We start from the raw sequence: 72089 nt of genomic DNA, 5'->3' as shown, positions 1-72089 counted from the left end.
CCACAGGGAAAGCTTTGCCAGGTGCTTAGGAATAAGGAGGAGTCACAGGGCTGTGGGCAGAAGGGCTGAGCTCCTCCACTGCTGCAACTGGGTTGACTTCTTGAGATGCTCCAATGCTGGCAACGCCATCCCGTGGTGTCCCTGCAAGACGAGATCAACACGCTGGATTTCCGATTGATTTCTTGCTGTGGGTTGAGGTGGCAGCAGAGCAGGTCCTGCTGGGTTACCGGAACAATCCCGTGATGTCACCTTTTCAGAATGCGTCGGATCTACAGATCATCATGCCATCAGAGGAAGGCATTAAATGAACTAGTAGTGTTTCACTTGAGAGCAGCAGCAGTGTCACTGTTAAAATGGTACAGGGGCACTTGACCAACTGTGTGGAATAGCAGAGAAACACCAGCTTACCAGGATGTACGTTTAGCTGCAGGCTTTTCTTTTTAATATCACTGATGTCGCATACAAGAAACGAGGTTCGTGAGAAGCGTGGTTAATAAATCTGATACAAAACCACCAGGAGTCTTTGGAACACTTCTTTTGCATGATCATAACTTCCAGCAGGAATCTGACATGGCCCAACAGTGCCTTTTCCAGTTCTTTAATATGTAGTCTGTCTGTTAGGCTAGCATTGAAAACACACTCTCGTTGTAGCATTTAGTTTTACTCACAACAAAATAATGCAAATTCAGCTCAAACCTTATTTTCTAAGGTAGTATATATTGACACTAGAACAAGATGCCTCTGAGTAAAATCCTCAGCAGTAATAAAAGGCCTACCAAGGCTGGTCCTGGGGCAACTCATGTGAACCTCTATTACAACCTCAGGATCTTCATCATCATTTTCATCCTTATTTCAAAAGTAGATTGCAATGCTGAGAGACTAAGCAAAAATAGGTGATTGGATAGAGGTAGCCTTTGCAAGTCTAAGTCGCGTGGACTGTGTGGCTATATTCATAAAACTGATGGATTATATTCATATATATATAAAATAAGAACTTCTCTAAGAATTTTTTCTAGCTCTTATTTGAAAGCATCTAAGCATTTTTTGTGCTTTTCTATGTATATTGAATGTGTGTGAGTCAGTGTGTTGGTTTTGCAGTCACTCAAGCACACAGCAGCCTTCATTCATTGACTTCTGGTAAGGTTCACAATACCTCTGTATATAGCACATACATATAAAGTATGTATAACAGTGTATGTTCATTGTAATCCCGCAAGTGAAGAAACATAGCTAAAGACTGGGTTTATTAACCAAGGGTAGCCTAACTTCTTTTTTTTTAATAACACCAGTTTGGTACAGGTTCCTGAGCAGAACAGTTCCAGTAATTCCTCTTTAAAATATTTTTTCTTCCTGAAATAGCAGAAAAAATAAGAAGTACTCTGTGAAGCCAAATGTCAGCTTTAAATGATAAGACTTCTTTAATCCGCCTAAAGAAAGATGAAATTATCGAAAAATGGTTTCACAGTTTTCACCTTTTCAATGATTTTTGCTAATCTGCTGAAGCTAAAAATTACTGTGGGAAGTCAGTTTTAAGGGGGTTGGGGGAGGAGAGGTAGCGGTTTGTGGCTTCCAGTAGATGTATTAATTAGAATTCAAAATGCAAGGCAGCCAGACTTCAAAATGAAAAGATCATAAACTGCAGATTATTCTGTTTAGAGCTGTGCATTGAAATAAACAATAAGGGACTTCTTTCCCAAGATGGTTTTAAAAAGTGATCCTGCGTAGATGTTTATGTAGGCTGCACTTTTGAAAAACAGTTGTGCTCCTGTCTAACTGGAGGTTTGTTTGAAGTGCTATCGCTTTAAGTTCTTTGTGTGGTTAACCTTGAACGAGGCTTTTGTACAGGTGACTTCATTTACGGATAGATGGTCTTTCTATGTGAAGATAGGTGAAGGAATAATGCAGTGTGAATTTGCAATTAGCTTTGGAACACGCAATATTTCTCCTCTCTCAGCACGCTATAGGCTTCAAAGAGCAACAGCGTCCTCCGTAACGCTGATGCAGCTGCCATTCAGAACAAGCTGGACCGTATTCTTTGTCCAAAAGCTCCGTCACCCAAACAGTATGATAATTTGTAACAATCTTGATAATTAACTGCAGCCAGCAACGTGCGGCAAAAGGCAGCGTGCAGGGCTGGGCCCGCTGGCTCCTGTTAGTACTGCAGCTGCGGATGCTGGGTTAGTGGCGGGGAGCAGATGACTGTGGGAAGCCAGGCTCCTGTCAACAGCATCTCCTCTTGCTGCTGCTGGAGTCACACTACTGGCCTAAATGGGCTGTTGTTCCGAGACGGCAGGGCATTTCTTACGTACTTCTCTTTCCAGGCAGATTAGTTGGAGCACACCAACAGCCGAGTAATAGCCCTCTTTGCTGTGGCTCCTGCTATTTCTCTTCCTTCTCTCCCCCCCACCCAAAAAAAGAAATTGTAGAAATTCCTTCTCTCTTCAAAAACAAGCTTTAAAAAAATCATCCCTTTGTAGAATCATAGCTATTGGGGGGGGGGGGGGGGGGAGGAAAAAAAAAGAAAAGCTTTACAAAATGCTGAATCAAGCCATGGGAAAGATGCACTCACCTACACCACTAACCAGCAGGCAGGTCAAACTGGTCTCCATCTGCCTGAAATCATCCCATACGTTTTTTCCCAGCAGCAAATGAGCACTTACTTTTATTACTGTATGGACTTACAAAGCATTTCCTTACAAGAGTTCCATCCAAACTGCTCGTTTCTCAAAAATTGGATTTTCTCTGCATAATCAACTCTTGAGAAGGAAAGGAGTTTCATTTTTGAAGGCACTGTGGTGCTATATATTGACAGGCAAAGGAGAGGGAGGGAAAAGGAAAGGCTTTTTTTCTTTTGCTTAACTTTTTTAAAAAATATGTTAATAAGATTTCTCACTACAGGTGATCATAACCTTAGAGGAGGCAGTCAGCATACATCCCCAAGAGGCATAGGCTGGCCTTCAGTGAGACCCTGTCAGCATCAGCTACCTTTGTACTTGGCTCCACTAACACTTGACCCTGAGATAAGTGAGATGAGGAGGAGTGAGAGGAAATCCAGCCTTTCCCAAATTAAGCTGTAACTCTGCCTCGCTTGAGATAGCTCCACCTGGACCCCAGGAGCCGGGTTTGGGAGCAGCAGGCACAGGACTGGCTCCCTTCAGCCTCTCCGCCCAGCAGAGAGAGGCGGATGGTGGCATTGCCGTTGTGCTGTCTCGGTGCCTGCCGCCTGTCCTTGGGCCTGCCAGGGAGAGGGGTGGGGGCAAAGAAGAACAGCCCGAACTGAGGGCACGTTTTTCTGCTGGGTGAGAGTGACCCAACAACGCTCAGAGCCCAGGCGCTGTGACGCACTATGGCAGGGCTGGCTGAAATGCTTCGTCTCAGCCACAGAGACACTACACAAACCTGCCCTGTTGTTTGCGAACAATTGCACTTGTTTTCTTTCAGTGTGACAAATGGCCAAGGTTGTTGGCATCCACTTATTTTTGTACTTGTTAAAACAACGCAGCACTTCTTAGAGAAGGATTTGAGTTTTGGCATATGAGTCAAAGACATTGATCCAATGGGAAAAGCTGACCTGCTATTGCTGCCAGTAATGCAATGGTATCCTTCAGTGCCAGAAAAATAAAACCAGTACCCAGATGCTTTCATCCATTTCCTTATTTCTGCTCTGTCCTATTCAATCACAACAAATCTGTTAATTAACTGCATTGGTCAAAATTAAGTGCCTAATGTTTAGGTTCAACACTTTAGTATTCAGTGCTGCATCGTGGTTAATGTAAATGTCTTTGCTAGCTCTAGTTTTGTACTCATTTTCTTACACGGCACATCCTTTAGCAGACGAGGATGTCCACACAGGAAAAATCAAGTGACAAAAATATTCTTATAAAAGAAGATAATTTATACTCAGTAACAGTTAGCCCTTATGTGTAAATAAAACACCTATATGCCTGTGAATCTCAGTCTCAAGTATATTTGTTGTTTTATCTGGCCAAGGTGCTTTAAAACAGTTCCAGTAGTGACAGCGGGGTGACTGGTTCAGCGTTGTCTTCCACAAGACATGAGCAGGCACTGCTAAGGAAGTCACCGTGGAGATGTGTTACTTCACGTTGAAGGTCAGCTCAAGGCTTTGCCAATTTAGCTTTGATATTCTTCATGTTGTTATCGGAGAGGCAGATCCTAGACACTGCATAGCTAAATGGGAAATGCAGATTTTCACCCTGCTAAAAGCACACAGCTTAATAATAATTTATATCATTTATGTTAACCTTCGACTGCAGTGCATCAATTCTTCAGCACACAGTGCCGTTTTCTATAGGGCTTCGTGAACATTTCAGTTTCTTTTGCTGATCACAAACCTTTTTTAAGGTGTGACAGGGGCAAGACTAATCTTTTTTAAAAACTTGTTTGTAGCTCCATATTATCTCTTGACAAATAAATGTACATTTTACGTAGCTGATATAAGCAGGGAAAGTAGCGTTTCCTCGCATTTCAGTTTTCAGACTCACCTGATCATAGCATGCTACCTCAGTTGCTAGTTTGGCTGCTGAGCACCACCCTGTTGGTGTACAATCCTCAACATGAGGTGTCTGCTTCAGAGGCTGTCCTCTCTTACCACCAAATGCTGGTAGCTTTAGCTCTGATGAGCTCCTGTGCATTTGTGCATTGGCATGAGGGCACAGAACAATCCCTGGCGCCAAGCCTTTGCTGGAAGGACACCTTCTCCTGCCCCCGCGAGTGTGCGCCCAGAGCTGACCACCCTACCACCTCTGAGAAACCCCTTGCGCTGCGACCACTGCCGTGAGGTTACGGCTCTGAGCGTGGCAGGCAGGGCTGTCCGTGCCAGGCTGAGTCCCGCCTCAACTCAAGCAAGGTGTGATTTGGGGTTTAAGTGGCTGTGTAGGTCAGCTCCACGTCCTGCCAGCTCAGCACTGGGTCTGGTGAGGCAAAGGGACCTTCTGCCCATGCAAGCCTTTGGCCACTAATGGGGTGGGTGAGGGACGTCTGTTCCCAGCCCATGCATAGCCATCCCGCAACAGAAGGAACAATGACCATAATTCATGGTGTTAAATAAAGTCAAAATTAACCTGGCTGATGTTGAAAGAAAGTGAGTCAGAGACCAGCTGAGGTAAGCAGTTGCCCTGCAAAGCTGAGGCTGCTGCAAGGACCTGATGGTGCTGCAGGTGGGCTGGGACCAACAGCTGCTCCTTGCCACGCTGGTAAAGCCCCCCAAAACTGTCGTCGGTTCAATGTACTTCCACCCCGAAGCACTTGCAGACCACCACCCACCAGTATGAGTGGGAGCCCTTGGCACCAGCTCTCCTGAGGACCCAGCAGATAGGTCCAGCTTCACCAGGCCGCAGCCCAGTGCCGCGGGGGCACTGAGCGCTGAGGCACATGCTGGCAAAACCCTTCCCCTGAGCAGCCGAGCATGGTGGGCATTGGACTCGGGCCTGGAGGGACCGCAGATGGGAACTACCCCAAAAAGGGGTTGGAAGCTTGTCAGGGTGAACAGAGCCTGCTGGCACACTCCAGGCCCCAAAGTAGTCCACATTGTCTCTCAGTACATGAGCACATAGACCAGTCAAAGGCTGAGTAAGGTTAAAAGACAGCATCTCTGGTTGCTTGTTCAGTGGGTCGCATCTATCGTGGGAATGAGGGGGGGGAGGAGGAAAGCATGGAAGAAACTCACATGTGATGTTCTGAGCAGACTGTCTCATCATGACTAACCACAAAGGGACGAACTACACTGTGCTGCTAACTTTAACTCTGGCATGGCAAACCAGAACACTTCATTTTGCAAACTTAGCTGCATGTGCTGTGTTTTCTACAGTGCCTTATTGCTGGTTTTAAGACGCTTTTCAAAATTTTGAACTAAACCAGGAAAAAACCAAACATATTCCCTTCCTGCATCATATTCAGATGCAAGATCAGATCTATCCAGAAACACTTATCATGCTAATATCTTTGTTTACGCTCATAGGAAAGGCAAATTCATGGTGCTTTGACAGAGCCCTCATTCCCAAACCAGGCTTAATTGGGATGCGGAGAAACAGCCACCAGAGAGAGGAGTTGAGAACATGTAAGAGAAACAAGCCTGCGGACACCAAGGTCAGTGCAGAAGGAGGGGGAGCAGATGCTCCAGGCGCCGGAGCGAAGATTCCCCTGCAGACCATGGGGAAGACCCTGGTGAGGCAGGCTGTCCCCCTGCAGTCCAGGGAGGTCCACACTGGAGCAGATCTCCACCTGCAGCCTGTGGAGGACCCCACACCGGAGAAGGTGGGTGCCCAAAGGAGGCTGTGACCCCATGGGAAGCCCGCGCTGGAGCAGGATCCTGGCAGGACCTGTGGCCCTGTGGAGAGAGGAGCCCATGGAGCAGGTTTTCTGGCAGGACTTGTGACCCCGTGGGGGACCTGCACTGGAGCAGTGTGCTCCTGAAGGACTGCACACCGTGGAGAGGACCCATGCTGGAGCAGTTCGTGAAGGACTGCACACCATTGGAGAGGACCCATGCTGGAGCAGTTCGTGAAGAACTGCAGCCCATGGGAATGGCCCACGTTGGAGAAGTTCGTGGAGGACTGTCTCCCGTGGGAGGGACCCCACACTGGAGCAGGGGAAGAGTGTGATGAGCCCTTCCCCTGAGGAGGATTAGCGGCAGAACATAACGTGTGATGACCGTAAACCCCATCCCCATCCCCCTTGTGCCACTGGGGGGGGGCTTGGTGAAGAAATCCGGGAGTGAAGTTGTGCCCGGGAAGAAGGGAGGGGTGGAGGGAAGGTGTTCTGAGATTTGGTTTTATTTCTCATTGCCTTACTCTGGCTGATTTGTAATAAATTGAGCTAATTTTCCCCAGCTGAGTCTGTTTTGCCTGTGATGGTAATTAGTGAATGATCTCTCCTGTCCTTATCTTGACCTGCAAGCTTTTTGTTATATTTTTCTCCCCCCTGTCCAGCTGAAGATGGGGGAGTGATAGAACAGCTTTGGTGGGCACCTGGTGTCCAGCCAGGGTCAACCCATCACAGGCTTACTCCCCAAACAGGAACTAAATTATAACCTGGAAATGAGAAGCATGGACTAACTGTAGGCCACTGAGCAGCCCTCACACTCGTTGTCACACTCATGTGTGCACACCCCCACACACCCCCCCCCCCCCATCACAGACCAGCTGAGGCAGGAAGGCACCTCAGGAGATCACCTGGTCAGCCAGAGCAGATTGCTCACCACCATGTCCACCTGGGTTTTTAATATCTCCAGGGATGGAGACTCCACAGCCTCTCTGGGCATCCTCTTCCAGAAGTCAAACACCATTACAGAAGAAAAGTGTTTTCTTACATTAAATGAAATTTCCTGTATTTCAGTTTGTGCTCATCACCTCCCATAGTCTGGTCACTGGGCACCACTGACAAGAGCCTGGCTCCCTCTTCTTTACTCCCCCATCAGGTATTGTGGTGGATATGGCAGTGTTAGCTTAACGGTTAGACTCTATGATCTTTTCCAACTTAATGGTCTTTTCCAACATACACCTGGATCAGATCCTATTGAGCCTTTACTGCTCCAGGCTGGACAGTCCCAACTCCCTCAGCCTCCCTTCGTAGGACAGCAGCTCCGGTCCCTTAATCACCTTAGTGGCACTTCACTTGCCTCTCTCCGGTTCATCTCTTGTACCAGGGAGGCCAGCACTGGACTCTCAGGCTAAAGCTCCTTCAAAGTAATAAACCCACTCACTTCGTGACTACTGACCTTTGTCATTCTACCAGGAGGCTGAGGACACACTCAGGGTTTTCACTGTCACCTCCTGTCATGGTTGCACTACCTTTCATCGTCCTTTGGCTCATTGGAGCAAGGTCAGAGCAAGGCTGCGAAACTGTCTTCAACTATGGACTCTCTTTCTAGCTGTGTTACTGGATTTTTTGGGATGACCATGCAAATCCATTACCAGTAACCTATCTGTGCTTGTTTCTTCAACTACAAAACGTGGCAATACTGAATTCAACTGCAAAGCTTAATCTGTTTATGTCTGAGAGCATGTACAGCTGTGTGCTATGTACTAGTGCCACTATTCACTACTTCTCAGCCTTTTGGGAGGATTAATCCTTCCAAAAGCCTCTGAAATGGACTGCAGGATTCTTCAGGTTTTTCTAGAAAATGTAGAGCCCAAAAAACAAACAGGAGATGTTTTGTGCAGTACAGTACTTGCTCTGGTAAATTCAAAATTGCCTGAGACCCAGTGGCAGCTACTTTTCATTGTCCACAGTTTAAGGCAGTCTTGCTGGACAAGTTATCAGTAAGCAAGCATGGTGCCTGGTTGCCCATAAAAGGAGGGCGTTTTCGTTACCTTAGAGAGGTAAAGCTGCTTGTGTTGCTCTGTAGTTTGAATGTGATGATAACCTTCTCCTCCTTCCACCACAACTGCTGCATGAAATTAGCTGTAAATATTCCTATTATTTTCCCTCTGATATGAGTCAGCCATTTTATATCACAAGACCGTATGCCACTTCCATTCTGAACAGCTGCTCTTTGGAGCCAGTTTTTACCTCGTGTTACGTCTTGAGCTAAGAAACACGCTGAAATTGGAAGCCCTGGGCTAAAACACTGATAGAAGAGGAAGAAAAGTAATTCTTCAGTCCCGTGCTTCAAAAATCCAGTGCAAACTCTCAGCCTGGCACTGGCATTATGAAAGCAGTGCAGAGCAGCTCATCTGCTGTGTCACTTTCCCTTTTTAAACTCTGCAAAGGTACAGTTGGAAGGTACAGAGGAGTAATTTGCAGGGAAAGGATGGTTGAAATCTATCAAGACAGATCTAGCACACTGAGGGATGACAGCGTAATGGAAAAGATGTCCTGAGCACTGGAGTCCCTGTTGTTTTCAGGGCTTTTGTTCCCCACTGTCAAACGGAGGATGCTTTCTCACCCAGGTCCAGAAGCCCTCAGCCAGCAAGGATGCAACTCCACTGATACCCCGCTCTCTTGGCAAACCAAGAGCCTCCAGGTGGAGCAGCTTTTGAAGTGGGCTACCTTGTGCTGGCACGGTGCTTTCCTGGCCAGCTGAGCCAAGCGAAGGCATCCCTGCTGCCCCATCTCCCCTCCTTCAGCACCAGAGCGCCCCATCTCCCTCCTGCTGCCACTGAGCCAGCCCTGGCCTTTGACAGCCCCTTCCGTGAGCCGCTCATTAAAGAGGCAGAAAACCAGCTGCAGCCTTTGCTGCGGTCCTGCTGGCTCACAGAGGAGCACCCAAGCCCTGGCAGGGTGAAGGAAGCTTGGGCAGGTGACAGGAGTGCGTGGGCATGTTGGTGCAGCTGGTCAGCCTGGGGCACGAGGCAGGCTGAGGAGGTGTGTGCTGCCAGCCCACACCCTGCATGAAGGAAGACAGAGAGGTATAACGCTGTTCCCACCGAGGCATGTTTTAACCAGCAGGTCTGCGTGCATTCACTGGCTTTGTGCCTTCCCAGGTTTCTCCACAGCTCCTTCCTCATGCAGCCTCCTCTGCTTTTGCAGGCGGGCAGGCACAGCTCCCTGTGGCACTGTGTTTTGCTGGCTTATTTTTCACACAAATCAGTTCCCTGAGCTGATTCACAGTACAGTCTGTCAAATGGTTGAGTCAACGCTGCTTCAAAGGGCAGCATCGCACGGCTGGCCCAGGGAGCAGGCACTGCTGGGCAGAGGGAAGGTCTATGCCCTGGGCAATACCTCACTCTGGTATCACACCTTACCCTTCGTGTACAGGAATAGGTTGTAGAGCAATTGCGAAAGTGCTGAACTGCATCCACAGCCATAGCTAGACAGTCTGTCTGCTGAAGTTTTGAAATCATAGAATCATTCAGGTTGGAAAAGACCTCTAAGATCATCAAGTCCAACCGTAAACCTAACGCTGCCAAGTCCACCACTAAACCATGTCCCTGAGCACCACATCTATATGAATATGAACTTCTTCAACGTACAATGAACTTCAGCAGACCCAGTCTCTCACCTTTTACGTGAAAGACTGGAGAGACAACAGCTAGAGAGGGAGGTCTATACACCACATCTACATGTCTTTTAAATACCTCCAGGGATGGTGACTCAACCACTTCCTTGGGCAGCCTGCTCCAATGCTTGATAGCCCTTTCAGTGAATAAATTTTTCCTAATATCCCACCTAAACCTCCCCTGGTGCAACCTGAGTTCACATGAATAAAGAGCTCACTCTGGGGAGAAAATTAGAGTGGAATAAATTTAGGAGGCTCATTTCTGTTAAAACAAATTTTTGAAAACTACATTGGAATGCATCTACTGTCACAATGTTTTTTTCAATTAAGCAAAACAAATTAGTTTCTGCTTCTGTTGCAGAATACTTGAGCACAGTCACCCATTCCTAGGAGGAACCACTGAAGTTTGAAGCTTTGTTTATATGAATCCCAAGCCAAAATTAATAGCTTAGGTTTTTTAGGACTTCACAGAATTTGTTGGCTGTCAGTGTTATTTATTTAGTCACACACACACACAAAATAAAAACCCAGAACACAGCATTAAAGACAACTGATAATTAAGTTGGCTTGATGCAACCTGCCAGAATAATCCACGTGACCTGTAGCATGGTCTTTTTTCTTCAGGGCTTCTTGGATGTCCATATGCACATACAATTAGATTGTGTGGACTTTTGTCATGTGTTTGGCTCACTTAAAGGGTATATGTTGCTTTGGTGGCTACTTAATACACTGTTTGATCTGTTTCTACCAAAAAAAAAAAAAAAAAGAAAAAAAAAAAGTTGACTACACTGGCACATTGCAATGAGGAGTATTTAAAAGACACTAAGAAATTTCTAGGACCAGGCAGTTTCTGGAACAGTACAGAGGCAGTTGCAGTTGTTGTACCTGCAGTGAGAAGTGTTTCTTTACAGGCCTGAAAATGCCTCTTCCCCATACGTCCCTGAAGTTTTAATGTGAGAAGGACTGGTGAGGGCCAGTTAAGTGAAAGAACTGACCTACAACAATCGTCTTCCTATGAAAACGAAGGACATCATTGCTTCAATGGTTTCCACCCATTTCCACATATATCTCAGGAGGCTCACAAGAAGATGGTATCCTTCACCTTCAAAACTGCAAATACACTCTTGCAATAAAAGTAGAGAAGAGATATTGGAGGTGGGGAGGGCAGAGAGAAGGATGCTTCATCTGTAACTATGAGGTCAGTGGAGAGACTGGGCCACAGCTACAGTCTGTTTTGCCCTGTATCCGCTTTGCAACACCAAACACCCAGGAAAGAAGCTGGGAAGCCTGCAACCACGTCGTGACACTTCCCAGAGCTTTGCCCCACCTGCTGTTCTTCCTGAGCCAACGCTGGTGTCTTTGCCACAAAGAATATAAGACATCAGGCAAAATATATTCCAAGCTCTACAAGCAGATGATAAATGAAAAGTGGAACAAAAACTTCCGTAAAGTTGTGTCCATTTCATGGAAGCTGCCTCTCTACTTAAGAATTCCAGAGTGACCAAAAAGAGTATTTCAAATCTGAAGGAAAATGCGATCACATACATTTAAGAAATATTTTGCTACTGTGTCACATGTCAGTGGTGGAAACCAAAAGCTATATTCCCAGAGCAAGACTATATCTGAGATTTCATGGCACACATTTCATGTGAGGCGTATGTCCCCACTCAGGCAGTTCAACTCCGAGTGCAGTTCCACCCTTCACAAAATGCTCCTTGCTTTCTTGACTATACTGGGAGATCAAACTAAAATCAAAGGAATTGGTATCAGATCAGGACCTTGTAGATATGATTCATTCAGTTTATACCAGTTTTGCCCCAGCTGACATCAGTTTTACCATTTTCTAAGCTGTACTGATAGTGGTCACAGGACCAAGTGTGCAATTAAAAAGACTTGTATTCATGTGTACACACACACACACACACACACAGAGAGAGAATTTATGTTTCCTATCGGTACTGTGAATTTCGATTCTTTACTCTCCTGATACCTAAAGAGGAATCATTTAATGCTTATAAAAACTTCCATTACGAGACGAGAGATCAAGTACCGCTTTGTGCAGCAAGACAAACGTTAACGTTAGCAAGACAAAAGCTCTCTCTGGTGGTAGATTTCAGTAACTGCAGTTTTCTTTTCCTCCCCTTTCAAGCACATTGGACAGCCAAGTGCTGTCACTTCGTTACCTAGCTAACCCCAAGGTGTACTAGTGACAGCACTGCAGGAAACAAAACGTAGGGCATTGTCCTGTTTGAACAGAGCACCATATCCTTGGGATATGACAGCATATAGATGGTGAACTGGAAACTAGATGTAAAGCTGCGAGGTCAGAAAATTCTCACGTATGACTGCTTCATACATATCATTAAGGCCAAAGACATCCAGGAGCTCAGGAAACAGAAACTACCCTGGGTTTTAATGATTTACTTATTCTTCCAGGTATGATTTCTTACCACATTAACATATGTATTTTCAGCCACAAAAGAAGCTTGGAGCAGAAAACATGCTTACATTCAAACCCAATTTTTACACATATCACTGACTGCTGAGTCACTATCACTCTTAATTCATTTGCCACTTCCAATGTGGAAACATAACTACAGGTAAGTTAACACCTTAGGAAAGAAGAGGGACAGAGATAGGCATAGTCTATAATTTGCTGTGATTCCTCTGAGTTCAGCTGACATCAGCAGAAGACTTATGTTTAAGAAGGATAGTATTGGTGAAGTTAGCAATAAAGTGTAAGACAGTATGTCTTCCTATCCTTTCATATAATATCATTATGCATCTTCCTTTTGGCAATATGTTCTGCAAAAAAACGCAAACACCAAAAACGTAGTCTACAAGATCAAAAATACATGATACCAAGGGATGTTTTTGTCTCCAAGTCAAACGCTAAGCCACAGACTGGGTTGTTCCTTTGCATGCATATACTGTTCACTTGTCTGTCAACTACAGGCCAGTTATGTTTGAACACTGAAAAAAATCAGATGCCACACAAATAGGCATTATGGCTGTCTCCTTAGTAGGTATTTACCTGTATTCACTACACGTTTGTCATTCATCATATTGTGTGAACAGTGGATTTCACAGAATTGCCTTCTCACTTCACTGACCTATTTGTACCTTTTGATGCACACCTCTAAGGAAGCTAGGAGAGGCTGGAGTCAGATACAACAGGGTAACGCTCAAAAGTTTACCTAATTGCTTGTAGGTTGTTATATACATCAGTATCTTTTGTACAGATATATATGTATGTTTATATATGTACATATACATATGTATACATAGATTTGATTTTTGCTTTCTGTATAATGAACTAACACATTTGGGAAAATCACACGGAGAGCTTCAGACGTGACTTCAGTAAAACTGTTCATATGTGCAAATGAAATATTTGCTTAGGTACTTGGTTATACTGGTACTCAGGCATCTTGGAATGATTTGCAGGGACAGGAAGATTTTACAAGCAAATTTATTTACTTTTATTATTATAACAAATGATTGCACATGCCAAGATTCAGGTGCCTTTAGCACTTTGTCATGTCTTGGAGGAATTTTAAAACAAGCAAATATATTTTATAAGAATCTGCTGCCATCTCTTTCTCTGTCAGGTACACATTTACAGGTTGCCAATCTGTCACAAGAGGGAAACTCATTAGGTCTTTTCTGTTATTCTTCTAAAGTTGGTCATTAATGTTTAGTAACAATGTATTCTAAATACAGCTGGGTTTATAACACTCCTAAAGCAACCAAGGATCTTGGATCCTGTATCACAGTCCTTCTATCAATTCTTGCAAGCCTGCATTTCCATGTCTTTGAAGAAGCAGTTCTTGTATTAAAAAGATAGAATCTGATGTTTGCTTTAAGGCAGAAGATCACTGGTATGTTCCAGTAGCAGCACGCTGCAGATGAATGAGAACATACAGAGCTGTATTACAAATAAACATAAAAGACAATATGTATTTATACTGCTTATTGCAGAAACATACCTGAACATCTTTGTCACAGCCCTAGTGGATAAAGAGGCCTTTGGTGGAGGTTTTGAACAGGCAGCATAGAATAAATATACGGCATGGTCAGCAAGAGTCTTATTTGAAAGGAAGATTTCTCCAGCTGATGTCATGCATTTTGCCAAACTTGACCTCATTCCATCCCAGCAGTCTAGAGGTGTAAGTCTCCCTGTCGCTTTTCATATTACTTTGTTCATTGCTGAAACTGGTGTCTCACCTAGGACAGTAGGCACCAGGGAAACAACCCCTTCGCCCATTTAAAAAGAAGCTTCAAGAGCGATTGCGATCTTCTCCTCGCTTACTTCTAGCCTGCTGCAGATTCCAAAGGAGAGATCAAGCTGATGATATGGGGCAGGAAGCCTCCTCCAGAATGACGAGTTTGGGAATGAATCAGAAGCAACTGGCTGACCTTTACCTGGAGCAGGGAGCAAGCTTCCCAGCACTTGTTCAAGCCTGCTCTGAACACAGAAACAATGGTGCAAATTCACTCTTCATTGCTGAATCCTGAAGTTTTAGCTCACTCACACCTTTTCTCAGTGTGTCGGGGGGTGGGGGTACAGCCAGGACTATGGTCTGGAGCTGTAACTGTCTAAACAGAGGAGATGATAGTGCTGCTGGATCTGGACTTGCCTTAATGTAAAGCCGCCTGGATCTAGAGCTTCAGCATGTGTTCGTTTCCATCGTCGCAATAACAGCTGACTACTTCTGCTCTTCTTTCCCAGGGTTTTTATACTGCCCAGAAAATTTGAACTTTCCTTTAAAGACTGCCTTCCTTGCATACGGAAACAGATACTACTTCATACACAGAATATGCACGCTTTCCCTCCATTCAGTGCATGACGTCCATTTGAGTTCTTGTCCTTCACTTCTCTTCCCATCCCTTTACAGCCCCCCCAGAGACTGGTTCTGGTTAGATGGTGCTTCTTAAGCCAGCAATCCAAATTTGTGAGGTGGAAATACAACCAGTAATGGTTTTATCTCTATTAATAAATGGCCAGAACCTAGATCAACAGGGAGGTGGCACACCGATTTATTTTGTAAAATAATGACCTCACAGCTACAGGCATGATGGAGTAAAACAGTAAACTATAGAAACAGGACAATCGCTGTTTATATATGGATAGATGGTGTTTCTAATCACCTTGTTACTTATATCATGACAATCCTACTAAACTGAAAGGCAGATTAGTTTAGCAACATACACTATCAGTAAAATGGTAATAAAGCTCTTCTTCAAGCATCACTAAAATATGAAAGACTTAAACTAGAGAACCAGTAGGACCGAACCCTGGCCAGATAGTGTCGTCTTCTCCCTGTCTCACAAATCAGGCTGTGAGCTGCAATGGACAATCAAGACAGAACCTACATTTAAACCTACACGCAACTGCTGTCAACCAAAACACAGCTTAGGCTGCTTCCTACCACGCCTCCTCCCTTTCCTGAAAGTCTGGCCATTAATTTCCAGTTGCTTAGTAGTGTGTCACATAATCTGTCTTCTGGACACAAACACTGCCAAATTACTGTTAATTAGTGTATGAAAATCCATTTGATAAAATAATGTTCCTTAAAAAAAAAAAACCAAACCACAAAACAAGCAATGAATTGGCTCACATCGGAGCTGTCTGCTGCATTATACAAAGTGCCTGCTTCACTGGACAACTAATCCAAACTAATCCTCTTCTGCGATCACCAATTCACCATCTGATTTGCACTCTGATTTGCACTGGAAATGCCTGCTGCTGCAAATTATTCCAAAGTGGCAGATTATTTTTCAGTGCCTGCAGTTTGATCTCCAGAAACCGAGACACAGCCCAATCTTTCCAACAGCTGATGAAATAAAACTGAAAAAAAATAAGACCCACACATTTTTATAAAGTCTCCTACTGGAAATAAAGCTATAATAAACATCCCATTTTGGCAGTCATACTTCAAATATATATGAAGGGGAAGTTCATAGGTTAAAAGCTTTGCTTTTAGCTTTTCCATAATCCTACCCTCCAGCTTCCAATTTCCTCTTTTTGCCTAATGGCTCACAGTTCTGTCAGTCATTTCAACTAATGCCTAGGTATACTTTCTCTTCTTTTACTCCTACAGCTGTCATTGCTGGAAGAGTGCTGACCTGGTGAATGCATTGGACTTTGATACAGGAAACCTGGTTTGGGGTCATCTTTCTGTTGCAGAGCACCTTCTCAATATCTCTGGCTCTGTTCCTCCTCTGTTAAACAAAGCCAACCATCTGCCCACCCCTTCATCTCTCAGCATTTGGTTGTCTTCACTGTTAAGACTATAAGCTCTATGTGGTAGGTTCTTACTGTTCACCTGTAGTGTGTAACACAGCAAGGCCAGTCTGGGCTGGAACACTTAGACTCGACCCTACCATAAGAATAGCAATTGCACATTATTTGCTAGTGATAAGAGTAAGCATATGTCCTGGGTTCAGCTGGGATAGAGTTAATTTTTACAGGAACCTGGGAGGTGGGGGCATAGCCAGGGCAGATGACCCGAACTAGCCAAGGAGCTATTCCATACCGTGGGACATCATGCTCAGTATAGAAATGGGGAGCAGGTCGGGGGGTGGTCTCTGTTTTCGGTGGGGGAAGTGGCGGAGCGTCCCGGGTGGTGAGCAGTTGCACTGTGCATCACTCCTTTTGTATACTCTTTTATTAGTACCATTGGTGGTGTTGTAACTTCTCTTTTTTTGTTGTCCCCGTAAACTGCCCTTATCTCAACCCTCGAGTTTCATGGTTTTGGGGGGTTTTCCCCTTTTCTCTCCTCCAATTCTCCTCTCTGTCCCACTGGGAAGGGGCAGGAGGAGTGAGTGAGCGGCTGCGTGGTCCTTTGTGACTGGTTGGGCTGCAACCATGACAGTCCTTTTTGGCGCCCAATGTGGGGCACGAAGGGTTGAGATAACAACAGAGCTGGCCTGAGTGTGTTGAAACAAATTTGTCATACGCATTTCTTATATTAGATAAATAGATGTTAGTCACAATGTTGGTTCATTTGTTTACATGGTGGCATTTTGTAAGTTCTTATATGCTCTATGTATTGCCTGTAGTTGCGTATCTCATCTCTGGGAGAGTGATTGGGAGTATCATTTTGCTGTACTGGGCAATGTTGACTTGTGAAATTATTACATTACTGGTCATGAGGTTAAGCTGGTATCTGTATGAGGCAGTGATATAATTTCCATACTTCGGGTACCTTCTATTGGATTTTATTGGTAATTACACCCAATCCATGGGGAAGTCGGGGGGGATACTTCCCCCTATCCATTCACCGCCCTTCTCTCCTTCCAACTAATTACAACAGCTTTTGAGAATTTTGAATATCCTTGGGATGCGCAAGCCAGTGTCCTGTTAGTGCTATGCCTCCTGAATATGTTTCAGGTCTTGTTTAGGGCTACAAAAAGGCTCTTTAAGAGTACCACCCAGAGATCTGCCCCAAAGCTGGATATTCATGGGTGGCACGGCATGTGGGAGGATATGGGCAGGTATCTAGAGAACTTCTCACCTCCAGTGTCTCGGAAGTTCACTCCCAAACAACTACAGAACCCTCATGAAGTGGTAGAATATTTGAAACGAAAATGCTGTGGCTATTCCAGAGACGCACAACTCACTGCACTGTGGTGGGCCCTGGCCAGTATCTACCAAACACTGCTTGATACTAGGCAGCACCCTCAGGGGGAAAAGAGGGAAAGCAGGGCAACAGGTACCATGGCTACCCCAACCCCAATAACAGGCACCATGGCCACCCCTACCCCGGCAACAGGCAGCGTGGCTGCCCCTACCCCGGTGACAGGTACTGCAGCTAAACCAGAGAACCAACCTGTGCCAGAATCAGTCGCCCCTGTACAGAAAAAGAAACACACAAAGAAATCAGTTCACTTAGTGAGAGATGAAGATGAACTAGGATCATCGTGAGAACAGGAGGTAGAGGCAGAACCTGAAATAATCACCTGATCTCTATCCCTGAGTGAGTTGCGTGATATGCAAAAAACTTTAGCCGCCACCCAGGTGAGCACATTGTTACCTGGCTGCTCCAATGCTGGGATAATGGGGCCAGTAGTTTGGAATTAGAGGGTAAGGAAGCCAAGCAGTTGGGATCTCTGTCTAGGGAAGGGGGCATCGACAAGGTGATTGGGAGAAAAACACAAGTCCTCAGCCTCTGGAGGCGACTTCTGTTAGGTGTAAAGGAAAGATACCCCTTCAGGGATGAAGTTACATGTCACCACGGCAAGTGGACCACCATGGAGAGAGGTATCCAGTACCTGAGGGAATTAGCCGTGCTGGAGGTGATTTATAATGACCCAGAAAATGCGCAGTCAGCCACAGACCTAGATGAAGTCCAATGCACACAACCCATGTGGCGGAAGTTTCTATGAAGTGCACCACCAACCTATGCCAACTCATTGGCAGTAATGTCCTGGAGAGAAGGCTATGGACAAACGGTGGATGAATTGGCTGTCCAACTCCGGCAATATGAAGGAAGTCTCTCTTCCTCCCTACCGGCCTGTGTCTTGGCTGTAGAGGAATTGTCCCGAGAGTTCCAGCAATTCAAAGTGGATATATCCTCCTCCCTACCTGTACAGGCCCGCATCGCAGCTATTTGGAGTAAGCATTCCTCTGCTCAAGAGAGAGGAGGGAGAAAGTACACTCGACGGGCTAACCTGTGGTTTTACCTGCGTGACCATGGAGTGGACATGAGGAAGTGGGATGGAAAACCTACCTCAGTCTTGGATGAACGGGTACAGGAGTTGCAAGAAAAAGCAATCAGAAAAGAGGATTCTTCTTGGAAAACTGTTGCTCCAGTTTCCCATGAGAAGTCCCCCGGACGCAGTAGAAGGGCTGATCTCATTTCTGATCCTCTTGAAGGGACTTCTGATTCATGTGTGAGAAAAGTGAGTAACAGATGCTTTAACCAGGATTAGAGGGGCCCTGCCTCCAGCCAGGTGGAGGAGAGGGACAACTGAGTCTACTGGACAGTGTGGATTCGATGGCCTGGCACATCAGACCCACAGGAATACAAGGCTCTAGTGGACACTGGTGCACAATGTACCCTAATGCCATCAAGTTATAAAGGGGCAGAACCCATCTGTATCTCTGGTGTGACAGGGGGATCCCAAGACCTAACCGTATTGGAAGCTGAAATGAGTCTAACCGGGAATGAGTGGCATAAACACCCCATTGCGACTGGCCCAGAGGCCCCGTGCATCCTTGGTATAGATTATCTCAGGAGGGGGTATTTCAAGGACCCAAAAGGGTACCGTTGGGCCTTTGGTATAGCTGCATTGGAGACGGAGGAGATTGAACAGCTGTCTACCCTGCCGGGTCTCTCCCAAGACCCTTCGGTTGTGGGGTTGTGGAAGGTTGAAGAACAGGTGCCAGTTGCTACCACGATGGTGCACCGGCGACAATATCGCACCAACCGAGACTCCCTGATCCCCATCCATAAGCTGATTTGCCAATTGGAGAGCCAAGGAGTGATCAGCAAGAGTCACTCACCCTTTAATAGTCCCATATGGCCCGTGCAGAAATCTAATGGGGAATGGAGACTAACAGTAGATTATCGTGGGCTGAATGAAGTCACGCCACCTCTGAGCGCTGCTGTGCCAGATATGTTAGAGCTTCAATATGAACTGGGATCAAAGGCAGCTAAGTGGTATGTCACAATTGACATTGCTAATGCATTTTTCTCCATTCCTTTGGCAGCAGAGTGCAGGCTTCAGTTTGCTTTCACTTGGAGGGGCGTCCAGTACACCTGGAATCGACTGCCCCAGGGGTGGAAACACAGCCCCACCATTTGTCATGGACTGATCCAGGCTGCACTGGAAAAAGGTGAAACTCCAGAACACCTGCAGTACATTGATGACATCATCGTATGGGGCAACAGCAGAAGTTTTTGAGAAAGGGAAGAAAATAATCCAAATCCTTTTGAAGGCTGGTTTTGCCATAAAAGAAAGTAAGGTCAAGGGACCTGCGCAGGAGATCCAGTTCTTAGGAGTAAAATGGCAAGATGGGCATCGTCAGATCCCTGTGGACGTCATCAACAAAATAGCAGCTATGTCCTCACCGACTAATAAAAAGGAAACACAGGCTTTCTTAGGTGTTGTGGGTTTTTGGAGAATGCATATTCCAAATTACAGTCAAATTGTAAGCCCTCTCTACCAAGTTACTTGGAAGAAGAACGATTTTAAATGGGGGCCTGAGCAACGACAAGCCTTTGAACAAATTAAGCGGGAGATTGTTCATGCAGTAGCCCTTGGGCCAGTCCAGGCAGGGCAAGATGTTAAAAATGTGCTCTACACTGCAGCTGGGGAGAATGGCCCTACCTGGAGCCTCTGGCAGAAAGCACCTGGGGAGACCCAAGGCTGAGCCCTGGGGTTTTGGTGTCGGGGATACAGAGGATCCGAGGCTCGCTATACTCTAACTGAAAAAAGAGCTATTGGCAGCATACGAAGGAGTTCGAAGGTTCGAAGGGGGTAAGGGATAAAACTAGGTGCACCAGAGATGAGCCTGGGGGCAGCATGCTGATGTTAGGGGTGGATTTGATACCCCAGCCAAAATGCATCTATGCCAATGCACGCAGCATGGGCAATAAACAGGAGGGGCTGGAAGCCATTGTGCAGAAGGATAGATATGACTTAGTCGCCATCAAGGAAACATGGTGGGACGACTCCCATGATTAGAGTGCTGCAATGGATGGTTACAAGCTCTTCAGAAGGGATAGGCAAGGTAGAAGAGGTGGTGGGGTGGCTCTCTATGTTAGGGAATGTTTTGACTGTACAGAGGTACACGATTCTGATGACAAGGTGGAGTGCTTATGGGTGAGATTGAGAGGGAAAGCCAATAAGACAGATATTGTGCTGGGAGTCTGTTATAGACCACCCAACCAGGCTGAAGAGATGGATGAATAATTCTACAAGCGGCTGGCAGCAGTCTCAGAATCGTGTGCCCTTGTTCTCATGGGGGACTTTAACTTTCCAGACATCTGCTGGAAATACAACACAGCAGTGAGTAAACAGTCTAGGAGGTTCCTGGAGTGTGTGGAAGATAACTTCCTGACACAGCTGGTGGGTGAGCCAACCAGGGGAGGAGCCTTGCTAGACCTACTGTTTACAAACAGGGAAGGGTTGGTGGGAGATGTGAAGGTCTGAGGCCGTCTTGGGCTTAGCGACCATGAAATGACAGAATTTTCAATTCTTGGTGAGGCAAGGAAGGGGGTCAGTAAAACCACCACTATGGACTTCCGGAGGGCAAACTTTGGCCTCTTCAAGGCACTGGTTGAGAGAGTCCCTTGGGAGACAGTCCTGAAGGGCAAAGGGGTCCAGGAAGGATGGACATTCTTCAAGAAGGAAATCTTAATGGCTCAGGACCAGGCTATTCCCATGTGCCGCAAGTCGAACCGCTGAGGAAAACGACAGGCCTGGCTGAATGGGGAGCTTTTGCTAGGACTGAAGAAAAAAAGCGAAGTTTATCATCTCTGGAGGAAAGGGTGGGCAACTTGGGAGGAGTACAGGGATCTTGTTAGATCATACAGAGAGAAAATTAGAAAGGCAAAAGCTCAGCCAGAACTAAATCTGGCCACTATCGTAAGGGACAACAAAAAGTGTTTTTACAAATATGTTAACAGTAAAAAAAATCCCAAGGAGAATATCTTTGCTTTAATGGATACAGAAGGGAACGTAGCAACCAGTGATGAGGAAAAGGCTGAGGTACTTAATGCCTTCTTTGCCTCAGTCTTTAATAGTGAGTCCAGTCATCCTCAGGGTACTCCACCCCTTGAACTGGAAGGTAAGGATGAAGAGCATAACATAACCCCCTTAATCCAGGAGGAATTAGTTAGGAACCTGCTATGCCATCTGGACACTCAGAAATCTATGGGACCTGATGGGATCCATGCAAGAGTACCGAGGGAACTGGTAGAGGTCCTTGCCAAGCCACTGTCTATCATCTATCAGCAATCCTGGTCAACAGGGGAGGTCCCAGAGGACTGGAGGCTTGCCAATGTGACTCCCATTTATAAGAAGGGTCAGAGGGAGGATCTGAGGAACTACAGGCCTGTCAGCCTGACCTTGGTACCAGGGAAGATCATGGAACGGTTTGTCTTGAGAGCACTCACATGGCAAGTCCAGGATAAGAAGGGGATCAGGCCCAGTCAGCACGGGTTTACGAAAGGCAGGTCCTGCTTGCCCAACCTGATCTCCTTCTATGACCAGGTGACCTGCCTAGTGGATGAGGGAAAGGCTGTGGATGTTATCTTCCTTGACTTCAGCAAGGCCTTTGACACTATCTCTCATGGCATACTCCTTGAGAAACTGGCATCTTGTGGCCTGGATAAGTGTACTCTTCACTGGGTGAAAAACTGGCTGCATGGCCGAGCCCAGAGGGTTGTGGTGAATGGGGTGAAATCCAGTTGGCGGTGGGTCACTAGTGGTGTCCCTCAGGGCTCGGTGTTGGGCCCTGTTCTGTTTAATAGCTTTATCAATATTTTGGATGAGGGGATTGAGTGCACCCTCAGCAAGTTTGCAGACAACACCAAGTTGGGAGGCAGGGTCGATCTGCTTGAGGGTAGGGAGGCTCTACAGAGAGATCTGGACAGGCTGGATCGATGGGCTGAGGCCAATCGTATGAAGTTCAAGAAGACCAAGTGCCGGGTCCTGCACTTCAGTCACAGCAACCCCCTGCAGTGCTACAGGCTTGGGGAAGAGTGGTTGGAAAGCTGCCCGGCAGAAAAGGACCTGGGGGTGCTGGTTGACAGCCAGCTGAATATGAGCTAGCAGTGTGCCCAGGTGGCCAAGAAGGCCAACGGCATCCTGGCCTCTATCAGAAACTGTGTGGCCAGCAGGAGCAGGGAGGTGATTGTCCCCCTGTACTCGGCACTGGTGAGGCTGCACCTCGAGTCCTGTGTTCAGTTTTGGGCCCCTCACTACACGAAAGACAATGAGGTGCTGGAGCGTGTCCAAAGAAGGGCAACCAAGTTGGTGAGGGGCCTGGAGCACAAGTCTTATGAGGAGCAGCTGAGGGAACTGGGGCTGTTTAGTCCAGAGAAGAGGAGGCTGAGGGGAGACCTTATCACTCTCTACAACTACCTGAAGGGGGGTTGTAGTGAGGTGGGTGCTGGTCTCTTCTGTCAGGTGGCTGGAGATAGGACAAGAGGAAATGGCCTCAAGTTGAGGCAAGGGAGATTTAGGTTAGATATTAGGAAAAAACTTTTTTACTGAGAGCGTTGTCAAACATTGGAATGTGCTGCCCAGGGAAGTGGTTGAGTCACTATCCCTGGAGGTATTCAAAAAGCGAGTGGACAGGGTACTTCAGGACATGGTTTAGTGGGCATGGTTAATGGTTGGAGTCGATCACATTGAAGGTCTTTTCCAACCTAAATGATTCTATGATTCTATGAGTTCGAGCTGCCTCAGAAGTGGTTGGTACTGAAACACAGCTCCTCTTAGCACCCCAACTGCCAGTGCTGGGCTGGATGTTCAAAGGGAAAGTTTCCTCTACACATCATGCAACTGATGCCACATGGAGTAAGTGGGCCACACTGATCACACAACGAGCTCGCATAGGAAATCCCAGTCGCCTAGGAATTGTGGAAGTGATCATGGACTGGCCAGAAGGCAAAGATTTTGGAATGTCGCCAGAGGAGGAGGTGACACAGGCTGAAGAGGCCCCGCTGTATAATAAACTGCCAGAAAATGAGAGGCAATATGCCCTGTTCACTGATGGGTCCTGTCGCATTGTGGGAAAACATTGAAGGTGGAAGGCTGCTGTATGGAGTCCTACACGACTAGTCGCAGAAACTGCTGAAGGAGAAGGTGAATTGAGTCAGTTTGCAGAGGTGAAAGCCATCCAGCTAGCGTTAGACGTTGCTGAAAGAGAAAAGTCGCCAGTGCTTTATCTCTATACTGACTCATGGATGGTGGCAAATGCCCTGTGGGGGTGGCTACAGCAATGGAAGAAGGGCAGCTGGCAGCGCAGAGGTAAACCCATCTGGGCTGCCGCACTGTGGCAAGATATCGCTGTTCGGATAGAGAAGCTAGTGGTAAATGTACATCATGTAGATGCTCATGTACCCAAGAGTCGAGACACTGAAGAACTTCAAAACAACCAGCAGGCGGATCAGGCCGCCAAGATTGAAGTGTCTCAGGTAGACCTGGACTGGCAACGTAGGGGTGAGCTATTTATGGCTCAGTGGGCCCATGATACCTCAGGCCATCAGGGAAGAAATGCAACATATAGATAGGCGCGTGATCGAGGGGTGGACTTGACCATGGACACTATCGCACAGGTCATCCATGAATGTGAAATGTGCTGCAATTAAGCAAGCCAAGCGGCTAAAACCCCTGTTGCATGGAGGGCGACGGCTGAAATATAAACAGTGGGAGGCCTGGCAGATTGACTATATCACACTCCCACGAACACGCCAAGGCAAGTGCCATGTGCTTACAATGGTGGAAGCAACCACTGGATGGCTGGAAACATACCCTGTGTCCCATGCCACTGCCCAGAACACTATCCTGGGCCTTGAAGAGAAAATTTTATGGCAACACGGCACCCCAGAAAGAATCGAGTCAGACTCACTTCCGAAACAACCTCGTAGACACCTGGGCCAAAGAACATGGCATTGAGTGGGTGTATCACATCCCTTATCACGCACCAGCCTCCGGAAAAATTGAACGGTACAATGGACTAATGAAAACTACATTGAGAGCGATGGGGGGTGGAACTTTCAAACATTGGGATACACATTTAACAAAAGCCACCTGGTTAGTTAATACTAGAGGATCTGCCAATCGGGCTGGTCCTGCCCAACCAAGAGTTCCACATACTGTAGAAGGGGATAAAGTCCTTGTAGTGCGCATGAGGAGTATGTTAGGAAAGACAGTCTGGGTTAGTCCTCCCTCAAGCAGAGGCAAACCCATTCAAGGGGTTGTTTTTGCTCAAGGACCTGGGTACACCTGGTGGGTGATGCAGAAGGATGGGGAGGTTCAATGTGTACCTCAGGGAGATTTGATTTTGAGAGAGAACAGCCAGTGAATTAGGCTGTATGATATTTAACTGCTAAATAACCTGCCAATGTATGTCTTTGTATCTATAGTGTCTATATGCCATATCAAGGTTATTACTGTAAAAATTACCCAAATGACTGAAGGATGGACTTTGAAACTGAGCCAAGTACAACAGTGATAGAACTTGAACTTGGTGCACAGCAATTTCCTCAAGATAACATCTTTGACCTGCAGACCAAGGGCGTGGGTTGCACCAAATGTATCAGCCGGAAGTTCCAGAGGCAGCGTACAACAACCCAACATCTCACACCATCTCTCTTATCCTGAAGAACTGTTACAACAGATGGAGCCATAAGTCATGGACTAAATAAAATTGATGGACACCTTAGAGGGATAGCCCATCGACTAAGGGAATACTTTTGGTTTTTTTGGGGGGGGGGGGGGGGGGGGCAGAGGGTCCATATACATATACATATATAAAAGACAAGGAAAGTGGTAGTAGCTGATTGGAAAATGTAAGATCTGGGCATGATGTCGATGGTATAGAATAAGGGGTGGATAATGTCCTGGGTTCAGCTGGGATAGAGTTAATTTTTACAGGAACCTGGGAGGTGGGGGCATAGCCGGGGCAGCTGACCTGGACTAGCCAAGGAGCTATTCCATACCGTGGGACATCATGCTCAGTATATAAATGGGGAGCGGGCCGGGGGGAGCTCTCAGCTTTCGGTGGGGGAAGTGGCGAAGCGTCGGGTCCCGGGTGGTGAGCAGTTGCACTGTGCATCACTCCTTTTGTACACTCTCTTATTAGTACGGTTGTTGTTGCTATAACTTCTCTTTTTTTGTGTGTTGTCCCAGTAAACCGCCCTTATCTCAACCCTCGAGGTTACGAGTTTTTTTCCTCTCTCCTCCGATTCTCCTCCCCATCCCACCGGAGGTCCTTTGTTATCGGCTGGGCTGAAACCACCACAGCATGTTTAACATTTTAACCAAATTAGCATCTGAAAGAAGAAAATTAGTAGACTTCTGGCTTATTACATTCCTATTCCATAACTACAACATAAAGGTCACCAATATTGTATGTGTGGATATGTGTGGGGGTTGTTTTTGCATATAAAATATTGTGGGGTTCTTTTGCTTTTTATACTTGTTTCATATTCTTAATCAAATATTCCCCCCAATAAATTGCCCTTTCATTAAATAATTCCAGCATTTAAAGTGGAAAAAATATAAATATCATGAGATACAATAAGACTGCAGAATCTAGCATTTTCTTCATATTTGTATGTGCCATTTTGTAACCAAGAATGTATAACATCAAAATAAATCATTAAGGAAGAAAGTTTTGCCATGTGTTTTTTTTCTCTTCAGTTACATAGATTGAATTAACAGCAACTAAGTCCTTAAGATAAATCAGGATTACAAACTGAGAACAGAGGAGTACAGAGGAGATAAAAGGACAGAAGTATTTTCAGATTTCAGAAAGTTTTTAATTCATGCCTATGACACTTTGCCATATCTAGTGAATACACAGGGTGCTGGTCCCCCCTTGAGTTTCTGGATGATGCACAGCAACAATATTAACAGTAATTTAAAAAACATTGACATTACTAATTAGCTTGAGGCTAATTTTATGAAGCCTGTCAGATTTCTTAGATGGCTGTATGAATATTGGCAAGAGGCTATTAACCAGATTTGTCTCTTCTGTGTCTGCCAAAATACATTGTAGAGTCAATGGATAGTCCCTATAGTAACTTCCAAACAGCAGCAGTGTTAAAAGGCATATGAGCAAATGCAAACCAACTTCCCATTGCAAGCTTTGCTGCTTCTGTAGTGAAACTGACTGAAATTGATGCTTTTGTAATGCACCCAGGTTAGATCTCAGAATTTGATCGACACAGATTTCCACAGGCAACCACAGTACATCCTTTGCATCACTCTTAATGAAGCTGCAGTTTTCATTCTTAGCTACATCTTGTTGCTTGAGCAACAATGGTTTGGATTTGGCTTTCTTTGTTTTTCAATTCTACTCGATCAAATTAAAAAAAAAAAGGAGAGAGACAGGAAGGTACAGAGGCGAAAGGGAAAGTGGCCAGCAGGGAGAGCAGCAACAGGGTCCAGGAGGCTTAGGCTCTCTCCCATGCAGCAGTTGGCAACGAAGAAGATAATGATGCTTTTTTGCCATGTTTTTCCTTTGGTACTATATACCAGTTCTTATTGGCCCAGCACTCATGACCAGATTGAGGGATCTGCAGTGGCTGGAAGAAGAGGCCTCTCTGGTGATGTTACCTGGCCAGTGGGAACCAAAATGAGAGGCATAAAAAAGCTTCATGTAGGTTTCCAAGCAGTCTTCCAGCGGCATGAGCACTTGCCTTTCATCTTCTTAGACAGAAGTCAAACTGACAGGCTAAAGACAACTGCAGCCTTATTTATAGTTTTGCTTTGTAAATCTTATTTTTCAGGGCTTGTATACCAGAACCATGTTGTCATGCCTGGGTTGCTCACAATGAAGACAAGAGCTGAAATCTAAGCAGAATAACTGTTTCTAGCTTTGTTTGTGTACTGCCAGGGTTTTTTTCCTCCTTTTTTTTTTTTTTTTAAATTTTTTTATTTTTCTGAAGGAGAGAGTTCAAATGCACATTTTCTGAAACTGTCTGTTTAAGATTAACATAACATGCTATCTGGAAATTAGGCACCTATATCCAAATGAAAATCTTGCAGAGAAGGCTTTCTACTGAGAAATATGTTAAGCTTGATGTTCCCATTCCCTTCAGAATAAATTAATTGTATAGAAAGAAAATCAGCCATACTCAAATGCATGGCTTGTTATAGCCTATGAACTTCCACTGTGCCTTAAAAACAAGTAACAAACATAAAATGCATTTCTTGCAGTGGTCATTGCTGGATAGAATTCATGCCAATTATACAGGGTTATGTTAACATCTCTGGGAAAGCATGAATAATACCAAAGTTGGGAAACAACTTTTATATTGCTAGATATTAGCTCATATCTTGGACATTTTAAGATAAAGGAAATAACACTTTGACATTTAGTTGCTGTTATATTAACTTTAAATATCCAGCCCTATACTAGCATTATCTAAGTATTGACATTGTACTAAAGCAAAATCATACAATAGAATTGGAAAACCACCTCAGGGAGTGCATATTATAAAAACATATATACATACATATAAAATAAAATACCTAATATAAATATACATAAATATGCATATATTACCTAAAATCAAAGAATAAACTGTATATCTAAAAAATGTGTTTATAAAAAAGAATGAAGAACAGCAAATGGTCAGACAAACAATCATAACTGCTTAAGATTTCAACTTTAGCTTAAATTCCTTTTATTAAATACATTTTTCCCTGACCAGCTATTGGTTTATTATTGATTCTTATCACAAGCCTCTCTTGTGATGTACTCTCTTGAAATCTCACTCTTTCTGAATATGCACATTCCCCATACATGAATCATCTCACAGCAGGACAAACCTAATCCTTATTCTTCTGCATGAAAGCGCAGTGCCAAGCCAGTACATTCAGAGGACACGATGGAAGAGAAGCCGCCCCCCATATCAGTGTACAATATATAATTTATTTTCTTCCACAGATTTTCTTGCTTCAGGCAACCCACTGACATGCCAAAATATGGCTTTTTAGTGTAATATAATAGGACAACAATTTACTTGCATACAGTGCATTTTATGAATAGAAATAGCATTATTTTAGGTCAAATAGCAGTTGGGCTTACTCTCCAACAAAAGGGAATGGTGGAGCTCATCCTAGGAGTCAGGAAAAGTGTCTCTGAATGCCCACACTTTCCCTTTGGTCCCCTGGAGCTCCAGGCTGTGTGAGCCACTTTCCTGCTACTGAAAGAAAAAAAAGCAACACATGAGTTTTCCATCCACCACAGCGGTAGCCAGGGAGTGTGGGAAAGGTAAATAAACATACTTTTACAGGAGACTGCCACCAGAAAGCATTCAAAACCCTCTGGCCTCTGCCACCAGTGTCCCCTCTGGCCCACAGCCGTGGGTGGCACAGGAGCCCAGCGCACCTGCCTGATGTCTTCCTGCTGCTCCTGGCACCCCAAAAAGCTCACGATCAACAAGCCAGAAGAAAGATGAGATTGCCAGGTCCCGAGCTTATGTGCATACTGCTAAGAAAGGGCAAAGGTGCACTCCCTGGACTAGAGCTTGTCCACCTGGATTCCTTTTTATAGCACAGTTGTCTTGGAGACACCAGCTGGAACATCCAAAATAGCACTAGGGAGTGAGCTCACCCCAGGCAATCAGAGATCCAATGCTCAAGCTCATTTCTCTTTTGCTTAGAAGTATACACATACCCCAGGCTGCATGGGGGAAGCCATCATCCTCTCTTCCAGTCCCACACTGATTCCTTGTGGATGACCGCTTTGCTTCGTTCCACATATAATAATAACTTGCTTCAGGACATTGGCAAAGGCACCTTTGGTCGGATGGCGCTCTTGGTAGTGTGGGTTTAAGAGTACGTGCAGCCAAGGACATAGGCTGTCCCTAAGGGCCATATTGCACCAGAAAGACAGGGTGTTAGTTGCATACATGCTCCCTTAGTCCCCTGTGTGCAGTAAGTGCAACTGCTGCGTTCTCAGAGGAGGTGCTTGGCTGACCTCCAAGTCCCTGAGCCCAAGTGTCCACAATGACAGATCACAGAGCATCTAAGTATCTGCCAGTGGTACAATCACGCCACTCGGTTGTTATTGCGCCCTGGACTAGGAGCTGCTTGGCAAACAAGAGTCAATGGGATTCAGAAATTAGGGGCCTACTGTTGCAAGCATATGTTAAAAAAAAATCATACTCATCACCAAACAAACTGATAAAACCTTACTGAAAGAATTAAGAAGTTTCTTTCTTACATGTCTCAAAACTTTTATAAATAAAGAATAAATTATTACAATTTTTCTCTTCTGATCAGCTATGTAGAAATGTATGTGTGGCTCTTCGTACTACAAACAGGACTTTTATGTTAGCATTTCTGTTGCTTACTACCATATAAACTAGGCCAATAGCAGCTCTGAAGAGATTCTGCACAACAGTCATTAGAATTTGTATCGTGACATCAAGTCAGACCCATTGCTTACCAAACCTTTGCTCTACACAGGTGCTTCCTGACAGCATCTCCTCTTCTGTGTCTAGATGGAGCAGCTGAAGATATTACCTACCCATCAGCTCCTTTTTGCCGCCAGATAGTTCTGCTGGCATAGCAGAAATTGTACACACATACACCAGATTTACTCCAGCAAAAGCCTACACCAAATTCACTCCAGCAAAAGCCTACCCAAGCTAATTTAATCCATCCTCATTATCTTATTGCACTGAAGCCCTAGAATGATAAACAACCACTGGATGGTCAAACACTGGTCATTGAAATACAACACTGAGGGATGACAAAAGACTCCTCTTGCTTTAAGAAAAGAAGAAAAAAGCCAAGGAAGATTAAAAAAAAAAAAAACAAACCTTGAGAAAAATGTAAGACACCTGCTATGTTCCAGGAAAGTAACCGCCCCACCTCCCCAGCTTTCTGAGCACATAGTCCAGGGCAAGAGACCAAGGGCTAGGAACTGTCTGGAAACTCAAGCTTCTTCTAAAAGGCCGAGATTTTGATTTGAGGAAGGGGCAGAAGGGCAGAGAAAAGAAGTCCAAAACCTCAGCTCTGGTTTCCCTGCCCAAAAGTTCTCAAGCTACCGCACCCTCACCTCTAGGACTAAAACCGCCCGGGATGGCAGCCAGCACTGCTAACTATAGGGCATAGGGTCTGTGGTTTGGGATTGCATGCTCGCAGCTAATCCAGGGTACAATTGCTATAGCCCAATACTTAGTATACATAGTGATGATGACTGGCAATGCTTATTGTTAAAGACAATCAGTCTAGTAACATTTTGCTCTAAGGTTTGAAACTAGCTTAGCTTCTTCTAAGCATTCCCGTCATGGAAATGTCTAGTTCCCAATTTAAATCATAAAAAAAACCCCAAAATTTTTCTGTATACCAAAACTTTTCTGTCTGTCATAGGACGGGCTTCAGTGCGTTAGTACTCTCTTTCCCAGTTTCAGCAAAGCATGTACAGCTTCCTTGCAGGAGTCCTGCAAGGCTTGCATGCACTTTGTTTCCATGTTAGTGCATGGTGTAAGATTCATTAGAATTACCACCTTCTTTTCTGCTAACGTCAGGAGTAGGACTATCAGAGCCTTTGGAAAGATCTGTTTTCTGGTAAGAGGACTGCATAGAAAAAGCTTCAAAGCTGAGAAAAACATATGTGAAGGGAACGTGATTTTCCTGTAAGGACAGCAAATTCTTGTTGCTTTAATGATGCCTCAATCATGAGGCCAGAGAGGACAGACATTGGCAAGTTAGACACTCAGAGACGGTAAAATGCAGCGTGACCCAGTGTTAATGCAGAAGGCAGTAATTCCATTGTTATTTTTTTTGTCAGCCAAGACTTTCATGGCTTATGTTGTGATAATTGTAATTAATGCCATTTACTTTGTAACTGGTGAATTACTTATAAAGAACACAGTAGATACAGTACATTGTAAACATTTTTGCATATTCAGTATCAGCTCAGGCTCCTGCTCATGTCTAGCTGCTTCCTGAATGTTAATGCAGCCTGCATTATATTATATTATATAAGCAAGCAATTACAAAATAAATTACTTGAGATTCTTAACATTGCATTTTCCTGTAAACAATGAAAGTCGTATGAGGAATACAAATGAACTGGAATGAACCACACTAAAGTCGTAGCTACGTTATGTTAACAGTCACGTTAAAATCCAGTGAGCTGGGCCTCAGGTATGCAGATTTCAGCAAGCAACCTTTGAACATAGCATCACATTGTAGTGAAAGATGCCGGGGTTTCTTTTTAAGTAACGGTTTCCCTCTTTACCTTCCACATTACTGGAGATGAGACTGAAGCAAGCTATTGCTTTTCATTTGCATTTGATCCATCTATATTTTGTAAGTAACACAGGAGACCTGAAGCCTGCAAAGAGAATTGCAGAGCCAGTGACCCATCTGCATGGCCACCGAAGTCAAAGGTGATTTGCCCACATGAATGTTTCACAAGACGCCTTAGGGAGAGACTTGGAATTACTTCAGAGTCACATAAAATAACAGCATACATTTTTTGCAAGCTCATAGTGGAAGACAGCATCAGCATTATCAACTACCATCTCCTTTAGGTATTAAAAGAAATGTGGCAACTGCTACCAGCGTGCTCTCTCCCAACACCGACTGAAGCCGGATGCCCTGGGAACATGCTCTGGATACCTATGGACACTTGTGGAGGTTCACACGCGTGGTAGCCAATGGGATGTACATGCTGAGTAGGATGCACAAGCTGCACATCCTACTCAGCATTAAGGGTTTCTGAGCAGGATAGGAGGCTAGAGGTGCCTAGAAACAGCAAAAGCTGAGGTGTCTGTAGCCTTCCAGCACCTTCCACTTCACATGGCAGCTGAGGCTCACCATTTCTTGATGCAGAGAGTATTTGGGTACATGTATCTCTTTCACAGGATCACAGAAGAGCTGAAGTTGGAAAGCACCTCTGGAGTCGGCCTAGTCCAAGCCCCTGCTCAGAGCAGGGCACTCGAGGGCCTTGAGGCCTTTGAGCAGAGCTGCTGAAAGCAGTTGTCTGCCTTTTTCTTGTACTTTGATCCTTGTTTCCACTTTCACAGAGCCTCCTTTCCCTGTTGTCAACAGAAATATTGGTGCAGCCGCCTGCTGAACTGAAATGATGAACACACCCGAGTTAAAACTACACTATAGCGCATGTAAGTAATTTTAAACTATACCGTGTCTCTGATGTGGCTCATGGCAGCTGCACCAATGCTTATGCTGACAAGATAGGAGGTAGCCCAAGGCCAGGAAAGAAAAGCCAAGAGCCAGACAGGCTGGGCCAATTCTTTCTGTAGCATGCTGAACTCTGCCATTCAAAATGCACATGCTAGTCACGGTTTGAGGTTTCTTAGTTTTATACAAATACTCACAATGATATAAACTCATGCATGGATACAGCTGTAGCAATGTGAAACTGCCTTGCACTGGCATAGATCTTCCCATTTCTGAGCCTGTTGCAGCCATATTGCCTGTAGGGCAAAGTTTGAATCTGAATCAGCCCCTAGACCATGGGAAAGTTCATCCGGTGAACTACCTGGCTCGCCCTAAACCCCAGACAGCCTGCGAGACACCACCAAGGCAGTCTGAACCCATGTAACCAACCTCAGTAACAGCTTGCAACATACATTTTTCCAAAGCCTACATCAAACCTAACAGTCTACATGACTGCAAGGCTTGGCAACCACAAAGAAGATGCTGGTAAGCGTGAGAATGGATGAGCACAGTGCTACTCTTCAGACATCTGTAATTATAATGGCTTTTGGAGAAATGAAACTGAAGTGGTCTGAACTAAACAGAGTGAAGTATCACCTCGATCTAACAATTTTCATTTGATAGAACAACATGTTATGCTGGGATGGTGGGAAAGCACTGCAAGTTAGTTTATCTGTTTTGCAGCAAAGATACAGGCTAGTGAGTATAGGCGACATTTAGGCTTTGTCTGACTCTCCAGGTCTGGGCCAGTTAGCTTGCGTATAAAACTTCGGATGAGGTATTTCTGGGTGCGGACAAGAGCACAGTTACCAAACAAGCACCTGCTTGAACTTCCCTGTGAAAAGCAAGCCCTAGCAAGAAGTATGTGAAATGCACTACTTCTTCTCATTTAACAGTGTTGGCACAAGAGCCAGGGTGTTTTCCACCCGCTGACCACTCATGACCAAGCTACTCTGTGTATTGGATACAAAGGAAAAATGGGTGAAAAATTCACCTGTAACCAAGTAAAAATGCCTCCAGACATCTACAATCAGTCCTGAACAGCCACCTGGTCATGATCATCTATACAAGCATGACCTCCAGGCTTCATTATTGTACCATCGAAGCCTGAGAAAGGTGGCAGAAAGCACATTGAGAGTCAGACTCGATCTTCAGAACTTCTGTGTGGCATCAGACAAGCTTTCAAACTTGTACCCTCCTTATGCCACAGAAACATAAAGTTAACAACACTTTACTTGGTGACCTCACCAGGATAGACTTCTGGACTAAGTACCCAACACACAGTACCTTTCAAAAGGCTCAGTATTGGTATCTGGACATCTGGTAAGAACATGTGGATTAGCCAAGCAACTCATTAGATAGATGACAAAGTAGTTGTGCAGTTACTTGTTTCTCAAACAAAAACTAAATGCAAGTTTCTTTGCAAAATGGACACACATTTAACTTCAATGACATTTGTTACATACTTCTTTACTTAAAATATGTATATATTAAAGTTAATTTAGGTAGGAATTTAAGTACAAAAAAAAGTTTATTTCACTTATTCCTTCAAGAACATACTTTGGTGCATCAAGTTTTGCAGATTTTTCTGTGAAAAGAAGAGGGGGGGAAAGACACTTATTCATCTTACATGGAGCACACTATAGCAAAAAAGGTAAGTTATATCCATAAATCACTACCAGAACATACACTAAACAGGCAGTTGCTGCTTCTTGACCAGGCAACTTTCATACTGATGCCGATGGAATTTTACCCTGATTAATTACTTGCCAGATTCACTCACAGACAAGTTTAGGCAGCATGGAGTCAAAGGAGAGAATGAGGAATGTAATGTTTTGGCATAAACCCAAGTGCTTCTTAAAGGCAAAGTATATTTTCTGCAATTACACTACTAAACTTAAATTAGATTTGGAACGATTTTTTTTTTTTTAATCGGCTACTTAAACCTGTGACATTTAGAAAACCTCCTCTCATTTTTCTCTTGAAGATATTACTATTGTCTTAGATGGTTTTACTTGTTTTTTCATGTGCTGTGACAAAACCAATTATATGGAACTTTTGGTCAAAAGCATCCGAGGTTGAGTTTATTCTACAATTAGCTGCACTCCTCTCAAAGACAGAAGCAAAAATAATTTAGTAAGTAACATATTTTTTCAGCATTATAACCACCAGTTTCACCAACAAATTATACGGTTGTCTTCAGACCACTGCATAACAGATATCCCTAGATTAAGGTTTAAATTAGTATCTACATATTTACAATAGAAAAAAACCCAGCACATGCACATACACCCAGTATTTCTCAAGAGCACAGAAAGACTTAGTTAATCAAAGATGGGTTTAAGTTTGCCTATGCTCCCTGTTACTTCCTAAATGCTGGGGTGTCCTTCAGTGTGCTCTGATTTATGTGCTGTGACAGATGACAAGTTATCAGAAATGCCCGAGTCCCGGCAGGGTACCAGGCTCCGACAATGAATTACTAGGCTTCCATCCACAAGATCAGTCTACGGTGGTCTCATGCTTACAACCTGGTTAGGTAGACTAGTATTTTCATTAGGAAGTCAATACCCAAAGTCTCCATGCAGCAGGAGGCAACAAGGACCCTGTAACTAGCCTGGTTTAAAGACCGTGCTCTTCTTCCCTCTGGTCTCCTGCAGGGTAAACTAGGGAGCAGAAGGAATCAGGCAGTCTACAGACATGAATTACCACAACACCTGCATTAACAGATTATGCTGAAGCATGTGCTAACTGTAACATTCAAGTACATTTTATTAAGTGTTATAAAATACACAATCTTAAAATACAGCACATTTCACACATAGGTTTTAAGACCTCATTGGTATCACTACAGCATTGAATAGATGATACACTTCCTATGAAATCAGCAGACCAGAAAGCTAGGAAAAAACAAAACTACTTTCAGATTACAATCTCTTTCAATGCCCCACTGCTTAAGGCTATATTTCTACTACCTGAGTTGATTTGGTTAACTTCACAATTTTTTGAACCTCCGGGGAGGTGGGGGGGAAGGCAGAGAGAAGCGATAGTGCACGCTTTTCAAAATACAACTAGCAAGAAAAATGTTGGTAGTCACTTTGTAAACTTTGCATTAAAAGTATGTAAAAGAAAAAATTTGGTACTTACAAAACTGAATACAGCCTATTTAATAATCTTGAATCTAAAGTAAGATCAAGTAAAAAAACAGCACTTCATTTCATAATGTACTTCAGTTTCACCACACTTGAAAGTCATGCAAAAAATGATGCCTGTTTCTTCGTGTTTATACCACTGTTATGTCACCAATCTTGTGTGCGATGTCATACTATAAAAAGAAAGAATATCATTAATCTATATTAACAAGAGGCTAGATACTGTAATATACAGCAATTATATGTACGATTCCAATCATCACCCAATTTATGGCCATTCAGATTAGAGTTTATACCAATGTCTTGCAGAAAACCAGTGCAGTGGTGTAGCAAATTGAGTCAATTTTTCAGTGGACTTTAAATGACTGTAAACCTAACTTCATAGCAAATTTTCAGTATCTTCACTTAGGTTATCTGAAAATCCTTGTTCATGTCCCAGAGCATACCTACTGCCATCGATTTTTAAAGTATCTGTCAAAGTCTGCTTAGATGTCTCTCTCCTCAGTTTTATATCAGTAACTTGAATTATCAAAGAACCACACATTTTTGTTGTTTACTGCTATAAACGCTCAGTTGTCTCAAAGAATCCACTGACTCATCCCAATCTGCATACTTGGTTCTTTCACCATTTCCTTAGAAGTCAGTTCTAGCTCCTTGACTATTTTTGTTGACTTTTTCTGGGGATACTTTTTTGCACAAACATAGTAGAAAATAATTCTTTGTTCCAATTACAGTTCTTTATCAGCTCTGTATTCTTTGACTTAATATTCCAAGACTGATATTGTAAGAAAAATGATAACTAAGCATTTTTGCTACCACTCCATGCTGCAAAACTGCCTTTTCTATCTATATGCTGCCTGTACGCAAACTCTGCTAACAGAAAACAACTCTTCCTAATTAATAATCCACACACGTATATGAATATATTACATTTACTGGAAACATCTCATCTTCTTACTCCACCATTTCAGCTTATTACAGGCTTTTGTATTATTATACCAGTCCTCACAGATTTTTAAAACATGCCTCAATGCCATGATAGTTTCTCCATAAGAGCAGTAATTAAAAAAACTGACTCAGGCTACCTCTGTATCATCTCACTTTCTTCCTTGCAAACTGTCACATTGCAATTAGAATTACACATCAACTAAAATCTTCCAGATGCACATGACAGTAAAAGTAATTGAGTACCCTCACAAAACCTTGCTTGGAAGCATAACTCAAATCAGTACAAAGTACTGCTTGGCACTGAATCGCCATATTTGCCTTCTTTCTATTTAAAGCTACTATCTAGCATGAGAATCTGTTTTACAGCATCATTCTGGCTATTGTTTATATACTTATTCTTTTAAGGAATATTAGAGGCATATTAATTGGGACTGAACACTGAGGCAAGAAGTGTGCTTTCTGTCTGTACTCCTGTCTTCGCACCACCGCTAACACAACACTCCTATTTCCCACCTCTTGCATTAATAACTCTCAAACCGGTAACTAGATAATAATTAATAAACATATGCCTTCTAAATAAAGATTAAGCCACTTCCCACACAGTTCCTCCTATCCCACTCTACTGGAAAAGCCTGAAGAAACAGAGGTCTCACATGACAAACTGTTTATAAATCTGGCTATTCTCAGGGATTAGGCAGGTGCGTGAGTAGGGACACACGTAACAAAGGCTCTCCGTGAAGCACGACCTGTTTGCTCCCTTTCATGAATGAGTCAAGAGACAATTAACACACCCTGCTTATGAAGAAAAAAAATCTGCTATATGGCACACAGAGACAAGCTGGGATGGGGTGAGAGCTTTTGATCCCCCAGTTGTTTGGAAAAGCAAAAGGGGTTAAGAAATAGTTACTTAAATGAGCTAGAAGGGCAAAAGGGAACAAATACAATATAATCTGTTCTCCTTTGCCTGTACTGTCCTGATACTTTCAGTCTTGATTTTCTTCTTTCCTTCTCATCTAAGTAAATCCCTACAAACAAACAAAACAAAACAAAAAAAGAAAAACGCAGTCTAGCAAGGGGACCTTAGCATGCAGCTAGAGGTTATTCATGCAACTGTGACAAAGCAAAAAAGAAACACCAAAATTAACCACCCACTGGTGTTGTAACTTATAAACAAGGTGTGGTTAACTCTTTCGGATCTTGCAAGGAAAAATATCAATTAATGAGAAACTGCTGGCTGCCCAGGTACTTGCAATCTATAACTGTATTACATTTAAGCTGAAAAAAACAGGGGCCAGTCTAAAGTACAACACATGTTGTATTTCAAGTGTCTAATGCCTAAACCAGAGACAAATGAGTGAAACTGGTTAGGAACAAAAACTACAATAAAAAAGATCAGTAAAAGGAATGACCTTCCACAAAAGTATATTCAATAGCAACATACTACACTCAAAAAAGGGAAAAACTGTCTAAAAACCCATCCTGCTTCAGTGGTGAAATAAATCCAGCAATCAGAAATAAATAGGTGGCATGTAATGGAAAGAGGAAGGTCAGCCACCAACGTTAAGTGGGGAGCTGTAGGCAGAGGAAAGTTGTATAAAGAGCCAAACACAAAGAGTAATTTGGTGCTGGCAGGGCCAATGCAATGACGACAAGAAGGAGCTTTACGTCTCTACGTATCTCAGCCTGGCAGTTTAAGTATATATGCCTAGATACTTCCAGTATCAGTACCAATGAAGAAGAGTACTCAAGACACCTCGATTCTGTATTTGCAAAATAAATGGGATGAACTACTTTATCCTGAGAATGCTTTCCATTACACTAGTAAGTGAGCAGCAGGGAAAACGGTGGTCAGGGAGCGCCAAGTGACCCAGCTGAGCGATGAGGGACCCCAGCCCAAGTGAATACTCTCCTACATGCTGTTGAGTGGAAGGAGAGAGAAGCCGCCTCCTTTGCAGGCAATGCCAAGCAGGCATCCAAGCTGGGATCTCTGACAAAGCCTCCAGAGGAAACGTTTCCCCTTGCATTGGCAAAGGGCTTTAGGGGATCTTTCACTCTCAAGAAGCTGCCTAATGAGATCTGCCCTACTATCATTTTTACTACAACTTGAAGTACCCAGGTAGCACTAAAAGTACTGGAAGACTGACTGTTGTCAGGACAGAATTAAAAAACAGCGAACAGCAGGAGACAGAGACAACCACAGATGTTCTGAACAACAGAACCATCTTTAAATACGTATATTTGAAAATTTTCTCTGATTAGGAAAGAAGTTAAAATAAGCACTAGATGGGCAGCTGCTGAAGACTGAAAAGATTTGTCAAAAATGATTTTAAAAAAATGACAGTGCAATGGCAAACTTGAGTTCCAAAAGTCCCTAAAAGTCCACAGAACTATCTCCATTGTAACATATGTGGAAGCTGAGGAATAAGGAGGTGTCAACGCTTAAAAACCCCCACAAAACAAAACCAAACAACACATGGTTGAGTCATGACAGAGGACATCAACCCTAACCCTCCAGTTCATTAATCAGACTCCCTCGCCTTGGGATTCTTTTATTATTGTTATTACTGCAGGTGAGTGAGCTTTTATTAGCCATGCCAAGCATTAAGCATGTTCTAAGCTTCCTTGCACATTCAGCAATTTCCCCCCCATGTACAAACCATACAGCCAGCAGCAAGTTAACTAGTTAATAAGGTTGGCAGAGACACAGGATGTTGTCAGAATAAAATTCACATGTGTAATACAATGACCCAATTTTCACTGTCAGCTGGATGCCCCACTCAGAGCGCTGATTAAAATCCTAGTTTGCCCAGGTAATACCAGCGGCAGGGAAATTATGCTAATTCAGGCAACAAAAAGGCTGTTGACCACAAAGGCTCCTCCCAGCTCTTTCATCCAGGAATAAAGGATTTTAGCGGGTTTTCTAAGATTCCTGCCTGCCCACCCAGTTCATGCACTATTAAAAAAATCACATTGATATGCATATATCATTTAAATAATACACCAAAAATACTTCAAGTAGCAACATAACCTTGATTTTAAAAACATGTAATTGATGTTTAGAACTTCAATGCCTTTTCAAGTATGCAAGTCTAGCGTGATCAGAACTGTACGTTATCTGTACAAAACCAACAATTTTCATTGTCTTGCTCCTAAAAGAAAACTGACAGATACGATTACGGTGTGTCAAAGGAATTTTTTTTCCTGAATGAGCTGCAAATGAAGAAACATCATTGGTGACCTTAACTTCAGTCTGAGGAAAATAGACATTTTAAGGATTAGCTCTAAGCTCTGGTCCATATTAGTCAGACTTCAGTTATGCTTTTTTTTTGGTAAATAAAAGGGATGTAGAGGTATGTACTTCCAGCCTAGCAATAGTGTGTGTAAAGGTAACATAAATACAGCATTTCTCACCACAGCTGTTAAAACCTATCATAAACTACATTCATACCTCAGCTGTACGTTTCCTTTTAATGATTTCTGTACAGTTACAGCTTTTTGTCAGAGCTTACACAGAAAAACAAAATGTCTTAACTGATGCGGATTACAATAACTGTTTTCTTACCTAAATTATTTTCCTGAATAAGCAGTAAGAAAATAACTTTCCTGCACCTAAGAAGGTTATTTTCCTTTCTGTTGGAAAATGTAACATTTCTCAGCAAGTCACCACAAACCATGGCAGAGCTGTACGGTCCCATTTAGCTGCGGAGAGGGAGGGATGCAGGCTGCCCAAGCATCAGCTGCAAGGGGACATTCAGTATTCCCAAACACACAATTTATCACTTCGTTTCAGTACAAAGTACTCATATTTAGCCATAAAATGTTTTGGGGTTTGGTTTTGGGTTTTTTTTCCAAGGGGGCTGAAGATGTTATGGGAGACCACAGCTTTTTTTTTTTCTTTTTTTTTTTGGTAGTTCTGCGTTTTAAACACAGTGGGTTTTCCCATCTTAAATAGGGATACAAGGACATTAAATTACAGAGGTTACTTAAAGAGGTCACCCAAACCATAACTCAAGTCTGAAGCAAGAGAAAAAGATATTGCAATTCCTAAGCCATTTCACACTGAATTACAGAATACAAGGATGAAATCAGTGCAAGACCAAACAGTTCATTTGAAGCTGTGCCCTTTTAGTAAGATGTAATTTTTCTTGTGTACTAAGAAGAAACAGGGAAGAATATATTAAAATAAAGTCATTCAAGCTTTATTTTATATTTTACAGCTCTTACGGCTGAGATGAACTGTTCCTGGTCTTGACAGTTACAGGATTAGAAGTGACATGGAAGGGCATTTTATTTATCCAGATAAGAAGTTCGGTGCTAGCAGCCACAACATAAGCTTTTTGACATGTTCCACAAACCACCAGCTGTGCCCCAGAGTTGTCATCTTCTTTAGCAGTCACAAGCAATTCAGCAGCTTTATGCGTTACCACCAGTTGTCTCTATTTCTAGTCTAACAGCATCAGTATCCCTCCCACATCAACTATTCTACTAGTAAATGGAAATCTTAGGTAACAATTTTATCTTGATCTCCTACACTTAAGTAAGGCACAGCACAAATGTTTTGATTTCATCAAGTATTGTCTTAGAAACATCACCCATTCAGATGACTAGCAAGATGCTGTGAGCTGATGCTGCTCCTGGTTGCAATTAAGAGACCTTAAAGACCAAGAATGGATGCTCTGCTGCACACTTTCATAAGTAAAACATGTCAAGTGATATGAGATAGGGAGATTCAGATTCCTGTATGGGATAATAGTTTCACTTACAAATCATGGAGCAGGCCAAATCATAAGCTATGAAAAGGCATTACTCGTACAGCACTGACCGGCCAATCAAAATCCAAGTTTCTTTCCTATTCACAGTAATTTGCAAAACTGACAAAATTGGAAGCTATTCTACTAAAGGTACTAAATTACTTTTATAGCTCTTTACCATCTGCTTTAGTATTCCGTGATACCATATTCTGAATGAGTTGTGACCTAACCTGAGTGACCACAGCACACACCCCTGGAGATGTTTGTGCCCAGAGCACCAAGAAGCCGTGCTATCAACATTTGCCCTGTCTGTGGTGTTCAGGAGACTCTAGTCTACAGTTTCTTCATACAGTATTACTAGTAATAGTATAACCAAAAACATCATATTCAGAAATTATGCGTGGAAGGAAGAGTACAGGACTCTGCAATTTAAGTAATAAAGATATGCTGGCTATAAAAGCAACTCAAAATGCAAAAAGGTTTTGCAGACTGTCTGAACATACCTCAATCAGATGCTGCTGGAAACCAGAGTGGGGAAAGGCTTCAAGAAGTTAGACAGTTCATTTGTGCTTCCAGAATTCGGATCCCTCCTACAAAACTTCCCCCACACTGATCAGACTTGCTGCTTTCCTCTCTCCATTTCGCAATTAGGAAAAATACACCAGGAAAAGAGTCCGACACCCTTCAGGTACAGCACTCAACTTTCATCCTGCCTGTCTGTAGCTCACAGAACCACAGCATCCAGCCCTGAGAAGTGGGACAACTGTCATTGCATCACACAGCCTTCTCTGCTTCCCAGCAGACATACTGCCTCCTGAGGTTTTTTCCCCCGAAGAAAAAATTAGATTACTGAAGGTAAAGTGATGTGCTTTCAGATGTTAATGTCTCTTCTAATATTGCCGTGGTTTAAAATTGTTACATAATCAAGTTGTGTAACCAACACGCTCAACTTCTTTATAAAGCTACTCCCCGCCCGCCATCTAGCAATCCTTGGCATCATACAAGGTTCCTGTACGAGTTGCACAACTTTCTTAATGCTTCCTGAATAATATGGTAGAATTGTCCTTCATATGTTTTTTCAGATAGCATTGACCAAAAAAAATTTCAATGACTGTGCTAATGCACTAAAAGTGAGGACCCAGCTAGCAGCTGCTGCCACTAAATGCTATAGACTTTGCATATTCAAAGCAACTTCACCAGTAGTCCACAGCTGAAGTCTTCAAAACTCCAGCTTATGAGGGTGAAACTAACATTGACCTACAACAATACGGGGGGGGGGGTGAGGGTGGGGGGTGGGGTGGGGTGGGGTGTGTATCAAAGGATCCTTAAAGGATCCCAGTTTTCAGAAACTTGACTTTGAATGGAAGTCAGAAGCAGGGACAGTGCAATCCTCCAGGCCAGTTTTCTGCCAGGGCAGTCATCTTATAAAATTAAAGGTTCATATTCTTCTCCTAATAGCTGAGCCTGTACCATTCTGCAAAAAGCCTACAGCAAGTCAAAAAAGCAACAGAATCATCGTAGCTCAAGTATACGCATTTTTCTGTTAAGATGCAAGTCTTCATATTGTGAGCAATCACCTACAGTCACCCCACAAGTGAAAGAAATTTCAGAATAAGCTGAGACTTGGAAAGGCAGGCAACACTGATAGCATTCTTTCACTCTACTCTCGCTTTTGCTCCTTGATCAGCTGTTTTCTTCACAAGCTCTTTTGTTTTATGGATTTTACACACAAGAAAGCAAGGCTAAGTCACTGTCATTAACTGTTTTCTGAAACAGTGTAACAATTAATTGCCTACCAGCATTATCCTAGAGCCTGAAAGAACCCAAGCTTCTCCATCTGAGAAGTAAATTTGAAATAGTAAGCTCAAAGTACACAGTTAGTCTAAGATGTTCAGAGGAAAAAATAAACCCCAAAACCAACAACAGCAAGAGAGACCTTTCAAGAAACTTTATGCAAGGCATTGTCTATGTATATGTATATATAAGGACCACAAAGGTTTTGTACAACTACCACATGACAAGTGCCCTCTATTCTTTCAGGACACACTGGGGAAAGCACTAGCTGCTTTGCTAGAATTCCCACAGACAAGCTGGAGGTACTCAGCTTCTCTGATTCACAATCACCTCATCTCAAAATAAAAGACCTGGGGCAGCTGAGGCATGCAAGTGCCATCTGTGACAAAACTGCCGCCTTAGGAAAGGACTGAAGTCTTGAACTTAAGGCTTGGAGGTTAAGGTTAAAAGGGTGTAGAAAGGTTTCTTCGAGCTCTTCAAATAGAGACAAATCTGACCCTTCATTTTTTATTAGGTTTCCTTTTGTATTTAAGCACAAATCTTAATTTGAAAAAGTTCCTAAAGGTTTTTCCACCAGTACTCCATTTAACTTCATACGCTTGTGCACACATGTATCAGGTTTTTTATATATGCACAAAGAAGTGACTGAAAAATCTGGCATGGCGCAGGTACATATTTACATATGAAGATATGCATACATTATGAACAAATGTAAGCTAATAGGCCTCCAATGATATAAACATAATACATCCCATTAATGCAAACAGAGCCCATATGCCAGACTTTTCGTTTCCTAAAACTAAGTATGTGCCCAAGACGACAATGGAGAAATTGCATTCATCTTAGGTAAAATTACAAGGACAGTAACCACTTGGTTTACAAGGCCATGAGGTGGGGAATAGCCCAAGTCAACTTCCTTTGAAGCAAAAAAAGGTGCATGTTAACTGACAATATACAACATGCTTTGAGTGCTATAAACCTGCTTGTTCGAATTTTAAAAGACCAGAATTTATCAGTTTCAGGAATTTTTGGTTCTACCTAAAATGAAGAGGGAGGAAATTTAAGCTAACGTTCTTTTCCAGTCTCATGTTTCAGAGTAACTGTTGAGATCGCTCAAGTTGATCACTACATCTGTGTATCTACCATTAGAAACCACAAATAAGTGCATGTTTTAAAATATCTGAAGTTTTACTACCCTTATAAATTAATGGGGGGGGGGGGGGGGCAAGAAATAAAATGATTAATGCTAGTGTGGTATACACAGCCATATTTATTAGTTAATTACATAAAGAAAAAGCTGAAGCCATACACAAGTGCTGCTTTAAAATAAAGACAGACTACTGTTTTCTCCAACAGTTTTATTTCAAAAAGTACACAAGTCTGTCATGGAACTACAGCATTTTAAAATTTTGGATTTTGTTTTTACAAATTCACTCACAATACTTCTATTTTAAAATACCACTCCCCCAAAAGTGTGAATATAAAACTTCATACTGAAATTCATATCAATATTCAAGTCCATGCTTTGTGCATGAGAAGTGTGATGTAACATCATAGCATTTTGGATCCCAGGAAATATTATTGCTAGAGGACCGATAATCAAACGGTCCCATAAAGCACCTATCAAGTGTATAAAACAAGGTGTAAGTGACACAAATAGTATTATGTCTTTAGACTGGAACAAAGTTCTAAAATGATCCAGAATAGTACACTGTTAAGAACAAAACCAAAAGCTTATCATGGAAACCAGTAATATACAATATTCAGCATCACAGGAAAAACTTACAATTAAGAAATCTTACTTGTACTATTAAGCAGGAAGCATACATCTAACATGAATGCAACTATCAGAGTTGATAAAGATGTATGCATGAACATTTCTTTCATTAAGTCATGTTTTATCCCTCCAACAAGGCATTTCTGTGCACTACACAGTTTTGGAAGAAGTATTCATTTTTAGGTAAGAAAGTTGCAAACAAGTATCTTTAAATATGCATTTCAGAAAGTTTATGAAAATGTTTGTAATGTATGGACAAGTGTTACATAACCTCTACAGTATTACAAGACTAACACTTTATTCACATCATACTAAATTGAGGGTTTTCTCCTATATATAGTAGTCCTCAACAGGCAAGTTTACAGTCATGACATTAACGAGGTTTCTTGAGTTCACTTAGAGTATTTACATAATGGTACCACCCCACACCCTTTTTTTTTTTAATAAAATGAGACATTAAAAATGCCACCTTCTAACTCTTATTTCAGCTGCCATTACTTCCTAAAAGAGTTCTGTTAGCAGTTGTCTGTAAGATCGGACACCTCACGTGTTTAACCAGTTCACCACCTACACAGCTAGAAATCATTGCTAAACTACACTACCTGCTTTTGAGAATCATAACCCAGTGTAAGCGAACAATCTATTGACAAAAGAAATAATTTATAATAGCAGTATTATGTTTTCATAGTAGTGTTGTATCCATTCAAAAAGGCATGATGATAGCAACTTGAGGCAAAGTTTACCCTAAGTCAGAGGTTCTTTATTTCAGATAAGGACTATGTCAGATTCTATTTCTTTTATTTTTTCATGCAATTACATAAATAGACAGACACTGTCAAGGCTGCTAAGCCTAACAGCTAGGCTCTGAGGGCACATCACACTGTCCTTCTGTTCTGTCCATTTATTATTTTGTACAAGCTGACAGAGCATTAAGCATGTGTAAACTCTGCTCTGTATGCTTTAGTGAGATAGGTTTCTGTTCTTGAGTGTCCTAGGGCTTACCTGACTGTAAGTACAGGGTCTCAGGCCAAACCAAACAAAAAAAAAAAAAAACCCAAACAAAACCAAAAGCAAACAAACAAAAAACCAAAACCCACATCTCATCTAACCTATGTCCACAGATGGCCAAGAACCAAATTCAGTAGGTTTGTTGCCTGGTTGCTTAGGTTTATAGCTATCTCTCAGTCTGTGATTCAGTTTAGTTTTGTACTCAACTTGTATTTATAATAACTATACCCTTTTCATTAAGGAAGGCCTTAGTTTCAACGTAAACAATCAGTGTATGATTCAAATCTCAGAAGTCTCTTCTATCACAATAAGTGGATGCAAGAAGATGTCTCCTCATCTGTTGTTCTTCATAAGCGTATGTTTGGCACAGTTACTAAACCTATCATTTACCACACAAGTAAAAGTCAATCGTCCATCTCATTGGTACAACTGAACAGTTTTCAGGAACATAAACATTTAGATCATAAGTAGCAATTGAAGGAGTAACTGACATTTTGAAATACAGAACAATACAGAGAGAGACACTGAAGTCACATCCAAAAATAGGCATGAAGAGGTATAAATAGTACATAAGAATAAAGAAATCAGATCACAGTGTCATGTTTTAAGAACTGTACCATCATCTAAGCACCTGTTCAAACAGTAAGTTTAGGCACCAGAAATTTCATAAAAACTGAAGTTACAATCAGGCAATGTTTATTGACAAGGCACACATGAAAGATAAAAAAACCTGATCTATAACAGTATCAGTTTACAATCTAAAAAAGTCCCAAATGTGTAAAACTAAGTCTAGAATACTTAATAGCCATTCAAGTTTCTAAATTCAGTATGAAGGGTATATTCCTTATGTTAATAGTGCCAGCCAAAAATTGTGCACCTAAGTACAGGACAAACATTTAGTAGTAAGCCAAAGAATTTATCACAGATCTATAAGCAGCTACAAAAGAGCAGACACTAAACCTAGTAGTTTGGGGAAATGTTTTCGCTCACACTGTTGCTACATACAAATAATCCTAACATCTTTCAACAGGCTGTTCAGGTATTTACATCATCAGCATCAGTGCCACATACTGTACGCCTTTAGAGTTTTCCAAAATACCTTGCAGTTTAACATCTATAGCTAGAATAAGCTGAAGGGACTCACCCGCTCCCACCCCCCAGCACAGGATGAAGAAGAAAGCAGAAAATAGGAAGGAAGAAAAAAAATCCACAAAGATTCAAACTGCACTAAGATTTAAATCCAGCTTCCACTCGTATATAGTATCAGTCATCAGAAGCTATCAGAAGTCCTTAAGTATGTGTGAAGGAAAGATAAGGAATTGTTCTGTTCCTCCTGTAATGCCTTAAGTTTGCAAAACTGGAAAGAAGAGTTTTTAATCTTGAAACACAAGATTTCTATCAACAATTCTGGATAACTATTTCCTCTCAGATTCTGGCTGCATGAAACTCTTGCTCTTTAAAGTCTAAATGTCTGTTCATAATATTTAGGGCTGCTGAAGAGGCAAGGAGAAATTAGCTTTAAACTCCTTGCAAATTCATACAGAAAGATATTAGCATCTTAGCATTTACTTAACTACTGCTTACATGTGTATGGGAAAAGATGTTTCCACAGTGATGTTAGACCAAGAGACAGATATCAAATACCAGTTACTTAACAGCTTTCATTAAAATACCATGGAGCTTTTAGGTAATCAGTTTGGAAAAAAGTAAGAGCACTGCATTAGAATCTAAACAGGCTTTGGAAAATGCAAGGTACAATTAACTTAAGACCTGTATAAAGACACATATTCATTCTTACTGTGACAGTAACATTTGATCTATAGATTTTAAAGCTTAGATACCACTACCAACAACGTGATAGGACCCCTTGCATCAGATAACATATTAAGTTATCTGACATGACTAGAACTAGTTATTACAGAGAAATTCATCTTTCTAAGAGTTTGCAAGATCTCCTGTCACATTTCCACTCACTGAAATTTTAAATTCAGAATAGATTCAATAAATTAATTGAACCAATTAAATTACTGGTAGCCCCTGAAATAAGAGCTCAAGAAGTGCTCCAGACAAACATTACCAGGTTAAAGAACTGCATAAATACTCGGTTTGAACAGAATTCAAAGTCATCCTCAGTATTTCAGCCCCCTGGCAACTACATCGGACAGTGGCTAAGTTCAAATATTTCTGTTATTCCAAAATTGAGGATAAAGTTTCAGGAACTCTGATAAACTTCATGGTCTACATATGAAAGGCTTTTGTTACTTCTCACTTGTGTCTCACTATTACATATTCAGAACTGCACATTAGCTGACAGTGTCTCTTCAACAATCTACCAGAGGTCCAAATACCTTCAGTGTCCGACATTTATTTAGGAACTTCAATGCTTTTAGCAAATAGTTCAACTGTCATATGCTAAAAAGTTTAAAATTAAAAATAAGAATTGGTGGCTTTTCAAACTTGTTCATCTTCTTCAAGGAAAATCGCATGCCATTTTTTAAATGAGGGATGAAACACAGTAGTTTTCTCTAATACTTACAATGAACACTTAAAAAAAGCAGCATTTAAATTAATAATATTTTATACTATGGACCCATCTTTGCTTTGTGCTGGAATCATCACAGGAACAGCTCCCATTCTACTTAAATTAGGTGCAGCTACCTTTGAAGGTGCAAAGGTTGGGTTTTGAGCAGGAGCGCGTTCAAAGTCTTCACTTGGGACTTGGCTATATGGAGTTTTGGTATATCCTTCCATATTTGAGGGAGACATTGAACCCAGAGAAGAACGATTGCTGCCTATGTAGCTGCGGGCTGTTGAACTGCGACTTTTTGGAGGCGGAACATCTTCTCTGAAATAAACAGAAAAACAGTTCCAGAACAAGAGTTCAGTCACCATTACCATGTGGGAGCTTACAAAACAAGCTTTCAGTTTGTTTCTTTCTATTCTGACACAGTAGCCAGAAGAGGCTCACACATTAAGGTAAAAAAAAAAAAAATTAAAAAAAAAAATCAAGTATTCATTGCTTTTAAGATCTTTACTGAAATTAGACATGACTACCTACATCATATTCAAAACAAAGTTCTCTGACAAGCTGTTAGTATGTTAATAAGCTTTCCAGATTAAGACAGAAATCTCAACTGTTAAGTATCTTACTTGCAGAAATACACATTTAGAAGTTAATCTTCAAATAATACTGCTCAGAAACAAGACATATGTCATTACCTGATATCATGATGTACTTCTTTCTCATATTTCTTCTCTCTATGTTTCTTACAGCAACAGAAGATGAGAAAACCCAGCACACAAAGACCCAGCAGAGTTCCTATAATAGCTCCAGCAATTATACCAGCTGTATTTATAGCTAGAATAGATAAATAACAATACTGTTTGTTAAGTGTCAAGTTTCTATGACCAACTTTTTTCTCTTATCTCAACATTAAAAACAGTATGTTTCCACATGACCCAGGTTAATAGCATATCACTGAATCACAGAGGGTACGCTTCAGTCGTGCATTTAAAACAATAGTAAGAGTTACAGCTTTCTGCATAAAAACTAACATTTGGGGAAGTAAAGACTTGAAGTGGCAACCATCAGTTACACAACAGGGTTGTCTTTTTTAACCTCTTAGGAATTTAGAAAAACAAGATTATTCAGTTTTAATACACAAAGTGCTATGTGACCATTACACAGCAAACACTTACGAGGGGTGACATTCAGCTCAACAGAACATTCATCCGTGCCAACTCTGTTTGAGGCAACACAATTGTATGTACCAGAATAGTCTTGAGAGGCATTTTTCAAGAGAAGTTCCCCTGTATTTTTATCTACAAACAACAAAAGGTAGAGATTTACCATTTTCCAAAATTTAATTCCATATTCAGTATTATAGAATTATTAATCCAGCACATAGATGAAATCTTAACTAAAAAATGCCTTATTAAAAATATCCAAATAAAACCAAAAGTGTATCATGCTGCAAAATACTATTATTTGTAACAAGGTAAAAGACTTATACCTTAAATTTTATTGCACAGCATTTGACTTTAATATTAAAGCTTACAGTTTAATTGCTCCATCAATGGATAGGAACAGATGCTTAGAACGGCCAATTCTCTCATCCCAACATAGAATTCTGAAATACAAAAGATTAACTGCATCCCAGAAGTACCTCCTTCTCTTCTTTCTGTCTAAACTGATTCCACACGACCAGCTCAGATGCCTGCAGAACCCGTGCTCAACATGAGGTGGATCTAACCTGAACACTGCACTCCAATGGGTAACCAATTAAATCTAGCTATGCTGACAGTGTAGGAGACAATCCATGAAAACAAAGAGTATTTCCCCAGGGCTTTCAATGCCGTTGACAGCTACCTTTGTGAGATTCTACTATAAGAACTTCAGTTGGCTTGCATGCTTTAATTGCCAATAGATTTGCCATCAGCACTGCCAAGAGACTACATCACAGGAACAAAGCACCACACAAATACTTAGCTCTTCCTCCTGAAGACGTTAGGTAGTGTCTAGATTCTTGAGAACATGTTCAGTGTCCCCAAACCTATATTCACAAGTCTAAACCACTGTTTTATCAAGTTACATGCCACTTTTGCATACTTCCTCACTAATTCTTGTCCAGCGCTGATATTGTCAATTGATTTTTTTGTTACCATGAAACAAAATTTGGGATGTGGAGAAAGAAGGGGCCTAACAACAGAAGCTTAAGGTCTTGAGTGGTACAGAGGACATTAGTGATCAACTGTTCATTGTCAAAACAAGAAATAAGACATATCAAACAGCACTACCAGGAAGCAAGTTCAAAATGAAGAACAGGATGAGGTTCTTTGTATGTAGCTGATTTTGAGGGATTTGTGTTCAAAGATACTACAGATTCTAATAGACTACAGAAGTTTAAAGGAAACTGGAGAAGTTCACAAATGTCATTTTTTGTTTGTTTTAAATCAGTTAAACTGAAGCCACATCTGAATTTCCTGAGGCATAAATTACAGGATAGAAGACGCTTATGTGGAACAACCACACAACTTATTCTCTCTACCCTAGACATCCACTTTGGCTACTCTTAAGACACAATACCACTTTGTCCTGTATGTCCTACACAACCCGAGTTAAAATACATCTATTTGTAAGCAGATTCTTAAACTGCTTCAACTGCAAGGAAACCCACCATCTCAAGGTTTAAGGTTTTCGTAACTACAAAGATGATCAAAAAAGAACCTGTACTGAGCAGTACTCTTCCAAAACATATTTCAGAATAACTTTTACAAAGCCAAAACTCATAAATTAACCTTCTACAATGAAGTTCTCACAATAAAAATCCAATACCACCACTATAACAATTTGGAATCCATCCATCAAAATTCAGAATATGTAACTCTGTCCTGTATGTCAGCTCTTGTAAGAAGAGGGTAAGCCTTCTCTGTTACTCGACAACTTTTCTTCTAAAGACATATACACTTTTTTCAGTAAGAAGTTCTGTCACTCGATAGAGAAGCGAAGACCTCAGTTCAATCTAATAAAATTCAAGCTTTTATCTCCACTACCCTGAAGACAGCTCTAACCACTAGTCTAGACTCTGTCCTGACTCTTCCCTACTGTCCATTTGAGCACAAAAGCAGCCAACGCCAGCAAACAAGAGAACTCGCAACACTCAGGCATGAGCAAGCATAATTCTGCAGCCTAATGGTAAGAATTGCAACTTAAAGCTTGAACCATTTCCCATATGAATAAAAAAAAAAATAAAACCCAACTTGTTTCAAAGTCATTTACTTACTGTTACTCAGTGAGAGGGCACAAGTGACACCTATCTTGACTACTCTATACTAATATTAAGCAGAAGACGCTCACAAGTCAAGATAAGCCAAAAATACCGATGCAATCTTCCTTAAATATTTCAGAGTAATAAATAAAAGTTTGACAGTACTCAGCATGGAAGTGGCAGGAAGTTCCTGTGTGCCAGATACTCTCCTCCAGTCATAAGACAAAAGTGGGGATCCTTCTTGTGATGCACATTTCAAGATAATGTCTTTTCCAATCTCTTGTGATCCTTCAATGGAACATTTAGTTCTTGCTGGCTTTACTAATAAACAAAGTATCATTGAATTAATAACAGTCACAATCAAAATGCTTATTAGTTGTGTTCTAGTAGGTCAGCCCATTTTGGTAAAGACAAAGCTTGTGCAACAAACCATTTCTATGCATGGAAAGATTTTCTATGAAATACAAGCCAGGCATAGAACTTCTAAAAATTGCTCATTATTCTGAATATTATACCCTTCATAGCCCAGAACAGAATGATGTCCACCCCTCCCAAAGCCTCAATAATGGATGCATCATCATAGAATCAGTATGACTTTGCCCAACAGAAGTTTTAATTTTAGAAATCAAAGATAGGATAAACACATTAAAAATGTCACTAAAAAATTCAAGAAAAGCATTATCTTACCAAGTACAGTCAACTGTATTTTTTGGCTTTGAACTCCAGGAGCCTTCTTCACTTTGCACTGGTACGTGCCAGTGTCTGCTGACTTTAAATTCAGGATATCCAACGAACCATCACCAGATCTGGGATCAGGATTAGTAAACTGCATCCGCCCAGTCATAGCAGCATAATAATGATTATAAATCCTGTCTACAGCATACATAATTATCTATTAAAAAAAAGAAATATGATTCAGAAATCCACTTCACATGTAAATGTTCAAAATAATTTGGTATCTTCAGATTCTTGACAGTTTCTTTCTACTGTTTTAAATAATCCCAGAAGTATGACATGGCCAAATATCTCAATCTTCAAAATACCACCACACACAGTACTCTACTGAATACTTCAACCAAACGCCTGCCCAAGTAGCAATATGTCAGCACTGACCTCTAACTGAAAGAAAACTGTTTAAAATTGCTCTAATTTCGTCCTGTAAAACCTGTCTACTACAAGGAGTCATCTTGTCGATAAGGCTTTGAAAGAAAAGGAAGAGTTAATAACTAAAAGAATTAATATATTTAAAATTACATCCTCATAAATCAGTTTTAAATCAGGAAAATAATGCAGGTACAGAAGCATAGTTCATTTTCTGGAACTGAAACATATTTAATTTGAGAGTTCTTCTTTAAAAGACAAGTTTATAGTGAGAAATTTCTTGACATCTCATGCTTAATCTGCTATTCCAAAACTTCCACAATATTTCAGACGACTGGTGCTTCAAAGTAATTTGAGATCACAAGCATCCCAACTTGAAAAGGTAGATGTTTAAAAAGTCAGTAACAGAGTTCATACATTCACCTACTCAAACAACTGAATTAACACTGTCCAAAAAAAGTCTCTACTTACTATTTGTTCCTTCTTTTGATTATCTGCTGGTATCAATACCCACTCAATATCTAGTGGGCCTTCATCTTCTTCTGAGAGTACAAAAGTACATGGCAACGTAACTTTCTCTCCTTGTGCTTTTTCAAATGTTGAATGCCCAACTGAAGTTATACTTAGGCTTCTTGTTAGACCTATAAAAATATATATTCATGTTTTAAAAACATTTCACATGCATTTGTCATCATAAGCGTTCTATTATATATTAGTATATATTCAAGTCCATCACATACTTTTCCTGTACAGAAATCATGTCATTAGTCAGACTTGTCACCGCTTAAGAGATCCTGTGCAAGTACATCACTGAACACAATGCAAATTCATGTACTGCTCATTTGGAATTGTATCCAACATGCCATTACATCTTTCAAACCATACAATTTTTTTGTACAATTCAAGTCCCATACAAAGCTAAACCAAAAATTTTCAGCAGCAGGTTTTTCAATTTATTAGATAATCACCCTACCACTACTCCCTCACTGTAAAACAAAAGCATGGAACAGTGATGAAGTCTGCTAAGATGGACAGAATTGTTGTGAAGTCCTGGGTTAGATCAAGTTAATTTATTCTGCCTTGAGGTATAAGGGCTCTTCTATCTACAGGGAGTAGACAAATGAATCCTTTCCAAAAATCTCAATGAGTTTTTTTAGATTCGTTCGCCCTTTCTGCTTGTCTTGCTCCTCAAAAAAGGCTATGTAATCCTTATCTGCGTGCCTCTAAGCAAAACATGTTTCCAAACTACAAATTTTCCTCAATTCAGCCCTGAAAAAGGCTCTATGCAGTGACACAAACAGACTTACTCAACAGGCCCGATGCAAGATTCCCCATATTTTACAACAACCATAGGCTTCCCTCATCAAGCATATAGACCCATGCATCACAGTCAGGAAGTGGAAAGCTCCCTTTGCTTGTTATGGAAACAGGTTTGGCATTTGTACATCCACTGTTTTGGCCACCTTGCTGGGTACCATGCTCAGATTTTCACAGGCATTTAATGTGCATAGGTTGCTGCCCATCATAGCTAGACAGTCACACCAATGTTACCGCAGCCACAACAGATGCAAGGGCACAAGAAGAGTGGCCAGTGTGAAGAAGATAGATTGTTTTGGTGCTTCTGTAGAATCATAGCCTCAGATGAAATAAAATTCAAAATTATTATACACAGTGCATTTGTGCCTTAACCTGCACTTCCGCACTAGCTCAAGTTATTATCTAACTACTTCTCCATATAGTAGAGAAGCTGTAGTGCATTTCTGCAGTAGATGAGGCTGCAACAGCTATCCTTCTGCCTTACTAATATTCTGCTCTGCATCAAGTCTTTGGATTCTCTTCCTAATGTCAAAACAAAGGGATGTTTAACAGCTATTTAAAAAAACCCATAAAATCATTCAGAAAGAGAAAGCACCTGACATACTAAATTCCAGACAATAGCCTGCAAGAAAAGACCTTCACAATTGTTAATTACAAACATACAGTAACAAATTAGGTAGGATTATTTCTCTTCCTACCGTTCATGGTATTACTTTGCATGGTATTACCTTCATTCCAGAAAAAAACCCAAAAACAAAACCAAAAACGCCCAAGAAACATCAATTTGAAGTATGAAAGAGATTTAGGTGCAATGTTTCTTGCCAACCCATGTACATCTTTTTAAAGATGATTCTAACAGGTTGTATCACCTCTTTTTTGACCACAGTAAACACAGCTGAGCAATTAATTCTCTGCTACTAGGTTGAATTGATACTATTTCCTAAATGATACTGATCTCCATGAATACCAGTTGACTTGCCACAGATGCTATCCCCTTCTAAAGGATCCTTTCAGGCTTCCAAGTGTAAAACTAGCCATTCTAAACCTCTTAAGAAGGTCATCTGACTAGTGAAATATACTACAATGTAATCCTTAAGTTTGGTCAGCTTTGCATAAACAAAGGCAATATTACTACTAGCCATCATCTCTAGAAATGGGTGGTACCAGAGTACATTTGTTTCCATAAAGCACAGTAGCAAAGAACACAAATTCCTAATCTGTTTTTCAGTGACTACCATACACTTCTGTTCCCCTCTCCCCAACTGCCTCATAGGGAACTGTAATACAATATTCTCAAGTTCATCTCCAAATTGCATTTCTGCATTTTCATTTTACTATATTAAAGAAATGAGATGGGATGTCAATATGGGATGATGATGAAAGACATTATGATGTTACTTCCTTAAAAGCCTCAAATCCATAACCCAGGAAATTAAAAGCTTTCATTCTGAAGTAAGAGTTGATCACTGAAACAGTAGTTCTGCTCTGTGACAGCATCTCCTGTAACAGCTACTTTGCCATTTGAAGTTCCACAACAGATGACCACAGAACACACATTTGCTTTCCCCTCTCCACGAGAGGGCCTGCTGAGGATTTCACAAAGTGTTCAGTAATTTGGGTAAGAGGAACACAATGACATCTCCTTCTTCACAGTGGGTAGTGGGTAACAGTATTCATACTTTGAGGATGCTTCGACACACCTGTACTACTAAACAGTATAAAACCTCTGATTTACAAACAACATGGCCAAAAAAACCTGGACATATGAGTTATTTATATGTTGATTTTTTTTGACTAATTTTCTAGACAAACAGGACTTGTACAATCTATGGTTTATTTCTCTCCCTCTTCTACCATTACTTATTCATCTCTTTGACAATTTCAAACAAATACAAAAGCAGAAATAACAGTCCAGTGCAACCAGAAGTCCCTGAAGTTATTCATTTGTTCTGACATAGCTAAGAAGCATTAGATTCTTCAACTATCCCTTGCCTCTTCATTGCCAGACAACTCCATGTGAGTATAATTTCAAAGTGGACATTATACAAACTGTTTCTCATTCAAATGGCAGAACACTGAGAAAGGAACACTGGGAATAGGGAAGAAAAATTATGTTAAAAGCTGGAAGTATTACATTTCAGAGACACACTCCTAAGAAACTAGACTCCAATAGTCCTGCCTATGACATGGCAGCTTGCTTAAAGTGCTTTAAAAGCCACAAACAGTTCAGTCTCAGCTTCTATTCCTGCACTCATTTCTCTGATCCAAAACATATGAAACAACATAGCAGCCATAAACCAAATAAAAGCAGAACCCAACAGCCTAAAGTGACTTGCTGGAAATTTATCCCACACAGAAGATTGTTCGAAAAATTGAAGTGTGAATACTATGTTCGTGCACATGGACTGCACGTAAACATGTCAATGGAAAATGAAGCACATGAACTTCAGGATAGCTCTCAACAATCATTACTGCATGTGACGCTTGCAGCACACATTAGCTAATACGAGAGGTACCCAAACATTGGTCTGAGCCTTCTAAGTCTCAGAGGTTTTTCATAAGTCTCAATTCCTTTCTTACTGCACATCTCCCCACACCTCATTTTTATTATACTAGTGCTCCACAGTCTCTTATGCTAAGAACACAAGCATATAAAGCTATTTTCCACATCCTTTTTTTTTTTGTCAACATGAGAATGACAGGCAGAAGCAGCTAGCATCTCAATTAAGATAGGTGTCAGAGCTGGCTGGATTTGACCTAAGCATTAGTAATATGAGGGACTGGCAGGTAGTACTAGTTGGAGATTCCCTTCTGCAGAGGAGACACACACAATTGCTGCCAGATATGCTGGGTGAAGGAGGTTTGGCCACAGTCAGCGTGTTAGAGAGATTGCCAAGAGTCCTCTGACCCTTGGACTATTAAGTATTAGTTCCTACTACCCCTTATTATTACCACTACTGCCTTCCCCCCCCGCAACTATTAATATTACCTACTCACGCAGGAACCCAGGCTATTAACAAAGGAGACCTGGAGCAAATCAAGAGTGACTAGAAAACTCCAGGGGCAAAGAAGGACATGGGACCCCAGGTGACATTTGCTCTCCTTGCTCTTTTGTGTACAGGGGAAAAGGCTTGTGAAGACACATCCTGCAAGTTAACAACTCACCGCAGGACTGGCACTGCAGGCAGTGTTTTATTTTTGATGGCCACAAATAGCCCTGAGAAATGAGGGTTGCTAAGTTAGAGATGGGATCCACTTGACAAAGTGGCTTAGGAACAACCTTATAAAAACTGGTAACAAGCACTTTAAACGAGAGGTCTATCAAGGAATAGTGATGAAAATTTGCAGTTAAGGGAGGAAATAGAGATTCAGCCATGTTAAGTACATGGGTCAGGTTGGTGGGAGGAAGAAAGGCCTTGGCAAGGATAAAACGTGTTGGAAGAGGAACTACCTCAAGTACCTGTACACAGAACTATGACATCAGGGTAACCAAGACACGTGGGATAGCTCGCATGACGACTGGAGCTTTGTCATGGATGCATACAAGCTTTTTAAGAAAGCCAGGAAGGGAAGCACAGCAGGTGAATTGCCCTCTACCTGAAGGAGCAGCTGGAACACAAAAAGCTGTTCTAGAGGACAGACAACAGGGCTGGTTAAGAGCTTGTGGGCCAGGATTAAAGGAGAGGTCTATACGGGCCAGTCAAGTTTTTCATCACAGTCAAGTTTGTTACAAATCACCTGATCAGGGTAAGAAAGCAGATGAAGTCTGCTGCAGCAATTCCAGAAATTCTCTAAAAATCACAGAGACTGGTTATTATGGGATGCTTTAGCCTCCCTGACATCTACTGGAAGGGCAACACAGCAGGACACAAACAATTCGGGAGGCTTCTGGAATATTTCAAGGAAAAAGAGATGCTAAATGGGTCAACCCATTTGACACTTTCTTGGAATTGCTTTCAACAAAAAAAGGAAGAACGTGCTGGGGATAGGATCAGCAGCAGCCTTGACTGTAGTGACAATGAAATAGCGGAGTTTAAAATCCTGAGAGGAGTGAGGAAGGCACATCCAGTACAGACCCTACACTTCAGAAGGGAAGGCTGACTTATTCAGTAGGTAGAATTCTGTGGGACCCAGTTATGAAAGGCAGAAGAGCTCAAGAAAGTTGGCGGGTTTTTAAGGACAAGTGCTTCTAACCACACAAAAAGTACACCCCAACACTTGGGAAAACAAGCAGATCAATCAGCAGCTCGGCCTACGGAGGAGGAAGCAAGAACAGTCTACCAAGGGGGGAATACAGAAATACTGCCCAGGCATGCAGCGCCCCTCCTAGGGAAGCATTAAAGTATCTAATTCTTAGTTGCAGCAAACAAATCACTGCAAAGCTTAGACTCAGAAGCATGCAAAAGATTCTCAAAAAACTACTGAAAACAATCAATGTAGAAGTGCGATTGGTCCAAATGCACGTATATTGTTCTCCAAATATTTTGCAAGGACAACACATGTCATATTCAGTTGGGCCAAAGAAAAGAATGAACCTTTGTGACTGGGTGAGAAGAGACAAGTACCATACTTTGATACAGAATAATCAGTATTATCCCTTATAAAAGTTTATATCCAAAGAAGGTAAGAGCTCAACACACATTTTGTTTTCTAAGCATTCAGATTTAAGTTTCTTAATGTGGAATAAAATACTCTTTCTCCAGGAAACTGACCCTAAAGAGCACTGCAAACTATATCTGCATGACTGAACAAGTTTTTCTGCATGATTTCTGAAGGGGTGCAAACCAGCATCCCATCTTTTGAGAAAATATTTCCTTTTGAATATCTGGACATACCTTCAAATACCACTCAAGTAGAACACAGCTTAGCAAACTACATTCATATTTTTAAGAATAATCTAGGGGAAATGAAATGTTTGATAGAATTTGATGGAAACTGCTTTCTAGTATAAAAAGAATCTTCTACACAGAAAGCAGACAAAAAATTAAAATGGAGCAAAGCTTTCTCCATTTCAACACAGGTACAAGCAGAGCTATGATATACACTAACAAGTAACAGAAAGCAAAATTTTCATTAGATGAATTACTTATGCACTTAGTATTTTCCTATTTTAAATGAAAAAAATTCAGGATACACTGAAATTCTGGACTGCTGGCTTACACAAATTTAAGTGTAAATTTAAACTTGGCATAAATGTTTCTGGCATCAGACAGCACTACATTACAGAAATGTTAGGTAACCCAATAGACACAGTCCTTCCCTAAATGTGTAACGCAGGGGAAGAATACAAACAGCTAGAACAGCAAAGTATGGCAGCTAACATAGACCAAGGGGCAGGAGTAGGGGAGATGTACCATGAAGGCAGGACTGCTGCCAGGTTCAATCTGAAGTCTGAAATGGCAATCACTAAGAAGCACAACTGCAAAGAAGCACAGACTGCTTCTATATGGGGTAAGAGTTGAGTTCAGAGATGTTGCTGTACTTAAAGCCATACGTGATCTATCCTCAATCTGCACTTGCACTGTACCTCATCTTTACTAGCAGGCTCTCCAAAAACCATCCTGTTTGCCAATACCTCCTTGTAAAGGCAAGGATTCACAGAATGAGGCCTTAAGAAGTAACAATGACAGCCAGAAATGCACGTTAGTGCTTTGAGATATGAGCTGTAAAATTCACTTGAGACAATTCAGTTTAAACTCCTTTCAAATACAGATTATAGATGTACCTGTGATCAAATCTTTTCACTTGACAGACTTCAATCTCAAGAATCACCTCCCCACCATCCCCATTTTACTTCTGAATAGGCCTCTCATCCACAGTTCATCTCACGCTTTTTTCAGCTAGCTCTAACGATATTATAAAGCAAAGTTCCCCAGCTCTCCCCTTTCCCACCTCCACTCAGAATTTCTACATCTTATTTCAAAACCACACTTCTGAAATAAGGCCCTGCAGAACTGAGGGAATCAACTTAAATTTACACCCTTGACAAGTAAGGAATACACACCAAGGTAGGTACACAGTGAGGAGTGCCTAGCCCGTGGAGACTTCCCAGTGTTTAATAGCACAATCCAAGACAAACGTAAGTCTCCTTCATGGCTGAAATCGCCACAAGAAGCCACCATCTCACAATCTTCTCCTGCTTCCTCACTACACAAAACTTCAGTATCCCTCAAGTCATGCCAAAACAAGCCTCTGCAAGGCAGGGTGCTGCTAATGAAGTAACCACATTAAAAGTTGCCTTTGCAAAGATAAAGGGAAGAGAATATTAGACATTACTCATTTTGGTGATTTTTACAGCATCCAGGAGCTCAGTCACATCAGCACAGCCAAGACAGCCACAAGCTGCAGAGTTTCCTTATGTTCTTTTGCCACAGTTTATTGTAACTGACTGCACCACAGACTGAATCCCAGCCTTACCAGCAAGACCCCCCAAAAGCCAAAAAAGCCTAGCTTCAGATTTGGGTTCTCACGATTTCCAGTATCTCACCTCCCACAGCAAGAGCAAGGCCCCATTACACTCATAGCTTTCAGGAACTCGGACCCAAAATGCTATGAAGCCCTGATGCATCTAACTTTCCACATGTCATAAGCCCTACAACTTCTGGCAAGCATCACCATACTGCAAAAGATCCTGAAAACATGGTGTCCCTGGTCCTAATGAGGTCTAACACAGATTAAGGCAGAGTTAACCCCACTTCAGTTTCTGTAGAAGTTCTATCAGGAATTCAGGCTGAGCAACCTGGGGGGACAGAGAGCAAAGGGAAGAGAGTCAATTCCAGTTTTTCAACCAGCTCGTCATACTTACTTTCTCAAGTTCACTGTTTTTCCATGAGACACGTGACATGGAACAACACTCAGAAAGGTTGCTAAAGAGTCTTCTTTAACTTAGTAAACATTGAAGGAACAATGGCAATACAGAAGAAAAGCAGAAGTTTAATAGGATAAAAAAATTAGTTGTCTTCCCTTTAGAAAGCAAATTCAACACACCTGCGGACTTTTGAGGCGAGAATGAAACTCTAAAATTGCCTTTTACAGCCGAAGTACACAGATACTCTCATCAAATGTTTCAGGACAGAATCGAAAATACACATCCTATTACTTTAGTCAGGCACCTAGGTACCGAAGAACACTTAACCTTCACAGCAACCTCACCTGAGGTAAGAATAAACAAGAGATGAGGGAAAGGAACAGGCAAGCAACAGGCAATGAACCACCAAAAGCCAGATAACCATGCAGCAGTGAATAAAACAAGACAGCACAGTGTTACTGCACCTGAATCTATAGTGGATATGCATGCAAAGAGCAGGTTTGGGTTTAGTATGTAATAATTGTAAAATTCTGCAGAGAATTCAGATTTTTAGGATAATCCACTGCTGATAAAGGCAAATTGCAAAGCTTTTTCTGATGAAGTACTGTCCTGCTAGTACAAAAAGCGTTAAAGAATTAATGTTTAATATGCTCCACAGACCACATTTTTTCCTGTACTTGACACTCAGTGGTAATCATACAATGCTGCAATACAAATTTCGTAGAAAAGCACAGTTCACAGTAAGTAGTAAAATATCCACACACCATCTTAGCAAAAGCATCAAGCACTTCTAAACCTAACATTTCCAAAGCTATTCACATTAACATACTACATATCCCTCTACTTAAACCTCAAAAAGGCCCAATCCAAAAAGGTTAGAGAGAAGATAAAAATTTGCCTCTGTACTAGCCTAAATCCACTAGGCAGAACACTGATTAATCCCTGAAGACAGAGATTGAACATTCAGACAAAAGATGTTCACACCTGCATTTTATACCTCCCAGGATAGCACTCTCTAAGCTAATCAGTCACAGATCTTAGTGAAGCCCTTCTACTGTGCAGAAAAGATGCAGTTTATGGAGCCAGAGAAAGTAAAAGACAAACCAGGAATAAAAGCAGTTACCTAATAAAAGACATTTGGCTCCTAGTCCTTGCCCCAAAGCACTGTCTCCTCCTTCCTAGTCCATTTAGTCCCAGACTAAATATAAAAATCATTCAGGAAACTAAATCCACAAAGCATTTTCTGAAGAAATTCTGAAGCTTGAGTTTTATATGGAAACTCAGTGTTAGTAGAGGCAGGATTTTAAACCCCTCTCACATTTCATCTCAGCTGCCTTACCAATAGCATGATGAAGCTGAGTGACGAAACTCCCAGAGCTCTGGTCTGGTTAAGTTTCCAGGACACTTTTTCCACAGGTGATGCAACTAAAAAGACTTATGTGCATGGAGAAAGGTTCTGCCATAAACTACAAAGAGACGACTGATGAAACAGCAGGAGCACTTAAAGCAAAATACAGAAAAAACACCTCCATGTCAGAATAAGCCTGGCAAAGTTCTACCACTTGGATAGTCAACTCTGCTGCTGCTGGATCTCAAAACAGTGCGCTTTTATTTCCAAACTTCACTTCCTCTGAGCAACAGGGCTGGGGGGAAGCACCACTCTTCTGAGGCACATTTACTGTGCAAAGTCTCCCAGTTGTACTTACCCTTAAAGTAACCAGCGAGACATTATTCTTCAAATCATGGATTTACTTTCTCCCTGCCTATTTCTGACTTTTCTTTTTTCATCTGCTTCCACAATTAAAGAGGACTCCACTACTAAGCCTTATATTCCTTCGTACTGTCAGATCCCCAGACCCACAAAAGAAACAGTCTTCAGCAACCACTGAAATCTGACCAGTTCCAAAATTGGAAGTTTTGCCACTCTAAGCTCACAATTTCTGCAGAACAGCTTAAAAAGACCTATTCCCCTTAGGAATATCACAACCACCACCTTAAGGTGACCTGCTTTGAACAGAAGCCAAAGCTGAGCAATCCTGCATTGGTCTAGCCTGAAAAATCTGACAAGATTACATCAATTCAACAATAACTGTTAAGTCATGAGTATCTACCAGAGTTCACCTGTATCCACAAATCCTCTCAAATCACAAGAAAAAAAAAAAAAGCAACCAAAAAACCTAAAACAACAGGAAACCTGCTGAGCATACTTCTTCAAAGACAGAAAAAACATGCTCTTTCAGTCTGGATGTCCTCAGACAGCATTAAGCGAATAACTACCTCTAATTCATGTAGTGTTGCATACCCATGCCCCAGTTCAAAACGTACTGCACAATTAAGTTAGAATCTAATAAAAAAATTCCTAAGACTCATACAAACATAAGTACAAATAACCCCAACCCTGAAAATACATAGCATGAAATTAATTTCATTCCCAATCATGATTCACTGAGATCAGCTGGAATAGTTATGCATCTAAGAAAACCTACAAATCACTGGCTAAAGCTTTACTGATCTTTTATTCCCCCCCCCCCCCCAACTTTCACTTTTTCCCTGACATCCCCTTTGCTTTCAGATTCTATCCAACATCCCTTTCCTTTTACAACTGTCCTTGTGCTCCTTACTTGTTCAGCACATTCTTGAAGCTTTTTTGTTGCTAAACCCAAGTCACCAGCCAAGTATCCTAGCAACTGCAGCAGTTGATGACCTTACTCGAGAGGGACCTGCTTATCAAGTTGAGAGAGGGAACATTTGTATCTCATTACTGAAGGAAAGAATATGCTTTTGGAGGAGGGCAGCATAAAGGGGGAGGGGATATTGTAACACAAACTGGGATTAAGATTAATTTTAAGCACCAGACTACTGTAGATGTTTAGCCCAACATCTACAGAAGATCACCATGAGTTCTGAGTTTCAACGCTTGGTCACATTTAAAGGATCCGGCATGATCTAATTCAACCTGCAGTATTAAGGGAATGGCAACTAGAACAGTTTGGACTTGCGGAGGTCCTGCCTCCTCGTCCTCAGGTTTGATCCCATCACCTCCCTTCACGCCAGTATAACACTTTATACAAAAAGGCAGAAAGCCAGAATGAAGACTTGACTCCGCTAAAAACAGTTACTGCACAAGAAGTTTTGCTTTTTCTCTCCTGGTGGGGTTCTCCAAACGTGGGTCCCCCAAGCACAAGCTACGTGGTGGGAGCAGGAGGCCAGAAACAAGAAAGCTGTGAGGCTGCCATAGCCTCGGTAAGGGCGTGCTTACCTTGCTGGGGAGTCCCACCCACAGACAGCAATTTCACCTCACACCTACACCAGCCACGCTGCTGCCAGCTCCCAGAGCGAGCAGCGCTGCGCAGCCACGAAGTGGTTTGAACTGCTGAACTCGCCCAATAGGAAAACAACCTACTCCAAAACCCCAAGTTTTCTTTTGTATCAGCTGAAGGGGCTCTGGCAGCAGCTGTGTGACACTGCTCTAACATGAGGAGGGAAGAAGGAACCTGACACCATCACTGGAAGTAGGAACAACCTTGACAGACACATGAAGTTACACCAGAGGTAACCGCATCACATCTGTAATGCGGCTAGGTGTAATGTGAAACTCTACCTTCAGACTGCACTTAAGAGCCATTACGGAACCATCTAGAATAGTATTAAGAAGCGTAAAATGAAATGAGGGCCAACCATTACAAAGACTTTTTTCAGCCACAGGAAAAACAAAATCAGAACCCAAATCCTGACAACTTATACAAAAGCCTGCCTCTCCTCTACCATGTCTACATCAACTGCACAGGTTGTTTTTGCTTTTAGCCCTGCAAGCCACTTATTTTTCAGTTATAAACTGATATTGAAGGTTTATACAATCACTAAGCAATCAAGACACATGATTCGATTTTTTTTTTCCTGCCACTTTGATGGCATTTAAAAGGAAACTGAATGAAGCAGCTCTTTTGCAGCGTGAATGCATTAGGCACATCTGTCAGTCAATGCATCAGGGAGTTAAGTACAATTAAACACTTAACTGAGCAGCCGTATTATTTTCACTTGAGTAAAGGGGTTTTGGCTCTTCCAAGCCATTGAACAAGCAATGCTTTTTACTAGCACATGCAAGTTTTGCATTAAGATTGAAAAAATATTTCATTCAGCAGTACAGGGTTGGGTTTTTTGGTCTTGGGTTGTTTTGGTGTTGCTGGTGTTTGGTTTTTTTAAAATAAAAAGGTGAAGCATCACAATGACAGAAACAAGTGGCTGTCTGCCCACTTTTTCTTCCCTCTTTGCCCCCCACCATGTAAGAAACAGCCAGAAAGGAATAAGCTCAAAGAATTAGGATACCCACCCTAAACAGCCACAAAGTTTACTAGCCATTTAAAAATGTAGGGAGCCTTTAAAATATATATGCACACACATTATTTTTACATGCCTTAAAACAACTGAGATGAAACATTCCTTGCAGCTTATGCTGTTATTACATCTAAAAGGAAGAACTGAAAATGCAGGCTCAGTGAATGTATGAAATTTTAATTCCCTATACAAACTTACTCTGCCCAAGTTAGAAGAGTTGTCAATTTATGAAATTCTCATCCTTCCTTCTACGCACACCAAATATTTCTTGTTGCTTAATCATCTTTCAACATACTAAGCGTAGGTTTTAGCTATAGGGCATGCAAAACATCACCTATTAAAAAAAGGTAGCAGCAAGTGGAACTGCAAAACTTGTGACCATCAAGTACCTCAGATGCTTCTTAACAGTAGCTAAAGGACATCACAGGACTGGTGAATGGCTCCAGCCTACAACCAACAAAGCTCCAAATCTTGCCTCTCTATCACATTACAAGATTTGAATATATGATCCAAAAAGTAAGTGATGTTAAAAAAAAGAATCAATAGTAATATACTCCAGTCACGTGGGTTTGAGGTTCCAGCTGACTCCCTTTTGCTATAACTCAGACTTGATCTCATTGAGCTGGATCAGGAAAAGGAAGGCAGAAAACTGACCTTACAAAAATTTAGTATTTTTCTGACTTTGAAACTCCCTGAACTGTCTTGCCATGGAGCCAGATGAATGCCAAGTACAACATGAAATGGGATGCAAAAACAATCTTGGAGGTAACATCTAGCCATTCAACCGATTGCCTGATGTAGCAATGTAGTCAGACTCCCCAACTAAGCTCCCCCCAGGCCAAGTTTATACAGCCATTTCTCTCCTATGGGAGAATACTGATCAAACAGAATGGGTTTTCCTTCCAATGCTCTTCTACCACCCTTCTTGTCACTCATTCCTGCCCTGTACCAGGACAAGTTATAAGCAAAACTCTTTCTTGTTTCAAATCATGCAATCCAACCAGTTAAAAAAATAACAAAACTTTTAAGCAGCCTCAGCTCAGACCCATTCACCACCCACTGACACAATCAAGGCAGTTGTGCAGTAAAGGAAATGACCAGCAAGGGTGCAGGGGCTGCTGATGTTCAAGCTGCTACTGAAACAGGTGTCCACAGAACTATAGCTTCACTACCACTTACTTCCATGGCAACAGGCCGAAGTGGCTCTTCTTATAACCATCCCCTGAAAGATGCAAACTAGTAAAAAGAGGAATTCCCTAAAAAGGAAGAAAGGAAAAAAAAAAGCAACTAAACTGATGTAATGGGAGGTGGTGGGGGCATTCTTACAGGCTGGTGAGCCACAAAATTTGTTGAAATTTCTCCATATTTATAATGTTTCACACAGCACCTAAAAGCTCCAAGAAATGAACCAGAAGTCGCAACAAGAGCAAAAAGAGAATCCCTGCCTTAAGAGCTTATGAATGCATGCAATCAACAAATGATTAAATTAGTTAGGAAGTATGATGAAACAATACCAAGTTACCTAGTCTGTACAAATCTCTGTAGGCACTGTGGCAAATGAGTTTTAAAATGCTCCAATACTGAGGCAGATTCAAAGACATTTACAAGGAATTTCTTGAAGCATGAATGGAATCAGTAGCAAAGCATACAAGTGCTCATATGAAGATGTATTTTTTATAAAGCAGCAATAGAAGCTAAACCAGCCATTTAGAAGTGGTAGTTTCATGTCTATATTAAGCTGACTTGGCTTTGCAAGAGGCTGTGACAAGCACTGGAAGTGAAGAAAGGCAGGCAGCTGAACTTTGAGGCAACACAGGGGAAGCCAGTATGGCGGGGTGCAGTCAGAAGAGACCAAAGTGACAGCTATAATAATCTCTGCAGTGACATTCTGAATGCATAAAATACCTTCTAATAAACACAGATTAGTTAAGGCAAAATTACTAATTCAAATCTCATGGTCCATGTCACAGCAGTAACTAGTTGACTAAGACATCTCTGGTTAAAGTTTTTCATACTTCTCAAAACACTAAGATCCGGGAAACCTAGGAAAGGAGTCCTGAACTTCAGGTAACTTTTCATGTCAACAGGCACTTAAGAAGAACTTGAACCCTGCAACTTGTTACAATATCTCTGCAATGGATGAAGTATACCAGGATTAGCAATTGAGAGACTGGGATAGGAATGATCATTTAACTCCTGTGGTAGTCAAATTTATCCTAATACAAGATTCTGTCGCATGCATAAAAACATGAACAGGCTTAAGGTCCTTATTATATATATTTGACAAAGTGTACTAGCCACCAAATGCTGACTTACCACATATGCTTTAGGTTCTGCTCCTGCATGCATATTTTTTGAAATACTTTTGCAAGTTTAATGAAAGGGCAATAACCAGACTTTTCTCAAAGCGTACCTGAACTTTATTTTTATTTAAAAGCTCAATATTTTATTAATAAAGCATCACACATTGCAGAATTTCAATATAGTACAAAAGTACCTCCTACTACTATGAAAAAAAACCAAACCACACAACAACAAAAAAACACTGCCACAAGAGCAACAATAAGAGATACCATTACAGACTAAAGAAATTCCTGCCTAGTTGTTTGCCTTAAAACTCTACTCAAACACTTATCCTCAATTTGAGCATTTGGGTGCACAGCATTACTATTTTGTATAACATACCTTCTAAAGGCTAAATGGATCACCACATATGTAATCACTTTTTTATACCCATACAAAGATACTAATCTGGCTATGTTAACATTTCATTGTTATTGAAAATTTGTGTTCTGCCATCATGCATTTTTAGAAGTTTAACAGCCAGAGGTCACTATCTTATTTATTAAATGAGGATCACAAGTTAGGCACCCATATTTATTCTCAGTCTCCTAAAACCCTACACAAACTTGAATTTGCTCCAAATGGAATGAGATGATTTCCCCAACACTGTATAGCCAGGAGAAGGTTACCAGTACGTACACGGTCCCCCTGAAATCACAGCGCAGGCAAACATGTGCTTGGTGCCATGGACAATGAGAAACAATAGACTTTCTTTATATTAGCTCCTGAGATGACCACGCATTCTGGAAAGCTTAGAATTAATTAAAAAACCCCACATACACCAGTTTACATATCTGTAAGACCTAACAAAATGAACAGCCAGCACTTAGCATCATGACTGAGCTTTCCTCCTCAAACCAGAATTCTGTATTGTCCTTTGGAAAACAGTTTAATATCAGTTATCTGAATAAAATATTTCAAGATCTGAAGAGGTACATAATTTCTATTACCCTAGTCCAGGATTTGTTGATGCCAGCTAAATTAAACAGAATTTGCACATTTTGGGAATCCCCAACTAGCTAAAGTGACTAGTCATGCGCAACTACAATACATCCCAACAGACCCTTCAAATGGCCATCAAGTTCTCCCTCACCACAGACTTGGAGTGCCTTTTTAGACAGAGAAGAATCAGTACAATTAGAAGAGCTGTTAGGAGTGCAGAAATAGCCATCCAAATGTAAATTCATACCACAAGTCTGCAGACAGCAGAAGATTTAATTTCACTACACCAACTTGTTTTGTGGCCACCTTCCAAAAGTACCAATGCAAGGAGAAACTGCCACAAGTTATTTATCAGTTGCACAGCCACGTAATACCAAGGCAGCCACTAGAATTAATTAATTAGTAATTACAAAGATAAAACAGAAAAGAAACATTCTCCCTTAGTACCCCGAAATGCTCAATGACTAACCCTTCCCTTCCTGCATGGGAAAGGGAAGTTCCCAATTTATTTATGGCTGTGAAATTGACCTTAACAGAGGGATTAAACCCCTGAGCAGGGTTCAGGGACGGCTTAAATCCAAACACTTTCCTATTCCAACACAATGTTATAGCCCCATTGCCTGCCGAGCGTATATTTTGTACAGTCAAGATAAGCCTTCTTATTAATACAAAATCAGTTATTTTGAGTCCTCTACTTTTAGTGATAGTGAAACAAGGAAAATGAGGCTTGGGGGGTGGGAGGGGGAGCTGTGAAAATAGCACATAGTGCAAGTCTTAAAAACAAATTATTCCAGCACCAAAAACCCCAGTAAATACATCAGCACCTAGACAATTCTCCACTGCCAACAGCTTTCACTCAACTGCACAAAAATTAGTTTCCTGTAAGTTTGGTCCACATGGAGAACAGCAACTTACATCCATTCCCTCAGTGAAGGAAGTAATGTCTATCTGGAACACAGACCCAGAAATACTAACTCAATCTGATGGGAAAAAAACACAAGCAAGCTCAGAGGACGTATCAACTCCTATGATACATAGATTCTTAAATTATTTCCTTCAGAGGACTGTGTCAGGGTACAGTCACGCAAATAACCATCCAAAAGCTATTCCTAATCAAAACACAAATATATTACTTTCATTATGAAGTTATCCAATTTCACAGTGAAGTCTGAAGACACCTGTATACGTCAGTAGAGCTAAAGTGTAAAATTTTGTTCTGGTTTTACATTTCCTCACATATTAATTATTCCCAGCTTTATAGTATCACAGCTCATTTACACTACATGTAATAATTCTACTCACAACAAACTTTAGTTACATGAAGCGTTTCAATATAAATCTTAATCAATAAGCCTGTCAACTAAATACTAGTAACCCATAGTTCTTACACAGCATCTATCTTGTTTCTAACTCTGCTTAAAGAAACAGAGTTAAAGCAGAACAACGATAGCCTTTCATGCAGGAGATCAGAGCTCATCATTCCATTAGAGAGAGTTTTGATCCCATGAGTAATTTCCCAAAACAGCAGTAACATCAACAAAGGCATTAACGTTTCAACAGGAAACAAAAACTAGCCTTCTGACACCACTGATACACATTTTACTGTGAACTTGAACCTCCACAGGTGTTTTGTCATCTTTTGTAGTTTCACATAAGTTTGGGTCAACTCCAGTGGAAACTTACTTTTTTTTGAAAGATAAGTTTAGGAAACATTAACATGGCACTCCAAGTGAGTTTCTTACAGGAACCTAGTAACACCTAATAATGTTTGAGATGAAAAAACATTTGCCTACTTTTTTGTAGCCCAGGCACGTTAGGTTTGTTTCTGGTTTGTTTGCTTGGGGGGGATGGGGGGGTTTGTTGTTGTTCGAGAACACCTACTCCTTCGTTTTCTCTCGGCAAGAAAAACAAAGGAGTTTAGATCCATCTAATTCAGCTCCTTCCCCCCACCCTCAAATTCTCATGTTTTCTCCACAGAGTTCAATTATGGCCATCGAGTCTGGGACAACTGGGCTGCCAGGGCTCTCGAAGCCACCCGCCCCTTTCCAGCCTGTCACAACCAGACCAGCCTTCAAGTTAGATCCAGTTACTGAAGAGGCATTCCTGGCGCGGGGTCGGGGTTTGGGTTTTGCACCGGATTTTTTTCGCCCTCTCCCCTTCGCTTTTCATGCGCGGCGCTTACTCAGCCGCACGCCCGCCGCGGAAGCCGCTCCGCCCGCCGTCCCTGCCCCGCCGGGCCGGGGCGCGTCCAGAGGCGAGACGCCGGGAGCGGCAGCGGGCGGGCACCGTCCGGCACGCACAGACCCCGCCATCATCGCCGCCGCCGCCTGAGAAAAGAGGCACGCCACCGGAGCCCGCAGCGGGGCGGTTCGCCGCCCCCCGCCACGCCGAGGGCTGCCCGGGAGGGGGGGCGGGGGGCGGAAAGCGACAAACCGCGGCAGGGGCGCTGGCCGCCCCGCCGGCGGGCGGCGAACAAAGCCCAGGTCGGCCCCGCGGCGCGCCCCGGCCGCCAGCGCCCGCCCGGGCACCGCGCCTCAGGCGCCGCTCGCTACCCGGCCGCGGGCGGGCAGGGGCCGGTCGGCGACGCCCGCCCGGGAGAGGGGCTGACGGAGACGAAGCCCCGCGCCCAGCCGCCTCCCCGCCTCGCACACACGCACGCCGAGGCGGAGGCGCGGCGGGGCAGGCGCCCCCCGGTCACCCGTGGAGAAGCCGAGCGGGCGGCAGCGCCCCGCCACCCTTTCTCCCAAACCGACGGAGCCGTCGCCACCTCCCCCGCCGGTCCGGTCCGGTCCGGTCCGGTCCCCTCCACCTGCGCCCGGCGCCCACCTGCGGAGCAGAGCAGCACGAGGATCACCGCCAGCAGCGGCAGCGGCGGCTCCATGGCGCGGCGCGAGCGGGGCACACCCGGCACCGGCGGCTCCGTCCCCGCGACTCCCGGCGGGCACCTCGCCCGCCCCGCGCGCACCGCCCAGCAGGTGAATCAGTGCGTCCCGTCACTTCCGGCCGCTACCCGCCCCGCCGCCTCCCACCCCCCCACCGGCCGCTCGGCGGCGCCCGCCCCCGACAGCGGCGGCACCTGCCGCCGCCCCCCCGCCCGCCCGGAGCCGGCGCGGAGCCCCTCGGGGCCGCCGGTCGCCCCCGGCGCGGCAACACGTGCCCGCGCCCCGAGGCGAGGGGCAGCCCCCGCCGGGCGGCCG

General features: G+C 42.3%; 1 protein-coding gene across 3 annotated transcripts; it reads right to left on the bottom strand.

Annotated features, from left to right (window-relative positions):
- Window positions 1-13474: 13474 nt before the first annotated feature.
- CXADR (CXADR Ig-like cell adhesion molecule) lies at window positions 13475-71858 on the bottom strand. Of its 3 annotated transcripts, none has more exons than XM_049824903.1 (8): window positions 71719-71858; window positions 53619-53788; window positions 52734-52938; window positions 52212-52367; window positions 49978-50100; window positions 49498-49636; window positions 48937-49123; window positions 13475-13860 (listed from the first exon to the last, which is right to left on the bottom strand). In XM_049824903.1, the coding sequence occupies exons 1-8, from the start codon at window positions 71771-71773 to the stop codon at window positions 13834-13836; spliced, it is 1062 nt and encodes a 353-aa protein (XP_049680860.1). In that variant the 5' UTR covers window positions 71774-71858; the 3' UTR covers window positions 13475-13833. The 3 variants fall into 3 exon arrangements, with proteins under 3 accessions (XP_049680860.1, XP_049680859.1, XP_049680858.1); XM_049824902.1 differs by lacking the exon at window positions 13475-13860 and adding an exon at window positions 35603-36173; XM_049824901.1 differs by lacking the exon at window positions 13475-13860 and having other exon boundaries at window positions 44746-49123.
- Window positions 71859-72089: the final 231 nt, after the last annotated feature.

This window comes from Accipiter gentilis, chromosome 21, assembly GCF_929443795.1.
Source record: "Accipiter gentilis chromosome 21, bAccGen1.1, whole genome shotgun sequence".
Lineage (NCBI taxonomy): Eukaryota > Metazoa > Chordata > Aves > Accipitriformes > Accipitridae > Astur > Astur gentilis.
The sequence above is the reverse complement of the archived record's forward strand: the minus strand, read 5'-3'. Positions and strand labels throughout refer to the sequence as shown.

Bases quoted from the DNA above. Each gene is read 5' to 3' on its own strand.
- CXADR (XM_049824901.1), bottom strand. From the start codon at position 71,773: ATGGAGCCGCCGCTGCCGCTGCTGGCGGTGATCCTCGTGCTGCTCTGC. The intron at 52,368-52,733 runs GTAAGATAATGC...TTTGTTTATTAG, and splicing joins AATACAGTTGACTGTACTTG to TAAAGCCAGCAAGAACTAAA. The intron at 49,124-49,497 runs GTAATGACATAT...TGTTTATTTCAG, and splicing joins GAAGTACATCATGATATCAG to AGAAGATGTTCCGCCTCCAA.